Raw genomic sequence first — 61,749 nt, 5'->3', positions numbered from 1 at the left:
GTCGCTTTGTCGATGTGTTGTTGTTTTGCTTTCAAATCCAAGAGATAAACAAACTGCCAGTTCACTATCAATCAAACACCGGAAGCAGCTGCTTTAGTTTTATTTTTCCCTCATTGCCTGCTGTCGCGGGCACTGTGGTTGTGTCTGCTGTTGTTGTTGTTAATGCTTTTAATTTTATTTGATTTTAGTGTTGTTGCCAGAGTTGCTTCTGCTGCTGCCGTGTGCCATCATTTTGTCGCTGCCTGCGTTTGTCGCCGCCGCAAGATTTTTTATATACTTATGGCATATGTATGCAAGTATGTTCATATGTATGTATTTAAGTTCGTACTATGAAAGCTCTCAGTGAAACCTCGAACTATTCAGGTAAAATAGCGGTACTTTATCATGTATTATTTTTTTCTTTTGGAAAGACAGTCGACGGAACATTAATTTTTAGATCTTAAAATGCAAAAATGATTTGTTCTTTGTATGAGAAGGAAGACAGACGGTTGACTAGTTGGGATTGGAATTGATACTAGTTGGAAATATAAAATGTCTAAGTGAATATAACGCTTCTATTTGAGATTTCCTGCAAAAGCGAACAAGTGTCCTGGAACTTACTTACTTTTTAAGAGACCAAAATAAATTTTCTTAATATTTTTCTTTTGTCTCTTTAATATAGTTTACATAAAGCCAGGGAATATGCGACGCGAAATACGATGTAGACAGAAGTCATAGCTTGATCGTGTCCGACAAGAAGTGCTAACATCCCTCATTAATTGGTCGCTTCAACCTCTGCCGAAAATTGCATGTAAAGGATGTTGAGCTGGAAAACGTGTCATCTGCTCCATTTTATTTGGCTGATCGTTAAAAATTGCTTCAATTGGCATGGCGCTCTCTCGAGGCTTTTTCTGCGAGACTTCTTCTTCGAGGCTAATGAGCTGAAAAGGCCGCACTAGCTGAAAAAGCCGACGAGAGTCCGAACTAACCGCTGAGCGCAGCTGTTAACTCCAACACATTGTGCAGCAACTAACAATTTTCTAGGCAATAACAAAACAGAGAGCAATAAAAACGCACGGAGTTTAAATTTTAGTATTTTATGATTTTTTTGTTTATTTATTTCGTATTTAATAATAATAATCATTTCTTCAACTCTATGAGTGCATCATCATTAACATCATCATTCTCGTTAACTTTAGTATGTATGTTTGTTTGTGTGTATGCATATGTATGTATGTGCTCTGTATGCAGTATGAATGTATGTATGTATGTATTTTTATGTTGGTATTAATGCGTGTGTGAAGTCGATTTGGTTACTTTCTTACGTTTTTTTTATATTTATTCCCTTTTGATTGTTTTTAGTGCATACACGCCACATACGATACATACACACACTTATGCATGTACATGTATAGACAGTATGGTAGGTATATTAACACACAGTTGGTTTTTAGTGTTTTTTATCTTTTGAAATTTACATTCAGTTTGAGTCTATGCTTCTTTCATACATTTATTAGTAGTAGTAAAATATGTTACAAATAAAATAAATAATATTCCTCTTCGCGTATTAAAAACAAGATTTAAAACAAATTTAAACAACATTAACCACACCACATACTTGGTGAACACACACACACACACACATTCGTTGCAGTCAAAATACGAGCGGCTTTAAATATTTTTCTCATATTTCGATTATTTCGACTTTTTACGTTGGCTCAAACGTGTGTATGTGTGAATGTATATACTTATGCATGTGTGTGTGCATTTAGGCGCAGAGTTGCCATACAAAAGTCGTGCGCAGTCCAAGCGAGTGTCCGACGCGTGCAGCCTGAGAAGGTGAGCAGCACCCAAAGGACTATGCGCGCGTGTGATGTAGGCGTGGTCCGTTTGAAATTTTTTGGTTTACAGGATAAAGCATTGCTTTTGCACTTTTGTGCTAACGGCTGCTTAATGCAAGCGCTTTTCTACGGCTCGGCTGCGTTTCGGAGTTCCGAGTTCAAAGCGCGATTTTTGCCGTGCATTCCCTCCGCCTAATTACACACACACACACACAGGTATGGAGTTTGCTTTACTTTTTTTTATAGATTTAGTCGACTTCTATTCTTTTAGTTTTGTTGTTGTTGTTTTTTACATAATATTAAATTAGTCTCAATTTTACATTAATTACATGTACAATTTAATTTTACTTCGCTCAAGTTTAATTTTAATTATATTTGTGTAACAATAATATAGTTTCTGTCTAAATTTAAATAATAGTCATAATAGTAATAATAGTCGTAATTATACATACATTAATTAAATTCCGTAACTAAAATTAATAACTAAGATTAGCTTGGTATTTTGTTTTGCTTTGTGTTTTTTTTTTGCATTTTGTTTTTGTATTTTTAACCTTTGTTCACATTACAACTATATTTTCAGTTATTGAATAGTGACATTTATATATACGTGTATGTATATATATATATAGATATATACATATATCTGTAAGTATAAATAAAATTTAGTAAATTTAGCTTCGTACCACTACTCACTATGCTCAATATTACACGAAACAATTTACAGTTCTTATCTGTCTTTAATTATCAAAGATAAGTGACGATTTTTGATTGGACTTTAAATTGGCGTTGGTTTCCACAATATAACTGTGTAAATTATAATCATTTCACTACACTTTCTGCGCGGAATACTACAGACATATCTCGGAGTGGATATAAGGAATCATGTATATATACCCTCTATGTACATTGTATGTATAAAGTAGTGCTGCATTGTAGTGTGTTTTATTTAAAAATTTCGCTTGGTAAATAATTTAGAATTTAGGTCGCACATTTTACATATACATATTTACACTTTTACCTACTTTTTTAACCAACTATAGGATTTTTGTATTATTCTTCGTATAAAATAAACGTTTTTCACTTGTATTGTATAAAAAAATAAAATTTACCATTTGAGTAGAAAGTTTTCGTATTTAAATCTTTACTTGTTAGTTACTCTCTGCTAATTTGTTTGGTGTTTAAATCTTTTCATGAAAGTGCCGCTATGAAATTACGTTAATTCCGTTTTACATTAAATCGTACGACTGGAAACATGTGTATGTAAGTATAAGTATGTATGTACATATAGCTGTGTATAATTTTCTATATTTTCTATGGCTCCGCCGACAGCATTTCAGGCAAAATAGCATCAAATCAATTAGTTATGGCTTTGCAATTCTTTATTTACCGCAAAAGTTGTAATCGTTTCAAGAGAAGCTGCGTTAGTTGCCAACTTCCAAAAGATCCCACTTGATTTTGAATGCTTTGTGAGAGAAAATATGCAAATACAAATGACAAGAAGAGACAAATTTGTTCGACAGAAACAGAATTGTAAAAAATACCACTTTTTTCAATGTTAAAGCTTTATAAGCCAAAGCTTCAATTGAAAAAAACTTTAGTTAGAGCTTTTTGTGAGCTTTTTGCTGCTTTGTGAGCTTTTTGATTAAAACTATTGTAATTTGCTTTTGCTATAATGGCAAAACCGATATTAAAATGAGGTAAACACGAGTTTGACTTTACGGCGCAACCGCCGTTCGGTCGTATTCGTCAGCTTTGAAAACTCACATTTAACTTGAACATTTTCATTTAGCTTTTTGAAAACTAAAGCTATAGAAAGTGAAAGCGTTTCAGAAATATAAATATAAAGTGATCCAGATCTCAACTGCAAGCTTTACAAAACCAAAACAGCGTCGCTGATTAGTACTCAGCTCGTTTTGGTAAGCTTTTCTAGCAATTTTTGCAAATTTCATAACTCTATTGATCTCTGACCTTTGCAGGTTATTGCGAGACCTAAACTAGCTGATTTGATGAGAGATGTAACGTTTGCCTTTACTTTTTCGCCGCTTTCCTTGTTTCGTTGTGAGGAGCAATGTTTTACATTTATGCTTATATTTTTCTCAGATTTTCTTTTTATGCGCTACAAAAAGTTTGCTATATAAAATACATTTTACGAAGATTTTGTTTCTTATTTTTTATCAGTACATACACATACAAACGCCTGTCAGTGTACGTGCATATATAATTTGTATATAATTTGCTTTTTATTTCGCGTTTCTGTAATTTAGACTGTAGGAATCAAAGGAATAATGTGTGAATGCGAGCGCGCAGAGAACATAGAGAATGCTAAAGGCAAGCGGCTTTCATAAAAACCGAAACGCCCATTTACGATATCCATTTGCGGATATTTTCATTATTGACTGCATTGCTTTCGCTGTTTTTCAGTTTTTCAGTTTTTCAGTTTTATTGTTATCTGTTTTGCTCAAAAGGAGTGTCAAACTGTTAAATATGAGTGTATTCTGTCGGACTTTTGGAGCGCATCCAAATACTCAAGGTAATCGGTTTTAACTAACACAGACTCACATTTGTTTGGTATGTTTGCATATTCCCGCTCACATTGCTATTAATAAAATTTTACGATTTCGAAAAGAAACGAATGAAAATTATCCAAATAAGCTAAGCCTTCTGTGTACCGTTTCAGTGACCAGCGTCTTCAAAAGCGCACCCTAATTTGCCTTAGCTATTCGTTTACCTAACCTCTAAATTATCGCGAGCTTTAAGCTTTCCCATATACACACTCTCGTTTTCCGATTATTTCACTTAGTTTTACACTTTGCAACTCCGTACGAGTACCAGCGCCTGGTTTACGAGTTCTTATATACAATTGTTTTATTTTTGTTTGCTTTTTAGTTTTCTTTTTACAATGGAATTATGTTATAAAGTATTCAATTAAATGTCAATGTTTGACACCGCGACCTGACTTAGATGGTGAACAAATAAAACGTTAAAGAAAATAACTATAATTTTTATAAAAAAGTTATAACAAAAATAATTTATTAAAAAGTGTTTAGTTGTAAAAATGAATAGGTTGTGAAATTTAGTGGAAATTTACTACATTTTCTTGCTGAAAAACGTTGCAACCAAATTACGATAAAACACGGCATATTTACGATCGACTGTGTTGGGTAAAAAAATTGAAAAATTCAAACTGAAATTAAAATTGCGTTTGCACGATGAAATATTAAATGGTTAAAATTAGAAAGCACGCTTTTTAATTCCCTTTTAAATAACATTTCTAATAATTAATAATTATCTGTTTGCAGTCTTTGGTTATTATTTTTTTTACTCTAAATATATAGTTTATTCATGAATTTCCCATTTCGTTTACTTTCTTACCAATCTATAATTTTATTTTCAACTTATTCCTCTTTCACCGTTATAGTTCATTTAGTTAATTTCGTGCTGCATTTTTTGTTGTAAAAATGTTGCAGTTTTCTTTTCCCCTTCTGTTTACTGTCTTCTCTACACTTCTGTTTCTAGCTCTAAGGAACTGCCGCGGCGGGCTCGGCGCTATGTGGCATCAGTGATGGGTTTACAACCTGTCCGGCGGTAAGAATAAGTTTGGGAGAAGGAGTTAGAAATAGAGAAAGATAGAGATTGGAACTCATTGCGCACACTAAATGCAAGTTCTTTTACATTAAAATACTGTTGCTCGATTGTCAGTCAATTAACACTTCTCTACAATCAGGCGATTTTGCTCGATAAACTAGACTACTACCACCACCCTTTTACCCCGGTCACATAGTCTCTATTCTCTATGACTGCCTCACGCCACAACCCACCGCCAGCAGTGGTTCTTCAGTTATAAATCTTCTCTGATCCAACTTCTGTACTTCATACGCAAGTAGTACCCTAGTTAAATGGCGTTTCCGCATACAAATTTCTATACCAGTTTGGCTGTCGATGTACTCGTATGTAGCCTTTATAGTTTTAGTATTCGCCATTTGAATCGAGCAGTCGTTTCTTAGGCGTTAGATCGCCCTTTCGCATATGGTGATTGTGATGGTGATGATGGTTATGATGATGATGTCCATTGGCTGATTTCAATGAATCGCTACCACCATTGTTGCCGCTTAAAATGCTTGCCGTACCGCTGCTTCCGTTTCCGTTAAGGCCCAACTGTGATATCGGTATAATGTTGGTTGGCGAGTCCGTCTGCTGACAGCGACAACCGCGGCCCACAATCCGTCCGTAACATTTCTCACAGAAGGATACGCAGCCGCGCATAGGCCAATACAACCAAAGGCAGGGTAGTACGAGCGATAGTGCGCCCAGCCAACCCCAACGCTGCGTACGTTTGTAGGGTCCGCATGAGCAGGGATTGTCAACGCACGGTGTGCCGGAGCCATCATCGCAGTCCATGTCGTTGTCGCGTGCGCAATGGTAGAATAATGCTTTGGCGCAACACAGACACGACACATAATCGATGACCGATTCGGCACTGCATAGGCAGGTCTTATTGCAGAGCCACGTTTGCGGCAGATGGGGTGGACTTTGGCACTGTTCGCAACGGCAATGACCGCATCGTGGGCAAAGCAGCTGATTCAATGAGGATGTATCACCGCTGCTGCCCAGTATGATGGGTGTACCAAGCGGACTGGCGCCGTGTACAGCGGATATCATACCCTGTGGCGTGGAAATGCCCGTCGCTATGTTGTGCATGGTTAACAAGTCGTCGAATGCGGGAAGATTTTTAGCAAATTTGCAATTATTACTGCCGATGTGCGACGTTTGGCTGGTCGTTGAGGCGGGTTGTTTGGTGATTGCCGGAGTAAATGACTGTTGCGCGTTCAGGGAGCTGGTAAAGCTGCCCAAACCGCTGCTACTGCTGCTACCGTGCCCATTCGGCGCGACTGGAATCACCTTGCCAGTATGTGGACAGGTTGTTGTCGCTGCAGTGGGCATAGGCGTTTTGTGATTATGATGCGAATGTAAGAAGCCGTCTGTGCCGTCGATGCCCGCCGTGACGGTCGTCGAAGCCACTGTTCCCGCCAAGCGGTTCGAATGTACCTGATGTTGATGCTGGTGCTGCAGGTGTTGTTGTTGTTGTTGTTGCTGCTGTTGACGGAATTCTCGCTGTGGCAGCAACAACAGATGGTGCGTTGTCGTTTGGCCACCATCATGCTGTCCCGCCGGATGTTGCGCGCGGGAAGCATGTTGCAGCTGCAGTTGATTCGGTAAGCCAGCATTGGGTGCAGCGTTTCGGAACGGAGTATCGACGTACTCGTTGGTGAGCCTCTGGGACTCGGGTCGCGGTTGAGCCAGCGTGACTGATGAAGCAGCAGCTGGTTCGGTGCTATGGAAATGACTGAGTAAACCAGTGAGACCACCACTTAAGCCACCGTTATTGTTCGATTGGCTACGTACGTTGTTGTTGTTGCTACTGCTACTGCTGCTGCTGTTGTTGTTGTTTGTATTGTTATTTACAAGTAGTCGTGCAGCAGCACCCGGGGTAGGCGGCAATTGTCTGCGGCGTGTAAACGTATTCGCCGCAGTTATGGACGATGATGATGTCGAAGAGGATGTGGTGCTCACGTGACTGCTATTGCGGCTGAGATTCAGTGTGGTCGGTCGCTGCGGCAGTATCGTCAAATGATGAATCTCGTAGTCCTCGAACTCTGGTTGCATTAATGTTGTAACACCATTAACGGCAACACTATCATTTCGACTGTTTGTACCAACACCTCGATCTGCCCCCGTAATACTATATTGACTTGAATAAATGTTGCTATTAAAATTATGCTGCTGCGGCTGTTGCTGTTGCTGTTGCTGTTGCTCTGGCTGGTTATTACTAATTGTACATTGCGCTACTTCGGTGCTCGTCGTGTTCGTTGCTGCTGTCGCTGTCGACGTTGTTGTCGACATTTGCCGCTGTTTCTGCTTTTGTTCCTGTTCCCGCTGCTGCTGCTGCTGTTGTTGTTGCTGTTGCCACTCCGGTTTCGTTTGCGATCCGTTTAACATAGTCTCTGGCTCGGGTGCTCGGGGACGATGTACACGTGGTAAGTGCTTTGGGGGCCGAGGTGGCGCCAAAATATCGCCGCCATTTCTACGATCCATGTAGTGTGGCAAACTTTTGCTTGAGAAATCTCAATGCCCTCGGTACGCTAGCCGTGGACCATCAGTTTCCCTCATTCTTTTGCTCGGCTCTTCGGGCTAGTCGTGTCAAATCCTCAATTGCCGATCCGACGCAAATTTTTATAGTTCGAAGTGCGATGAATGTGAAACGATTGGCTTTCTGAAATGAGAGAGACAAAAAGAGAAGCCGGAAATTATTTGGTTGCACTTTGTTATGTAAATAAAAGTGTGGAAAGAAGTCTTGTCAGAATATATACTCAGTCTAGCTCTGAATGACTATGCACATAGTTTTGTACTAAAATTTATTTACATATTAGGATTCTTATTTACGGCATAGCACTTTGCATTAAGCCAAAAATATTTCAACACATTCCAATATTAATTTCTTTGTTTTCAAAATTATTATAAATACTCGGTGCGAGGAATTTGCAAAACGATATCCAAAATATTTTAAGTATTTTTCCGTCTTATTGTTTACATTTTTATAAGTACAACACACACATACGCAAACTGCGGTATGGATATAAAAAAAAATACCCAAATGCCCAGTAGGAAGACTCAGTTTGAAACACCCAAAAAATTCAAGAAATGTATAACTCTTAATTTAACTCAGCAACATTTTCCTTTATCTTTTTTCCCAACATGAAAATATATTTAGACCTCCGAGCATCAAACTTTCTTTGCAGGTGTGCTCCTGGTACTCTCAGGCCACATTCTACTGAAGAACAAAGTCTCATGCTTCTCTGCCGGGTATGCGCATATGCTCTCACATGAGTATGCTGGCGTTGTTCAAGGTGATTAACTGTAAACAAAAACTGTTTTTCGAAACTATTCAACACGGAATCCACAAAACATTGATCAGATAGGCGTTTTCTTAAACGCGAGTGCTATGTATGAAATTTGCTTCGCAAAGGCAGATAATTAGTCCATTGCCATCCGTGATGTTCGAGTTTGAGATCGTCGGAGCTTGCATTTCGCACATAACTGTAAGTGTGTGTTCAATGCTGGAAGCGTCAATATTTGCTTGGATCTGTCTGTATCTGTCGTATAATTCCAGCACCTAGCACGCTTGCATATTTATCTATTCGGTGCTTTGCGTTTTCTCTGCTTTAATTGTCGATTCCACACATTGCCTGTCGAAATAATGAATGAATCTTTGGCGTTTGGCAGCCAGCGCTTGGCCAAATAGCACACAAAAAACCCAAAAACAGAAAACATAAACAAATATTTAATTTAATCGATGTGTGTTCAAGTAAAAATTGGTATGTATTTCCCCTGAAGACAAATATGAAGCTTTCGTTAAATGCCTGCAATCATTTCTTTCAATGAAAATCTATTGGAATTTGTTTCTGTGAGTTTTTATTGTTATTGTTGTGCTACACGAAAATTGTTTTCTGTATTTCTTATTAATGAAATAATAAAAACAGAACGAGCGCACAACACATGCAAATACATTGACACACACACACGCGCGCCACTCGTGAACATTAAAGTATCCAAAAATAACCACAAAAAGATAATTTAAAATTTGAAATTAAAAAATTGACGACTGAAAAATAGCCACAATTACGTGAAATGTTTAAAAATACGAAATCCAATGTTGGGTACAGAAAATTTCTTTATTTCTACAAATATACATACATATGTGCATATATACTACATTCGATTTGGCAATCATAATGGTGCTTCATTATTCGTTGCTTTTGGCGTTCCCTCATGTTAGTTGCCAGATCAGATAAGTGCGAGAGGTAAATTTTGACATTAAGGCAACCATGATTTTCATTATTTTTAACCTAAAATTTCAGGAAGAGTCATGATAATGAAACAACTTTCTTATGTTTATATTTGCTAATTATTTGTTTAACACTCTGCTACGCTTAACATTAAAACAGACATAACATGAGTGCCATACTGCTATGCAATGTTATTGCAACAGTCGCTTTTAAAGTTCGTCTGCGGTTAACAGTGAGTTACATTCCACGCTACTGTAATAAGGTTGCTGTTTTAATTGATTTGAGATAGACGGAAAAGTATAAGACTTGCAACTTTTGGAAAGTTTAAAGTAAACTGAAGTTTTGAAAACGTGGTATGTTCTCTTCCGGAACGGTCTTTTTCAATCTTTGCATGGAGCGTACATATGTTGTTTGCTACTTCTCAACCATTGAGTATCGTTAGCGCAGCACACATTTGAGTACGTTTGAGTACCCACATGCTGTTGGTCGCCTGCTGTGCTCTGCTACGTTGCTATTTCTCCCGCGCAAAACCGGATATGACGTCAATTAGGGGGCGTTGGTTACGTTTTTAATTAATTTTTCATCTTCTATTAATTGGTTTTGGCTTAAAATTCCGCTTGCTTGCTTTTTTTATCAACTTGACATAGTGAGATTTGCTCTGTGCTTGTTCATTTTGGATAACACCGTGAGATTTATTTATGTTGCTTCAAAATCAATGAACAGCAGCAGAATATTATGGCATCACTGCGATATCCAAAGACAAGCGAAGCATACGTGGAATGTTTAAATTATTATAGAATTATAAAATAATTTCGTGGAAATATAGAATAATGCTTAGAAAGATGGAAAAGTCTATAAGGCAATAAGAAATGAAATGGTGATTTCTAGAACCATTAAAATTCGCTTTATAGAGAAGACTAATTTTCGCTTTGTAGAGAAGACGAAATTTCGCTTTGTAGAGTAGACTAATGCCGTTATTTCATTTATTTACGTTTATTTTTTTAATTGCTTGCATGAAATTAATTTTAAGCATTCGATAGAATTCAGTAGTTTTGGTCATGTATTTAAAATTAGAATGGTTCTGATTATCTAGAAGGATTGAAAATAAATCGAAATACTATCAACTCTTAAGTCGGCGCAAATACATACATATATTGGTAGTATGTGTGTATGTATTGCATGTAAGGTTGTTCATATCAAAGTCACAGGCTTAGCTTAGCATTAAACCCAATAAACTCGCAATTGAATACGGCAACGCATATACATATGTACATACACATGTATATTCATATATGTACATATGTGTATGTATGTATGTTTGCGCATGGAGTAAATGATTATCGGCTCGGAAAAAACACTCATGCGTTCGCATTTCACTGAATTTTTTTCGACGTTGCTATTATCAGACGAGAGCGGAAATATAATCAGCAGGCGACATTTAAAGCAAAAAAACGTATAACTGTAATTGCCTACGAAACGAAAAGCATACATACATATGTATGTGCACACAGTTATATATGAATGACTTTGATATTTGAGGCGAAATAAGGTTTTTCACAAGAACAAAAAAAAACAATTTTAGCAGGCATTTTAAATGCATACATAAATATATAGAGACATACATATACATACATACATGTATGTACGTTGAACCGCTGACCGAGCTCGCGTTATTGATGTAATCGGTTTCAATTCGATAACGCTTGTCGTGGACTTTGTACTTGCATTTTATTACATATTAGACATTACGTTAATTAACCGTTATGAATTTCAGAATTTATGCATTTATGAGATTTTTTATAAATTTATTTGTCTTTTATAAAATGTCTTCCGCTCTTCATCTCAAGTTGTGCTCATCGCCTTTCCGGCGAGCGAGCTGCTCCGGCTCTTCCATGAATCTACCTGTGATTGAGGCAGCTCCCAGGCAACAACTTCAACAAACAAGGTCGGCAGCTGCCATCAGCGGATGCCAATTGTGCGTAAGTGCTGCTGCTGCTGCCTTCATTACACTCACACATACACACGCACGCATGTTGCATACTTGTGCCTTCTTTTCTTAGTATTAAGTGGTTGAGTGTATGATGCTGCACTTGCATCGCATTAAAGAACACAGCAGGCGACTAAGAGTTAGAAGTGGCTATTAGAAGTCGCACAGTGTCATCAGCTTGTTCAAAATGTGCTCGAAACATTACGGATGCGAGGAAATTAAGAATGACAGCACACAGCCGTAATATGTCGCGGCTGTGAAAGGCAACATACAAATATGCCGTGATAAGGTAGAGTGCGTCTGCTGGCTGCCACGATTGACTAATTGATGGAACAAACTCGTTTCCTGCTGGTCATACCGAGGATTGTGACAAAGCCAAGACGTCACAAATACATACATACATATGTATGTAGATGTGTTTTAATGGAAAACAATTACATATACATATTCATATACATGCATACATATGTATACATACATATGTATATTCGCAGACATGCTTGGAGCTCATTCATTTTTTATTCAAAGGTGTACGTAAGAAATCTACTGGCCGAGGAACATTAGTGTGTCTTATTTATAAATATGTAGCTGTGCTGTGCTCGTTACAAGCCACGGTTCACAACAACAGCAATCAATGAAGCGATATCAGAGCTGCAACACTCGCTAGCATTTGTGGTGGTGATCGTACGAATTAACGCAATCATTACGAATGCTTTGTAAACAACAACAGGAAAAAGGTCCAACAACAACAATACGAGACGATTACTTATGCTATGTCTCACTGCAAGTTTAAAGAAAGTCACAGGTCGGAAAAAAGCCTTAACAAAGGTCGATGATCACTTTTATGGTTATGGTGAAGCGCACGGATGCATTTACGGTTTTTTTTAATCAAAAAGATAAGTTTGATTATGAAAACGTCTGATTGCCAGAAAAATTTCTAGACCCCGTCAAAATGTGCTTCTAGCAGCTAATGCCACTCGGCAGGCAGTGCTAAATATTCGTGCTCTAATTTTAATTTGTATAAAATATAGAATCTTTTTCCGATCGAACTTATGAAAATCGTAATTAATTTGAGTGCTTGCTTCATGTCTTTCACACCTACGCTTCTTGCCGCATTGCTGAGGAATTGAGGTATGTGCCAGTACGTATTTGGATTATTTAGGTGAATGAATGGAATGCCGCTGAAAAAATTGTAATAAATATAAAAATGCTGTATGTATGTGATGTTAGGAGAATATGTTTGTATGTAATATTGGAAGAATATTACAACGAAAAAGCGCACATGCCGTGAAAATGAAGATATTTCGGAGCCTCTTACGCACACGCTGTCATAAATTCATTGTGAACACGCGCATACCCACACATACACGACGCGTACACGACTAGAGCCGAAAGTGATAGACGGCGGTGGTGCGCTGTGTACCTGCAAATGCCAGTCGAAATTGGCATTCTATAGATATAATCGTTCATGTATACACATTATGTATAGATATATATATCGATTTTGTATATATATGTACATACATATTTGTTTTTGAGCAACAACTGCCCACGCACACACAGCCACCCTTGCACAACACGCCCCCAAAACGCTGCAGATGCCGCCAATGCTCAGCGCTGAGACACACGAATTTCATTCATTCAGCAGTTGCCAGCAGCTGTTTGCCGTCAGCGACGCCATACTTACATACACACACCCACATACAAACACACATTCCAATAAACCGAATTTGCCGAAAGCGGAAAGAATTCGCTGCGCAAGTGTTGGTTAGTTTTATTTTTGGAAGGCGCAGCCAAACCCAGCACGCATACATACATGCACTCATGCATTGAGACATACATATATGTACAAGCGCGCGTGTATGTGTGTGCAAGGATGTGCGTGACCTGCTCTGTATAGCTGTATTTGGGCAAATCATTGACTAGAGCATACGACATAATTCTCTTTTGGCTTTATTCGTGTCAATCCCTGCTTTGTGCCCGAATGTGCGGGTGTATCGGTGAATAAAATAAGTAGCTGCGAATACAAACGAAACTGATGACGTCAATGGTTATATGTGCAAGTGTATGTAGAAATTGTGGATAGAGCATATTTGGGGAGTTATTATGCTCGCAGCTCGCTGCTGTATCTCGCATATCGCTGTGTGTGTGTGAATTTTACTTTCTATATGTTGTTGGCATTTTGCTGTTTGTAGTTCCTGCGCTGAACACTGACAAAATTTATGCCAACTATGAGGTCATTGAGACTTTGAAAGTTATGACAATAATGCGTTTGCACATACTATTACTTACAGACATACTTACATACATATATACAAACATATATACATTTACAGTTTATTTTTAACTTGAAATGAGAGAATTGTGCTCCTTAAAGCTTCTACATAGCTTGTCTCACGTATACAACTTCGTAGAAGGACTTTAGGCTCCGATCGGCTATGTAATTTCCAGCTTAGTACCGGACTTTGGGCAAAATTTCACATTTTTGAATTTATTTTGAAATTTTTTACCTACACTTCGAGATCTTGAAAGTAAGCAGAATAATGCAAAAATGTGTATTTAGAAAAATGCAGGCGTCGGCCGACTCAGCAGCGACATGTGCCTAAGGACGTACCCTTCAACGGCCGCTTCCTTGGCGAATACTCGTTTAGCACGTACTTTGCAATGTACACACACATAAAACTCTATATAAATATTCAAGTACATATTCATAGACTTTCCCTTAAAAAAAATACAACAAAAAGCTTCTACAAACATAAACATGTATTTGTGATAGCTTTATGTCAAAGAGACTTAAGAAAGAGCGTAGGCGTGAAAATATTCAAGTAACTGCAAGTAACTGTGCACTTCAGCATTAAGGTGAGCAAACAGTGCAGAAAATAATCAATAAAAATAAATTAATTAAAAAAATTGAAATTTTAAAAATATTTTATAGATACAAAAAAACTCAACCAAAAACAAAAAAAAAATCATTTCCAACTTAAGTGTCTAAAAGTATCTTAAAACTTAAAATGAAAAACAAATTCTTGCAATAAAAGATAAAAATTATGCTTTTACAGCTCAGAAAAATATCTGTGAGCGCCAATAACGCCAACTCTCTTAATTGGTAGGCCCATCCTGCTTGCATTAATGGGTGTGAATGAGTGCAGTGGTGGTGGTGCGGACGCTTGCTGATTTAGCAGTTAGTCAATCACGCACGTTGGCACACACACACAACCGCACACATTACAAAAACGACAACAATATGACTCAAACGAAAACACGTTTATAAATATGTATTCGCAAGCTTTGTATGTACCTCGAAGGATGTGTTTATAAGTGCGCATTGTATGCGCAAACACGCGCATACGCCTACGTGTATGCTAAGGAATTCTTTATACTCGAGCAGACTTCATTTTTATCTTGTCTCATCAAGCGTGTGTTTTGAATTCACACGTTAGGGGTTGCGCACAGACACACTCGAGTATGCCATACAAACCTCAAACACTTTGTGCGTATGTATGTGTGTCAGTAAGTTGACATTCGCCAGCGACGTCTGCAACATTATGTTGTTAAAGGAACCTTCTGTGTGCGAAAAACGAATCCAGAACTCAATTTTGCGCAGCAAATACTTTATAAATATATCTCAGCAAAGTGGGCGCGTTGTAGCGAAGTGAGTTGCTGGTTAAAAGCTTATCGCAGGCTGTAACTGCGCAGATAAAGTTTCAGTTGAACTGGGTTACCTCTTCTTTTTAAGGTCGCGGTGGCGCAGCCATACCAAATTATGGTGGATATTTATGTTTGAACTTTTCAACTTTTGGCTGTTACTATTTTTAGACAAACATTTCCATTACAGCACCGACAGTACGTACACATACATATACATAATATGTGGCTGTGTGTGCCGGTGTGTGTGTTGTGCCAAGCTATTTCATCCTTTTTAGGCCGCCTTCGCAAATTTTCCGCTTTCAACGTGGCACGAAGGCGAGGCTTCTATTTCTGTGAGTTTATTAACACTGATTGGCATTGTAAGTCTATATACATATATACATATAAATATATACATATACATATATACGGTTAACACGAAATTTAGAGCCTAAATTTAGAATATAGTATTCCCTTTTGAACCGCTTTTAGGAGTTATTTTCAAAATGTATGTGCACACACACACACCGCTCTGCATAAGTGTGTATGCCTAGGCATGTCTCGTTGCATAAATTAATAAGAATCAATTTGACATTGCGCACAAAGGTCACGTAAGTCTTAAATAATCGTTTGTTAAAGTGGATTTCAAATTCGAGTCGAATTTTTTCCTTCGCCCCAAAGAATAAGGTGTGCACCGCCGTTCGATTGTACTTTTTGATTATTTGTCCAAAGCTATTTCTGTGTTTGGCATATAAAATTTATATAGCTACGTGCCTATGACATTCCAAAAAAGTTTGCAGCCAAAAATTGGAACGGAAATCCTTAAACCCACACATGGAGTTGGCCATAAATTTGCTCGCTCACTGGCCAAATAAAAAATTCAGAGTTTTATATAGCAAAGCTGTTTAGGTATGGATCGGTGTACGCATATATTTAATAATGTATATTTGGTATAAGCTATGCAGTTTCGAACTTTATTCGTGGCTGTTCACTGTATGAAAAAATGATATTCAAATGAGTCGCTGCAAAATAGAAATTATTAGCAGTATCACAATTAGCGATCACACGGCGATTTATGGTAGTATATATGTACATATGTACATTTGTATGAATTTTGTCGGCTGATTTATATATTGTATGTACATATATATATTTATACAAGTGTTCCATTAATTCCTTAAAAGCTGGAAATGTAGCTACGTGGAAAAGTCAAGAAAAGGCTGCTTAAACATAAAATTAAATTTTTTAAAGGCGAATATCCGGTTTGCATGTCATTATTAAGGGGTTACATGGGTTTCCTCGGGTAAAAACAAGTCTTTTTTCAACAGCCTTTTTCTCATATAAAAATGAAATATTTTATTAGAGCTTTGTATTGTTACAATCATACACTATTAACAGAGAAATACTGAAATTTTGAAAAAGAATATTTTGAACTCGAACATTGCGACGTCATTTGCGGTGACCCCTCGGAAAAAATGCACCCGCGTTGGCAGGAAACTCTTTACAGGATTATCATAAGTGGAAATATACGTGTTTTAATTAAAACCTCAACTCCAACTGAGGCGAAGGAAGAAAAAACTCAAAATTGAATTTTTGGCAGACATTTTTTCAAAAAAATTAAAATTCTAGTGAAATTTTCGCGGCATTTTTCTTTCAAATAGTTGTAATCGAAAAAAAAAAAAATTTCAACTAGTTGTAATCGAAAAAAATACTTCGTCCAAGTCTTTAAGAATTGCATTTCAAAGTAATTTCATTACGAGCGGTTGAGTAGTTCCCGAAAAATCTAGTTAACTGACTTCAAAAACACACTTTTGAGAAAACGGCGCACTTAGCCTAGCTAGCCTCGAGCGCACTAGTTCTCAAGCCTGCATCTCCGGAACAATTACTCAGATCAACTTGAAAATTTATGATAATATTCTAGAAGTTTTCTAAAACTTAATAAGATCATAAAAAAGTCGATTTTTGTAAACCTCTTACATAGGTTTGTAACCCCTTAAGTGCGTATTTAGTTTTGTCTGAAAACATTTAACTATTATGAAGGGTTTGAGATCCTCAACTGCTGATATAATTTTAGCTTGTTTATTACAATTCTTTGTTTTTTAATTTTATGTAACTTTTTTTTTAATCATACAAACTTTTTTTAGTTTTATGTAATTTATTATAATGTAATTCAAATTTATATTATGCGCCTCATGACTTTATATGCCCGATAATCAGTTTAAGATTTTATTTGATTTTAATACACAGCTTTTATCACACTCATAACTTGTAGGCTACTTAACGTCACACTTCCAAATGTGTATTTTTATTCGTTTCGTAAAATTTTCATTTTTATTTTTATTTTTCGGCTAAAATCATCTAAGACTACACAAAGCAAAATACGGTCACATGCATGAAATGACGTCTTCTCATTGTTAATCGATTGTGCTACAAATACTATATGGCGACGCGATGGTACGAGCACAATATAAAATGTCCAACATTAGGGTGAACCGTATTGCGCTATTGAATTGCTTGCAATTTGCGTTTAAAACATTAATATTTTTTTTATTTCAGTTTTATAATAATGGCAATTGTTGTTGCTTTATTTATTATTAGTTCGCTAATAATTATTTTGTCATTGCATACTTCTAAGTGATACAGTGCTACTTCTATTTCCGTCTATCGTGAAAACTAAAATAAGAAAGGACGCGCTTCTATATACATATAACTTATTCCATTAGAGAAATGGGTGTGAAAAAAGTTCCCAAGAGCACCTATTTCATATACAAATAAATAAATAATTGAAATTGAATCGAACACAACGGCCGTTAATAGAGAGATTTGAATAAATTCGTAAAAAATAGTTTTTAATTATTTTTTTGATTTTTTTTTAATATAAATAATTGATTTATTAACTTTTTTAACTTCAATTTTCAATTTTCTAAATTCTTACTTTTTCTTCTTGAACATTCGAGGTTCTAACTTCTTATGCTCGCAGTCTTACATACTGCCAACATGCAAGTAGGTACATACATGTGTTTGTAGTTACGTATGTGTGTGTGCTTGTAGTCAGATTCGTACAAGCTGCATGGACAATTAGGTTGCTTGCTGTTCACTGCTTGCAGCTGTATATCTATTGGAATAGTGTTTGTCCATATGTATATAGATATATGGCCATGTAATGCATGAACCCAGTTGGAAATGCCATTCGAAGGTCACTGCTTCTAAATGCATATATGTATGTATGTATGTGATTGATAGCACTGGAGATATACGACTACGATGACATCTATTGACAAAATACGAAAAGACTTTTTCGATTGCCCAATATTAAAGGTAAATCAATATGCTCGCATTTTTGCTACATAATCGATATCAGTCGACTATTATTGAGAGTTGAGAGCAAGGGCTCAAAAGTAAGATTTTACGTTGTTCACAGGACAATTGCCTTAAAGTCTCATCTCAAACAGTTGTCGAAGGATTCTATTTTTTTATACTAAATGTCAATGTTGCCTTCTGCTCGAACTTGGCAAAAAAACTCAACACCAATTGAAGTGTTATCGGTGGTATAGCCTCACTTGTCGTAGGTAAAGCGTTATTTTCGCTTGTCAGTAAGAGAGCAACAAGAATCAGCTGATCAGTTGGAATTGGCGCTGACCTATGAATACTACTTCCAGCTGGGTATGTGCATAAAAACCTTTGTATGCAAGTATGGATGTATGTATGTATGAATGGATGTTTGCGCGCGCGTGTATGTGTGTGTGTGGGTATACGTGAATGTAGGTAAGTGTGGAGTGGCCAAACCGGTTTATAGTTGATAGGATTGTACAATATTTTTCTTTCATTTTGATTTTGTTGTTGTTGTTGTTGTTGATGGTGTTCTTTACCTCAGCATATTTTTCTTGACTGCTTAGTTCACTGGCTGTCTGATTGTTGATCGTTTGTGGGATCGGTTGAGTGCATGACTGTCGGTTTGCCAGCGCTACATACAAGCAAGCAAACAAACAAATGGAAATCCATGTGCTCGCTTGTACAAATGTTTCTATGTATGTATGTATGTATGGAGGTGTGCATGTGTCGGTCGTTGGGCAGTTGTAGCCACAAGCAGCAGTGCGTATGCGGTGGCTTATTTTCTAAACCTTCAACACACCAAACGTACACAAATAACACCAACAACTCCAACTGCAACTCCATAGGGGTATATGCATATGTTGGGCGGTGTGTATATGTGCGTTTTCGTTTGCTTTTGTAACACTTAAGGCTATAGCTATTGAGACTTTCAGACTTAATAAAGTTGGCTGCAATTCTTTCCATCATAATTTATAGCGGCAAAGAGGACAAATACCAAAATAAATAACGAGATTGACGAAATTTCGGAACAACTACAGATAAATATATACATTAGGTCTTATAAAGCAGATGAGGCTGCTACATTTGGCTGAAGAGCTTATAGCTTTTGTATTATATTGGGTAGTCGAAAAAGTGTTTTCGTATTTTTATCAAAATTTCAAAATACATCGAATTTTTTCATTATTTTCAGTCAATTCTGAACAGCTATAACATTTTGTCAACTTCCCCGAATTTAATTTTTTTTTGGTTAAATAAAGTCTCACACCTCCAATACTATATGGTATGACACAATGTGATTGGTAGCACTGGAGATACATATATGACTGCAACGACATCTATTGACAAAATACGAAAAGACTTTTTCGACTAATATATAAGTTAGCGTATTAGTGTTACTAACCAGCGAACATATGACAGCTCTTTTGGAAGCTTCCTTGGATATAGCGGTCAAAGTTGAATTCACAAACCGATGTCTCCTCGACAGCAACAATTACGTAAGGATTTCTATTTATCAGATATTGTAGAATGTTTCAATGGAATTTTCTAAGTATATATTTTAAATGCTTATATATTTTTCCAGTGTGATCTCCCATTTTATTATAATTTTTCAAAACAACATAAAATCTTTATATTTTTCCTTAAAACCAACGCGAACAAACGCTAGCAAGCAGACGAACAGCTGATTTGTGCGCAGCAAAAGACAATAATAAAAAACACAAGAAAGGAAACCGCGGAAAAGTGCTCGTGAGGCAAGTGAATGGCGGTCAGGCATTGCATGTGGGCAGACAGCGAAAAGAGCCCAAAATAATCATGAAATTTTGATAATTTTATCTTGGCTTTGCCACGTCAAATTAAGTTGTGGCCCACAAACACACACACACAGGCACATTTGCGGTGCGGTTTGTTGCGTCAACGAATTCACTGTGTCCACACAGCGTATATATTCGTGGATTTATAATTATATACATGTGTATGTATATGCTAACATATATGTATGTTATATAGTACATAGGCGCTTTGCTATATAAAACCGCCAGTGCAAGTAAGTGCATTTCTTTGAATTTCTCCTCTGTGACAAAAGCACTTACTACATTCGAATATATGAGCATGTGTATGTACATTTATATGCATATATGTATGTATGTGTGTGTGCACATGTGTGTTCGTGTATTTCGTGCGATAATAACTTTAAGGTCATGCATCTAAGAACATACATACATATGTACCCACATACTTATCTACATCTTATTTATTCACTGCAACTGTTTTGTTGTTGTTGTTGTTATTGTTTGTTTTTGTGTTTGCAAACTATTTGTCCACTTTATTTGCATTGTGCAATAAATTCTGCCTACGCAAAGTTTTTATTACTTAATGCTTTTTGCTGCAATTGCCCCGCTTAACGGCTGTGCGCGTGTGAGTGTGTGTGCATATGTTTGTGTAAATTGTTCTTGTCGTTCATCTTAGCCTACAACGCAGCGCTATAGTAAAAAGTTTGAGAGTGATTTGTGAATAGTTGGAATATATAGACATTCTTAAGACAGAATTCTTCGTTTGCTCCGATAATCGAGATGCTTGTATGCCAGCCGGCTCGAGATTAGGCAAATAAAAATGTCTGCCAGTTTTTTTTTATTTTTTTATAAAACAATGTGTCGCTTTTTTCACTTTATTTAAAATATTGTCGAGTACCTCCTACTTTTTTTTACTTATTTTTTTTTTTTTTTTATTTTTTATTTTTATTTTAATTCTTTTTTTTTACTTTTATTTTTTTATATTTTATTTTTTATTTTTTTTTAATTTTTTTATTTTAATTTTTAATATTTTTTTTAGCTTTTTTCAAGCGTTATAGCTCATTGTAGACTTATTCATTCAAAAAAATAATAAGAAAACAATGTCGTGAATGATTTATTGATGACTTCCTTGAGTAGGTAATTGTTTTGCTTGGAAAAGCATGAAGTCGAAGTCCCAAATTTTATTTTGCTTCATAAAAGATATTATACTGCCGTTGGTACACAATGCTCAGATATGGAATTGTAAATATGTCTTATCTTCTTCATGCTGTTATGACTGCATTGTGATTACACGTTAGATTGCTTGCTGAAAACGTAGTTTGGATCGCAAATCGTAAATATTTCAACGATCTTATCAAGCCGGCTTCATCTGTCCCAAGCAGTTCATATATATATGTATGTATGTACACATGTTTCGTTAACAAAAAGTCGCTTACGCAGTTATTTCCGCTATTCAAAACAAATATAATCGGCATAACAATGTTTCCCGTTATTATTTTGAGCTTCACACTACCATTGTTCTTTATCTAACAACCTTATACAATCACTAAAATATAGAATTTCACTGACTTATACATAGTTACGGTGGATATTCATAAGAGGAAAAAATTTATTGACGATATGACGTCAAAGTGAGAAGAAAGCGCGAACAAAAACAAGAAATGCAAAATTCACACACAAAGAGGCATCGCCAGCATGCGCTTAACCAACAATAAGCCATTCAAAGCAGCCACCAAAAGCGAGACAGTTGGCCGAATAAAATGCGTTGGCCAACAACTACACGTACAACTATGCCAACAATGGCAAACGTCTGCTGCGTAGCCGCAAAAAAGTGCGAGAAACGCTGATTTACTGAATGAAGTTGAAACGTTGAATCGCCGCAATCGTTTATTATCATCAGACGGTGGCAGACGAAAACTACACAACAACAACAAGGACAACAAAAATAGCAGCAGCAACGTATTAGCAGCCAAAGCACAACAAAAGTGATTCAAATGAAATAACTGTCGCAATAAAAAAAGAAAATAACAAAATCAAAAAGCACGAGGGAAAAAGAAAACAACAAGAAGAAACACACAGAATACTGTGCAAAAATTTCGAGCAATTGCGACAATAGCAGCAACACAAATCGCTGCAGCTCGCAAGCGGCTCTGCGTCGCTGGCATGAAGTAGAAGACAGACAGACAGACGGACAGTTCATCTTATTCTAAATGCTGTCCTCGCTATTTATGCCTATCCTCCGAGTAACATTATCAAAACATGAAATGTTTTATTGAAACCAAAAAAAAGAGCAACAAACAACTGCCTACTAAGTCCCTAGAGTGTTTTTAATGCCAGCGCCTTTTACTTAGCTCGCTTTCTTCGCTTTCAGAATTTAATTTTCATGCTTGCCCACTTCGCCAACTCAGTAAAACTGACCACGCCTCCTCCAACGCGTCAGCGCAGCGCTGCAGCGCCTAAAGATAGATCAAGTTATTTATGTCCCACTCGCAGCACACGAAAGCCCAACAACGCCAACACTAACAACAGCAACAACAACAAAAACACCGCCAAAAGCTGGGGCATAAAATCTCATTTTTGCGAAAATAAGTGTGCGACAAATGCTGACGCAGTCATGTGCCAGCACAGCCATGGCAATAGCAACAACAAGAGCAACCACAACCACAACCACAAAGCACAAAACACTGCAATGTGACGATCGTCATCATAGTCGGCGATCAGCCAAGAAATCGCAACAGTAATAACAACTGAGCTGCTGTAGTAGCATCATCGACAACATTAAGCGCACAACGATGGCAACCGGCAACAACAGCAACAACGGTAATAAGAAGAAAATTACGCCACAACATCCCGCCTTGCTATGCGCGACGCTTATTAGCTTGACTGTTGGCTGGCTGTTTGGCTGCTTGGCTGGCGGCTTGCAACCTTATGCGCGCCCCCACCCCCAGCCGGCGCAATTCGGTCGGCCCCAGCGGATACTGAAAATTTTCGGTTATTTTTAACTTTGCATCGCGACGCTTGCTGCGACGGCGTTGCGCCGCCGAATGTGTTGCCACTGCAACGTTTCAATAATATTCCCTCAACGCGCACACGTCGGCAGCTGTGCGTGCGTACGTGTGTGTGTGCGTGCTATTTTTGCGAAAATTTTACGAAAGCGTTTGGTCTTTTCGCTGGTTCGGTGGTGGAGGAAAACGCATCGCAAGAAACTACGGCAATGTTGTGCTATGTTGGGCTGTGCTGTGCTGGTGGCTCCTCAGCTATTTATCCGCGTACCGTTATACGCGCGTGCATTTACGCAAGTGAGTAATACATATTTTGGTTGGTGTCGTTGTCGGTGTTGTTGTTGTTGGTGTTGTTGTTAATTTGTATGACGCGCTGGCACAGCCAGGGCTGCAGCGGCCACAGTTAGCCTCCCAGCCGGCACAGGTTTATTGCTGCTTGTTATTATTGTTGGTATTTTCGTTTTTATTACTGAATGTGCGTGCACTTGTTGTTGTTGTACTTGTTTTTGTTGTCATAGTTGAAAATAATTTTTGTTTACTTCTTACTTATTTGTATTAACAATTTCTCGTTCCTTTCGTTGAAAAGACGTCAATGAACGAGGAATGATCTTAAGATTTCAGTGACTTTGCGGGTTTGTGTACACTTATGCATAGGCAAGGCTCTGCGGATGGCATTTTTGAAAATTCCTTAGCAAATTTCAATGGGATTTTTCAAGTATTGTTACTGCAAAAAGACTTAATTGATTTATTATGTTGTCTTTCTTAATACAACAACAAAATTCCCATTCTTATTTATTCCTTGGAAGCATTGCGGAAACAGTTGGAATATTTAAGGCTTTCTGCTTTACACCGAAGGCGATGTCCAGCTGAAACTGTGGGTTTAAAAATTATTCCTCAACGTAACCCTAATGTTATGGGTAGAAAGTGTTGTACCTGAAATGTTGCTTCTTGAGAAACATTTTACATGATTACTGGTATTTATCGGTGATTGTGGGAGTGCTGTTTTTCAGGCTTAAGTTACCTATTTCTCCGGGAGGCGTTTTTATCTATATAAGAAGAGCGATCTCGATTTTGTTTATGACTTGTTATAGAAACTTGTTTCTTAACTAAATTTCTCTTTGTTTTCCTCTAACCGATAAGTGTTATGTTTGGATAAAGTCTATGGACATGAATTCAGACATCTAACCCAATCCTTCTATGGTTATAAGAAATATCTTCATTAGGACACTAGATTCAATTTTGGGGTTTCAAAGCCATGTGAAAAATTGAAGTATTAAAAGCGATCGCAGATAAGCAAGTTGAAACCTCAAGTTTCCAACATATTATATAAACTTTACGGACATTAAATTTCCAAAAGAAAATATTTTAAGGAAAACTTTCTGCATTAACTGTTGAAAAATGTTAGAAATAGAAGTTAAAGAACGCAAACACGATTCGAAAGCGATTACAAAAATAAAAATCTTCAACTTATCATACTCCTCAGTTACTTAAAATTTCGTTCAAAAAAACGCGAAATATTTATTCAATATCGCCAAGCGAACGCCAAAACGTTCGCGACAAATCAATAAGATTGCGATACGAGTTAACAGCCAATAAACGTATGTATGTATGTATCGTGTGTATGAACTCGCATATAGACGCGCATAAAATGAATGAATGTGGAAATATTTATCATGCCTACACTCGACCACACATGCGTACATATGTACTTATATATTTTGATATATTATACACGCTTAAATATATATAAGCATGTCTATATATGTATATATATATATATATACATATGTGCGTGTGTGTATTATCGTGTATGCCTGTGTTTTTACGAATGAATGAATGAATTTTTATAAACGACTACTTCCGCCCCCCAGCTTCTACGCCTGCTCGCCATCGTTAACTCGATCAGCAACGGGCGACGGTTCAATGTGATCGTGGCAGTAATGAAGCACACACATAATCAGCGACCACAAACAAACACGTTGACATACATACATACATATACCCTACATATGCACTTTGGAGCGCGTTGAAGTGTTGAGAGATGTTGTGAGATGTGAGAGGAGGCGCGACGCGGCCGTAGTCGAGGTCAAAAGATTAGTGGATCGTGTCGTGTGCGCTTTGTGGAGAGGAGCACAAACGATTGTGGCGATCGTCGCACAAACAAGTATGCATGGGCTTGTCTCATACAAACAAACAAACATAAGAGCATTATTAGTTAGCTGCGCATGGCAACACCGGATGTGAGCCGGGCGTTACAAATGCCTGGCATACAATTTACTGATTTTGCTCGAGTAAATGTTTATGATTTGAAGAGAAACTATGTTTGAGTGTAAAAGCGGTTAGAATTAAATGGAAAATTTCGTTCTTCAAACTATTGAAAAATTTCGACTTGTTAGGCGACGTCTCGAAGGTTGCTCAGATAAAATTGTTCAGGCTAATGAACTTCATCAGAAGCATAAGGTTCAGAGCGGAACCAAAAGAGTCAAGGGGCTTTAGTACCGGTGGTATCACAATGGCCCTCCTAAAGGCCTAGGTAAGAAAATTCGTTTCAGATACAAAAATCTGTATAAAAAAGTTTTGTTTTACACAAATAATGCTTTTAATTTGTGACTACTGAAGGGTTTCCGATCATTAAACGCTAATAATAGCATGTTATGGAATTTTAATTTTATTTGAACTCCGCCTTTCATATATAAATATTCTGAAAGGTTTTCCTGTAACCCTTATGCTTTGAATATTTTCCAAAGCAACGTAAAAAATAATGGAAAAAATAGAAAACTTGTTTTGTGTCAAAAGCAACGGATTTTAGTTGTAAAATTAGTTTTGATTGTATCGAACTTATAGACTATCTATCCCATTAGGATCGTTGCGACAGTTATGTCTACTTAAATACTTAAATTTATTTATTAATTTTCGATTGCAAACTTACATTAAATGTTAAAAGCAATCCAAGCGTTATTCTGCAAATGCACATTCACAAGTTGTTATAGTTGTTGTTGTAGTTGGTGTATGAGACAATCAAAAAATCCTTGCAATAAATTGTAGAAACGAAAACACTTTTCGAACTTCTGGAGGAAAATATTCCACCACAATCTCTATTTTATGAACTTTCTCGAATCAGTGGGATTTTTATACGAAAATATTTTGCACTTTTTCTTCGCAGCCGATGAAAATTATATCAAACAGTAAAATTGGAAAACTATGTATTTATGCATGTACTTAATATTCTTTCAGACACATCCGCATTTTTCCTTTTTTTTTCTTTTTGATTTCTGGTGTCAATAATGCTTTGACACTGTTTTCATAAATTATTTGCTGTGCAAAAACTTTTCGCTGATAACGGATTTTTGAAATATGTACGTGCTCAATTTTATTTATATTTGCAATTTCACATAAAAACTCGCGACGTACGTTTTTCGGATGTGCATGTACGTATGTAATATTATGAAAATTTCGTTTAAGTCGGCAATTTTTTTTAATTCTTTATGCTTCTCTTTTGCGTGAATTCATGTGTTTTGTTTTCACTTTTCATACACTCCGCCGCCATTCAGCTTCGATTATTACTTCAACTTTGGCCTTTGCCAGCTGAGGAAGTATCTAAAAATATACGTACAAAAACACAGATTAGAAACCTCGTCGATTTTATTTTTACATGATTATTGGTGAATCAAGAGCATATTTGGTATGCCGCAATATTAGAACTCTCACTTGCTTTCCAACCCACTGGCCAACGAATTCGAGCGTATATTTTTCAGGAAATTTTTATTTTGTAAAAAAACGCTCACTTGACTGCATAACGGTTGGAACATAATCCGTACAACAACTTACGCAAATACATATAGAATATAAATAACTTTTTTTTGTAATATTTCTGAACGCACTTTACTGTTACTCATTAACCGCTCGAAGATTTTGTGATTTTCGTATATTTGCACTGCACCTTCATCAACACATCACACGGTCCGTTTGAATATTTTCAATATTTTCGTAACGCAACTTGTTAATTTGTATTTTTTCGAAAATCTATATCGATTTTGTTTTCAATGAGCAATGCCTTAACGTTCGGAACGTATTCGAAAAATACATAGGAAAGAATTGGTATTGAAAATATCCGCACCGTTTGATCCGTTCCACACGCTTTTAGTCTGATCGCACGACGAGCGCTACGTTTGACGAGTTTTTAACTCACAAACTTTTTTAAGCGAAATGAACTACGCTAATGTGCGCGACGAGCCGCCAACCGACAAAATTTTTGCCTTCTCGCTGCCAATGCCCACATGCCATCTATCCATCACCAACAAAGCAGTCCGACACGTACGAACACCACACACATTAACCGCATATACGGACATAGTGGGCGAAGAGCGTTAATGCATACATATAGGAGCTGGAGCATAACAAGATTGAGAGCGGTGAGTAGTGGTTTGAGTCGATTGTGTAGTTTGAGTGAAATAACTCAAAAACCGATTCTCTTCGAGTGTTACCAGCGAATTGGCAAGACTTTTATATCGAGCAAATCTGAGCTAGCCTGCGGATCTTGAGTAAATTACTTAGCCGCCATTGACCATATATAGTGCATATGAGTGAGCGACTTCTCACTTTCAGTTGCTGACTCGTTCAGCGTTAAATCCAATTGTGATTGTCGCTCTGTGCCTACCATACTACCGGTCTTTTTCGTTAGTGTGTCTGCTGCTTACTTATGTCGGTATGTTGGCGTTCGCCCACTTGCGGCGAATTCATTTCAAAATGAATGAAATTTAATGAATGCCGGTGCCATCGAACGATCTCGCCGATAGCTAGCAACAAAAACTTTACCATTTTATGAAAATGAAATGAAAGTACTTCGTGTAGTGTTGATCGGGCCGAGGAGAGGTACCCCTGTACGCTATACCTGATTACATTGAAATCCATAGGATGTAGACTTGAATGCATGGTTATGTGTAAACAATCATGACCAATTCGCTGGAAGTACGTATCCAATTCGCCTTCGTCTATACATACAAACATTCAATCATAAATAAATGCAAATGTCTGAGAAGTTTTGCTTCGATTCATTTTTCCGCTGCTGCTGCTCAATACCTCTTGTTTTTGCCTCTTCCTTAGTTCTACGTACTTCTGCCTACATTTTCTTCATTTTTCGAGTGTCTTTTTTGATTTTCATTTTAGTTTTTATTTTCTCGTTTTTCGTTTTTGTTAGTTGAACGAATTTTTCATTCTCAAATTTTTGCTGTGGCAGCAAGAACCGAGTGATCAACCGACCAGCCATTATACGGTCGGTCGGCTGGTGCTCGGATTCGAGTATATGTATGCACATGTGTGTTGTATATGGCACATGCACACACCAGCATACATTCATGGTGCACATGTACATATGTAATTAGGCGAACGGATGGGGCCGGATGAGCGTCTAAACAGCCGTACATATGTATGTGCATACATTCGTACATACAAGAATGTATGTATGTATGTAGGTATGTCGTGTGTGTATGGGGCGTATATGTAGTCGAACTTACCAACTGACAGCAATAAAAGTCGACATATCGGGTCGATAGTTGGACCAGCACACCATCATTTCTATCTATCCATGAATTTATGTACGTTTGTATGTCTGTATGTATGCATATGTTGAAAAGTGATTATGTATTTGGATTTTTATGACTGCGTGTGTATGTGCTTGAGTGATCTTAATGTGAGCATGTGTATGCCGCATGCTGACTGCGCACACACACTCGTACATGCATTATGGCCATGTGTGTGTGTGTGTATAAGCGCGTAGTTGGGTTTGCAAACTGATGATCGTGTTGTTAATCGTGTTGATCGTCCTCATCCGCTGTCGCGCTCGCTGTATTCGCGGCAGTTGAATGCTGAATGAACTGAATGGGCAATTTTTGCGCTTTCAATTTCGCTATGAACATGCACACATATGTACTTTAATATACGCATACATGCATACATATGTACATAGATTTGGACGTGTATAATTTCATGTTTGCTTTTACGATATACACGATCAGTTGACTATTCAGCAGAGGATCAACAGTGAATCGCTAACTCGCTTAAATCGCACAACTCTGAATATTTTATATACGAGTATAGTTTTTACATACATACATACATATGTATGTATGTATGTGGGCATATATGTACATAAGTATGTAGACTTATGTGACCGCATGCACTCTAGTTTATTTAGTTAAGTCGGGTTGAGGCTGACTGAACCGCCATCTCTATGTTGATCAGCGCGGCGCATCGTAATCTGTGTGCTGAGGGATCGCGAACCGGATCGCGTACGCAGAGACAGCTGTGGTGACTTGTTAACCAAGCGTGGTCCACACTCAAACAGGGCACATGGCGGACGTACAAATTAATGACGACTATTGTTGTAAAAAAGTTCTGACTATTAAAGCATAAATTCACATGTGATTGTGTTAGTGTTGAGGGTCGTTGTTGGGGAACTCTAGCGGTCCTAGTCTCCTAGCCTTACTGCCATAGTCCCCCTATTGGCTGTAAATGTGGGGTTTGTGGCGCAAGTGGGCAACTACATGTAAAATTGTTGTCGCCATCTTATGTGCGCTTTGCTGCAGCCTCTAGATCGACTATTTCCGTTTTTCATTACCACTATGTGGCACCCTCGTCGTTAAAACCGCTTCCATTGCTCCCGCGCAATTTTCAATTATTTTTCTTTATTACATAGATTATTATGTAGAGAAATAATATGTATACACGTATGTGTGTATATTATTAACTAATTCCTATATAAATATACATATATGTACATATACATGTCTGTGCATGAGCATACATATGTATATATGTACATACATATGTACATATGTTCGCTTTCTCGCATGCCTTTGTAGTGTTTTTGCTTTCGCAATTTTGATTTTTTTTCTCAGCTATTTTTGTTACGCTTTCTCGATCGTTGCGTTATTATTATACATTTTGTTGTCTCTTCAATTTTATTTTATTTTTATTCCAATGTTTCTTATTTAATCGTTTTATTGCTTTGAACTTTTTGTTTTTGCATTGTTGTTGTTCCACTCATGTACACCGCATATTTGCTTAAAATGTTGCTGAATATAATTTAGCTTTTTTACGTGAGTGTTGTTGTTTGTGTTGCTTTCATTTGTCAATGAAATGAATGAATTTGCACTTGTGCCATGGCGATGGCGATGGCGAAAACGAACGAACGTTTCGGTGGGCGGTGAAGAAGGAAAGCAAGTGAGCGGACGACACTGAAGCGTCGGAGAGTGAGCTGGTGAATTTTTTGTGGGGGAAGATGTTTCATTAACAACTAGTTGTAAGCGTATGTAGGTGGGGATATAGAAGGTAACACAGTAATATACATAGATACTAGACTAGAAGTAAGGGAGTTATATATGGGAATAAATATTTTAGATGGAATTTTTATGTTTCCAGGAAAAATGGATCGTTTAGGCACCTCTAACAAACTGTAGCGTCTTGCAAACCGCTTTGCCGCTTCCAAAACGTCGAGCGGTCGAATTTTCGTTTACGCTTGCTGATGTTTGATTTCTATTAGGGTCATGAAGCCTTCATAGGGTGTTTATGAATACTTTTGGAAATGTGATAAACAACTGACAGTATTCACATTGTAGTTGTTCTTGTTCCAGTTAACTTTTTACTACACTTTGAATTTCGAAATTTTACACAAGATGAATTCTTCAATCAGCACATTTTTTATAACTCACTTTTCAGCGGAAATCACTACAATAGCACACACAAGCACTAGGGTGTATCGTTTCACCAAAATTCGTTATTTACAACGAAAATTAATTTCATTTAACACAAAACCAATGAACGTGATATATTGTATATTATTATTTTTGACTTCACTTATTTGTTAGTGTCGCGTAAGAATCTCCATATCCACACACACACACACTCGGAACGACGTTAACCAAACCGTCCACTTCGCCGAAAATATCTCAAGCAACTAATGTGTCCGCAAGCTGCCCAACCGAAACGCCAACACATGCGCTGCACTCAGTTTGAGTGAGTCTAAAGCGGAGAGAGCACACCAACACATGTGCAATGAGACTGGCATGCACTCTTGCACAAACACACATACTGATGTGAGCTTGGCCGCGTATGTGTAAATCGAAAGGCAATTCTACTGATTTCTAAATGGAAGAGTGTTCTCGCGCTTTCTTGGCATGTGTTGGTTAGTGCGGCGAATTCGGCCACGTCGAATGGTGCGCTCTCTGCTTCGCGGCGGGTTCGTTTTTTCCGATGTGTTGGCGAGAGTGGGCCCTCATGCTGTGCATCGGATATTATTCATTCATTCATTCAACTTTAGGCGTGTTTTCCTTCATTTCATTTATAATTATTTTTATTGCCTTTTTTTGCAGCGAATTCAGTTCTAACGGCTACCAAATCTATCGAGTTCAATTTAATTTATTTCCACCTACCTACAATGCTTTATTATTTGTTACTAACAAATACACTCCGCTCCAAGCAACACAAGCTGCTTGCTAAAGGCTAAACATAGACCGGTCGAGAGTTTTAATCACAGTTTTGCATAATTCGAATTGATTTACTTTTTTTATTTGTTGTTGCTTTTACTGCTATTTAAGGTAGTTCATTCACACATTTTACACTTTTTCAGCAAATCTCAGAGCGCTTCTCTCGAACAGTTTACATTCAAAATTCAGTATGTCACAAACTACAGTATCCAAAAACGACTTCGAATAACTGTGAAGAAAAATTAACATTTGGAAATCAGATGTTTTATCAGACGGATGATGAATTTAAATTTTTTTTTGTTTGGTAAAGTCTGGGATATTACAAACTTGTCGGTTATTAAATTGCCAGGGTTCGACGGAAACCCATTGGAATTTATGAGCAACGAAATAGCTGAACTCTACCATGGTGGGTAATTATAGCCAAGTATTAATTAAGAATTTCAGTTCTGCTTTCTCCAGAGTGGATCCTTATCCGAAGCAAAGCAAATGGTTCTGGTACTGAATGATGGCAATTCAAAATATCTTTGACGTCACTGTTGACATTCATAATTTTCATGTCGTAAATAATTTCGTCTATCTTGGAAAAAGTATTAACATAAACAACAATGTCAGCCTAGAAATCCAACGCAGAATAACTCTTGCCAACAGGTGCAACTTCGAACTGAGTAGCAAATTGAGAAGTAAAGTCTTCTCTCGACAAAGACCAAACTCTACAAGCCACTCATCAACCGCGCCCTGTATAGTGCAGAGACATGGACGATAACAACAATTGATCAGTCGACGTTGCGAATTGTCGAGGGAAATATTCTGTGGAAGATTTAATTTAGTCTATTGCGCATTAGCAACGGGAAATAGTAGTCGATGAAGCGATGAGATGTACAAGATTTATGCCGACTTGACATAGTTCAGCGAATCAAGAGACAGCGTCTACGCTGGCTAGTTCATGTCATCCGAATGCATGAAAACACTCCAGCTCTGAGAGTATTCCACGCAGTACCCGTCGGGGAAAGCAGAAGAAGAGGAAGATTTCCACTTCGTTGGAAAGACCAGGTGGAGAAGGACCTGGCTACGCTTGGAATCTCCAATTGGTGCCAAACAGCGAAAAGGAAGAACGACTTGGGCATTGTTGTTAACTCGGCTATAACCACGTAAGCGGCATCTGCGGCAACAAAGAAGATTAATTTGGAATTTGTGCGTGGGGAACGTTGCTCCAGAATAATTCTACATACTTTGCAAGGCCTTACAAGGCTGTGAAATCTCCGATGTTTTTCGAAGTATTTCTTAAGCTCCTCCAAGAATGTGACAATATAAATTTGAAATTTGCATGTATTCGTCAAAAGTAAATTATTTATAAAACTTTCGCATGAGACCACAAAACCTTCTCCAGTCGAGATCTAATACCTCCAATCACCGGTTAGGCTCGAAACATGAACAATCCAGCGCTTCAAGTGAAGATGGTTTTTTCACTGTGTTCAGGGTTCTGAGCTAAAATTGCCTTACAAATTTATGATTTTATTGGCTAGTTTTTAAACAGTTACCATAAAATTTCGAAGAAAGTTTGAGATAATTTTGAAATTAAAAAAAAGAAGCTTAGTAAAAGTATTACTCACCAAATCGACTCTTGGTTTTGTAGGGATCATAAAATTGGGATTGACACCTCTCATTCCTTGGTGGGTAATAAAGAAGCTTTTAAACAGTGATCGTGTGGTTACAAATGGAAAAGCTTAAACATCAAACCGAATAAGAAATAATTGTGCATAACCGAATAGAGACAATTATATTTTACTGAAATTCGTCTTGATTAGTTCAACCCAGCTCCAAACACTCAAACGCACGCAGCATTTGTGCCACCAGAATGAAAGTTATCGCCTATTATAAATCTCAAACCAAATTTAGCTGACTTCCTACTACATATGTGCATGAGTACGATTCGAAACTGGCTGATGAAAAAGCTTCACTGCATTTTGTAAAACAAGTGCTGAAAAAATAAAGAATATACATGGAAAGAGAATTGAGTTTCTAATAACAAGGCCCCCACAAGCAATAATTAACCCAACGGTAAAAAATCAGCAGTACACACACCAACATACACACCAGGTTAGCTTATATGTTGCAGTCTCTGTAGATAAGTATAAAGCAGTGACGTTTTCAATGACTATAACACACCGGATATGTGTGATTACCCCTATAGCAACCGAATGAGTTAATAAATACAGAATGCCACAATGGCCCCAAACGGTTCTAACCAGTAGTGCGGTGCGAATGTGAGCAACAAGGGGCCGAGCTACATATGCCCAACAGCGACCACAGTTACCATATGCGTTTGAGAAAAAGCAAAAAAAGTGTTTATTGTATATTTAGGGTAGCTTCCATTTCCGGTAAGACATACGCGTAGACATATCAACATACATATATGTACATACAAGCCGACCAAGCGGGTTCGTGCTGGAGGTAAATCGAACCACTAATGTTTTGAAACGCTTTATGAAATTTTTCTTCAAATATTTAGCTACTTATATAATATTAACATAGTCAAGACAGTAAACTACACACACATACATATATTGTGTCAATTCTGATCAGAAACGAAAGAGGCACGATAAACAGGTGAGATCGACGATTTCATCAAATAAAAGTAAACGTTTGCTCGTAAGAGACTACGAAGGAGTACATAATTAGTGGCAATTTTGTAGGAAGCGAAGGACAGGGACAGTTTGATTAAGCTTCCATGCTGACACACCTGGCAACACCGTGCCGTGGAGCCCCAAACCGCACTGCCCACGTCACGCCGCCAAGCAGTAATTCGGTTTCGTGTGCGCGTTTGCGTTACGTTTGTTTGCACACATTCACATACATACATACATACGAACATACAAGCGTACATGTGTACACATTTGCAACAATATTTGAACACATGACCATATACGTTTTATCTACATATACATACATATGTACATATGCTTGTGTGTGCGTTTATGTGTTGAAAACGGAAATTGAAAATATGCCAACTTGTGGGCGCTCACTCGCGTACACTCGAGCGTGTGGAACATTCGACGGTCGGCGGTGGAGCGTTGCCCGCAACAGCAGCAATCGCTTACGAAAATATGGTCGTTTGCAGCTTTCGACGCGTGTTTGTACTAATGTGCCTACATGCATGCACCTACATGCACACACACAAACACAAACACAAACATGCATACAAATATCCAATTGCAGCATTTATGGTGCGCAGCGGCGAAAATTTATTTATGCCGTCCATTCATTTAAATTTAAATCAAACAGTCTCGAGTGGCGGCGCAGCAGTAGCAACTACGCGCCGACGGCAACGGCAACGGCATCACCAGTCGACAATCGGCAAAGCTGTCGCGGCACAAGTCAGCGGGCACGATGCACAGCGATTGAAATCGAGTCGTATTGAGCAGACTTGAAGTTGTGGAGTTGTGGAGTAGTGTGGAGCGTGCAGTGGCATGCACCTAAATATTTTCTTATGAGCTCGCATGCGTGTGTTTGTATGTATGTACATATGTATTTTCAGTTATAGGAGTATTTAGTACGTAAGACGCCGACGACGTTGACAAATAAGCACAGCGAGGCGGTAAATGAAGCACACACAAACATTCACACACACGTCACAAATGCATATCGCTTACATGGCATACATACATACAAACATATGTATGTGCATGCATCCATTTGGCTGCGCATGCATACGATACACTTGTGTGTAATTTGTACAAAGTTGCGGTATTATGAGCGGAGCGTAAGTGGAATTACAAGTCGGAAAAGTTTGAAGAAAAACCACATAACCCTTATGTACATACAGCCGAACACAGAGGCACATGTTCGTAGTACGCGATTTGTGCGTTCAGGTCTCGCTGTGCGCCGCCCACTACGTGCTCCACCAGCGTTTACTCGTGTAATCAGCGCTTATATTTCACTTCTTCGGTGTGTATGTACGTATGTATGTATGTATGTATGTATGTTGCGCGTCAACTGGCTGCCATGAATGATTCGCAGAGTCGTGTCTTGAAGCGGCCTAGACCGTAGCCACTACTAGACAATAGCCAAGGCGACTTGTCGGCCAAACAAGAAGTTGTATTTTTCCAACGAGATTTTACGGGCGGCGAATTCAGTGCGGCCACAGTGGCTCGTCAATGCACCAGTGACAGTTGCAGTCTTCTAGACAATTCATATTTGTATATGAATGCATGTATATGTGTGTGTATGTATGCATGTATATACGTTGAGTATTCGCGTGGCTAGAAGTGGTGTTGCAACTTTCTTCTTTGTTGCTGCTGTTGACTGTTGATCGGAATACTATTGCCGTTATTGTTGTTAGTGTTGTCACTACAGCGGATGTCGAACGAGTTTTCCACGAACGGATATACATATTTATATGCATGTACGGATATGTGTGTCTTTGCTGAGGAGTAGCAGCGACAGTAATATGTTGCCACAAGCACCTACATTACCACACACGCACAGGCATAGATATTCACATTTGTACCCACTTATCAAAAGTGACCGGAATCGCGCCATAAAAACGCTAAAGTCGGGCTTATCACGATGAGTGAGGGTAGTACTAGTCAGTCAAGATATTGTATACATTGCTTTAAGGTTGCCTTTCCAAACATCGGATTTCTGAATCCAAACAGCTTTCGGCGCTCAAAGCGCGTGTACAAAAATTATTTGTAAACATTTGATTTGGGGTGGCAACGTCGATCATTGATCATTGTAGCCACATGAAAGCAGTCTGAACTATTGCTTGTTGGGTATTTACAGAACTTAAATACTAGCATATACAAGTCAGACAACTTTTTTACATATAAATGCATTTACCCACACATTGACATCTATGTAAGCTTATACAAGCTATTAACTAGATGTGTACATATGTATGTATGTAAGCATGTGGTATATCTATGGTTCATGAATTGCAGTGGCTGAGGTTGTTCAGTTTGAGTTCTGTTGTCTTTCAGCTTTTGTTGTTTTTAAACATTACTTTTCCGATAATTTGTTCTTGTTGTTGTCTCAGTCATCGTTCTCGTTGCGGCAGCAGTTATCAATGCGGTTTAGATGCTGTCACGCCGCACTCTAAGCTGTTGAACTAGCCGCTCAAATGAATACGATCTCTGCACACGAGCTTGCCACGGCTGAATTAGGTTGCTTTCGGTGCAGAGCTGAGCAGCGCAGATTCGGCTGTTGCCGCGAACTTGTAGTTGTAAGAGTTTGTAGCACCCATTGACTTAGTTATTGAATATAATGAATAAATTTTGATTTTATTTGAGTTGTTGTAATTATTTTCACTAGTGCAGCTGTTCTGTGGCGCAACTTATGGACATTGCAGTATGAGCAATCTACCTTAGCCGATTCGGGTTAATCTTATTTTTTGCCTCAACACTTGACTTTCCACGAATCGAATAGACAAGCTCATACATACATATATACTATATGTACATAAGAACGCTTCCTCATAAAATAGTAAAAACGTAGCAAGTACGATATTTCGGAAACACATCGAACGCGCAAAAAAAAGTATCTTTACATCTTCAGGGGTTTAATGGGTTTCCTCGGGTAAAAACAGCATTTAAAAAAATTTTTTTTTCTCATATAAAAAAAATTCAATGTTTTATTAGAATTTTTTTTTGTTACAAACATACACTATTAACAAAGAAATTCTCAAATTTTTGGAAAAGTTTAAACTCGGTTATTTCGACGCCATTTCCAATGACACCTCGGAAAAAAGATGCATCCGCGTTGGCAGGATAACTGCTTACAGGTTCATTTAAAGTGAAAAAAATATATTTTTTAGTTAAAACCTCAACTTAAAAACTGGACGAAGGAAAGAAACTAAAAATTGGATTTTTGGCAGACAAATTTTACAAAAAAATTAAAATTTCAGTGAAAATTTTGCGTCATTTTTTCCAAATAGTTGTAATCGAAAAAATATCCTTTGTCCAAGTCTTTAAGAATTGTACCTCAAACACCTGTGTAAAGTTACATGCAAATCGGTTGTGTAGTTCTCGATAAATCTTGCCAACAGACTTCAAAAACACAGTTTCGAGAAAAACTGAAAGTTCTCAAGACTATATCTCCGAAACTATTTCTCGGATCAACTTGAAATTTTAGGACAAGATTCTAGAGGTGTTGAAGAATTTAATGAGATAACAAAAATAAAATCGAGTTTTGAAACCCATGTAATCCCTTAAGAATTTCTTAAAAATAAAAGCACAAAGCTTTCAAGATTATTTACAGAAATTGCAGAACATTCTAAAATCAAGCGTTAAGCTGTTGCTGTCCATTTTGGTTGATCTGACCAAGAAGCAAGATTTGCCTCCAAGAGTGGAGAAATGAAGTATTCAGAGTAAAGAGAGATAAACATATGTATGTGTACATATCATAGCTGCATAGTTGGCAATTAAGGAATTATATTTTAAATATTCGCTCATACTCATTGGAGGAAAAGAACACTCAACTTGTTCTTGCATCACTGTGATTTCAAAATACATAGCTTCACTTAAAATTATCACATCACTTAACAGTAACTTTCAACATGGCAGCCCTACACGTTATCTGTAGATATGTAGGTACATAAGTATGTCTGTTTATACACACAAATATATGTATGTATGTATATGAAATAAAAATTCAAAACCAGTAGCAATTTCTCTGGCTCGTTCAACACCAAAACGCGCTACAACATCAGCCACGGCGACCGAGGGGAACAACGGCCTCGGCAACGGTGATAATGACGACGATGATCATCATTGATGCTAACAATGCTGAACGGTAGTCAAATGCAATCGCACTCGAGTAGATTCATACGAGCGTACGTCGAGCGTATAATAGTCATAGAGACATCTGCGCCAGCGCACGTATCGTCAAGATCGCAGTAGCGAGGCAGGAAAGTGGCTTATACCTAAGTTGGGTGAACCAGGCCACAGGGAGGTGGTTATAAAAGCAGCAAACACACCAACAAATGGAAAAGGCAGCAACCAAAACGAGCCAACCAACACCTAATAAGCCAAACAAGCAAACTACAAACACACACATTCACACTTATACACAAATGAAAACAAACAATATTATAAAAACTAAAAAGGAAACACAAAAAAAAAGAAGAAAAAAAGACCACAACTACGAAAGAAGAAGAATAATATTTATTTTAAAGAATTGTATGTTGGAATAAGTAAGGTAAACGAAAGCTAAGGTTCTCCACCGGCAGCGTTGTCGACGGCGATCAGCGCGCGATCGACAAAAACGCAGCAAACGGTGGGCATTGTGTGGCATAATAAAACAGTGAACAGTGAGCAGCGAATAGCGAATAGCGAAGACGAAGGCGCAGAGAACGGCAGAACGGCAGCGGGTGGTCGTCAGCGCTGACGACTGTCAGCAGTTTAAACCAAGCGGTGCCCACTAATGAATGATTTTTTGTGTGTATTTCCAGTTTGGATTAACCAAATAAAATTACAAACCAAAAACGAACAGCGAAAATAAAATAAAAAGGCAAAAACTATGCAAAATATCAAAAAAAAACAAAAATGGAAAAACAAAAGGAGAAAACAAAAAACATTATTATATCGCTGAGAGGAAGTTGTTTTATGCATACACACTTATAAATCTATTTGCCTACCTATAAACCTGTACTAAAAGCGCTTAACTGTATGAGTAGCGGTGAACATGTGCCGATCTATGCTTTCCCTGCAGGGAGTAGAAAGCACGATTTTGACATCGTGGCGGGGGCAGCTCTCATAGGTGTGCTCCAAGCGCTCATAGAAGGCATCTTTGCTCACTTCGTCCTTCGGGGCATGGGCGCAAATCAGCGATATGTTGAAGATCCTTGCTTTGACGCGGATTGTGGCTAGACGTTCATCCACCGGAGTGAATGAGAGTACTCGGCGACGGAGTCTCTCTCCCACTACGAATCCCACACCGAACTTGCGCTCCTTTATATGGCCACTGTAGTAAATACCACAAGGACCTACTCGCCACAGTCCTTATCCCGTCCATCGCATTTCTTGACGGCGGCAACCCTGTGGAGGGGATGTTTCGCCTTCTCACTTTAGCTCGCCTTCAAACGGATATTTTCTGACTACCCAGAGGATACTTAGTCTAAGACCAGAGCTCATGAGTTGCTTGAGCCATGTGTAAAAGAATCGTTTCTGGCCACTCCCAAGTGAATAGCAAACAGAGAACTTACCTCTCTTGCGTGAACTTCTAAACATGACTCCATGCTCCTATGAAGATCTAGATTGTGATAGTAAAGAAGGAAGAACTGGCAAACTTAATCGATTTCCAGCTGGTGCTTCGCAGTGATGACAACATGGGCAGCAAAGAAACCAATGAGAAGTCGTGCTGAATTGCTACAAGCTTTGGAGCCAAGTCCACTAGTAGACATAAGAGCTTAAAAATTATAGTTTTACTGCAAAGACAAGGCAAATGCATTCCGGCAGGGTCTTAAAGCCCACAATTCGATGTTTACTTGTATTGCAGTATGTACGTGGATACGTGTGTATATATATTTCCAAAGCTTTGTGTGCTTGTTTGTCAGTCCATCCGTTCATTTGTCTTCGCACTACAACCATACATGAAAATATACTATATGGACATATGTGTTTGTGGGTGTATACATACAGATATGTATAAATACGCCTTTACCGTATGTTCCGTCGCGTATTTTGGTATGTGCCACTGTCTGTTTGTCTGTCTGTCTGGCTGTTACTTAGCGTGGTGGCCATATGGTCGCGATCGTTGCCGTTGCCTATGCTGTGTTGCCGTTGGGGCGTTGTTGTGTGCTTTAGTGGGGCGCGCGCGCATTTTGTTGTTATAACTATCCAATAGTAAAAAATCGTAAATTCGTGGGGAAGCAGCGCAATATAAACACTCACGCACACACATGTACAAACACACATATTAGTTTCAGCTCTACACACCACACAGCACACCGAGCCGCATTCAGATTGGAATATGTGAGTGCCTATTTATTAAAGCACGTATGCGGATGTGAGTGGGAAGTGTGAGAGGCGTGCTGGTGATCGCCTGCGTACAAAAATTTCTGACGCGACTGCGACTGCGGCCGCGCCGGAAGAGGGGCATCGTTGAAAAGGCGGCTGCCACCGCCATCCACTGCCGGTGCTGAAGCGGCGGTGGGCACGAGCGTTGAATTTGTAATATGCGCGCGTCCGCACTCCGCTCGTACTCTGGCGGCTGGTCGGACGAGTGCTTGTACACCTAGCACCACATTCGCCGCACTCATTTTACGCGCACAAACGTTTTTTCTTCATTTAATTCCATTTCATTTCGCATTTGGCTTAGCGGCTGCCCGATACGAACGGATCTACGTGACGCTGTTCTGAATGATATGCTTGTGACCTGAGTACGTACATACATATGTACATATGTACGTGTATGTATTATTTATTTGAATTATTTTATCTTTTATGAAAATGATCATGTTGTTATTGTCATCAAAGAGGAAATGCCATAAAATAACCGAAATACTCAGAAACATGGGCAGTTGTGGGGCGGTCAAGCGATATTCGCATGGAGTTGTCAGCACTGGCACCCGATGCGAGAGAAAGTGAATTTGGTTTACTGTAATATTTTGCTAAGAAAGATTTTATTCACCATTCACAATATTCATTAATTAACAAAAATACGATTTTTATGTGTTTAGGTTTTAAATCTCTTCTTTTTATGAATTTTATTTGCAGTGTTCTGGGAAAATTTTTCGGTTTTCTGTATTATGAAGCAGTTCTTAATGGTTCGGCTCTCTTCTAAATCACGACTAAAAATTTTCAGCAAGGCTAGTAAAAACTGTGCGTATACAAATATGGTTTGGCAATGGGAGTATACACTATGCACTTTTTTAAACCTCTCTTTTTACAAAACACCGTCGGGCAACATAGCTTTCATATTGTTAAATGCTGTAAATTCTGCAAAGGAAAGCCAATTGAGGAATTTTATAGTTATCTTTAGTCTCTTTAAAATTCCCTTATATTGAGATTGGTGAAAAAAATATAAATTATCACACAGAGAGCGGATCCGTCCCAAATACTTAGCTGTTAGATCTATAACATAGACTTTGAACTAATGAGCTGAAAAGGTGGGTATTTTCAATTTTCAGACTTACAAATTTAGAAAATGCCATCGCAGTCTAATGAGCTTTCTAAATGTCTCATAAATAAAAAACAATTTTCGAGTTGTTATAACGCCTACTTAAAAAGAATAGGTTAACTCACCGACTTATCAAGACCCCACGAGAGGATCATCAAAGAATCCGCATATTACCTTCAGTGATTGTTTTACACAATTTTAGTATAATTTAGAAAGCCAAAATCAGTGTTCCATATTTAGTTAATCCAAGGCAACCACCGTTATATTCCATCCGATGCCATAGTTGTTGCTGTTTTGCATAGTAAATTTGAAACGCCAAGCTTACGTAGAAAATTTGACTACTGAAATGCTTAATCGTACTTGCACACACACATACACAACGTGAGCTCGTATAAGCATACACCCACCATCGGAATAGTCTACTTTTCTCATTCATCCACTTGAATGTGCATGCGAGTACTTGCGGCTGTGGGTGGGTGCAACCGCCTTTAAAAGCGAATGCCTTGTAAAATCCAAAAACAAAAAGCCATTAGACGAAAAAGCAGCGAAAAACGAATATAGCGAAGACATGTAAAAGTGAAGGTAAACGAAATATGAATGGGGAGCGAGGAGGTGGCGTGGAAAATGCAGTGCTGCATATGCGTTTCTAGCCATCGTTGCTGCAGCATAACGTTGCAACGGTGCACACGCGGCGAATAGAGACGCCTTGCATAGATGCGATGTCAAATATTTCCGAGTGCGCTGCGACACTTGTGAGAATTGGACGAGAATATCGCAGTGCCACTCAATGAAATTTTGAGATTTCATTTACTCCGCAATGAGCACATTTCTAACCAGCTGAGCACTTTCGGCCATTCGGCGCAGATTCCGCTCAAGTCGATTCTCTCTAAAACTTACACATTGGTAAATTGGCGTTTGCTCGCATGTGTTGAGATGTGGAAATGCCCAAGAGATCCAAACATGGTCTCAGAGACTCGAAGTGTGCCGCAATAGCCGTGTGATGAGTGATGAGTGAGGCGAATATAAATTTAACGATTTCAACAACAGCAAGGCACAAAAACCTCAATGTGCCAATGAGATTTCCATGCCGGTGGATATGTATGTTCGTAAGAGCACATTCTCGCCGCAATTGCCTCACGACTCTCCCACTTGGCGCTGTATGGGTGTCTGTAGAAAAATATGCATTATATTCGCTGTGCCGTATTTGTGGGCATGAGACGGCGTCGTGGGGTGGCAATAACAGTCGAGAAGGTGAAACGTCGCCGAACTGCTAAGTCGAATACGAACGGTGGTGCTAACGAACGATGGAGCGAACGAATAAACGAATTGAGGTAGCAGCATGGCAATGGATGGCAATGGTTGCTTTTTATGAATGAAACCAACAACGGACGGCAACAGCAGCAAACGACTACAACAAAGATACAACGATGACGACTTCGAATATCGAAAACCCGAATTGCAGGGGGTTAGTTATTGTAGGCAAGTTGTGATACGTGCGTGGTGGTGCGGTGAAGCGAATTGAAGTGTTGGCCGCCAGTGTGTTCGCTACACGCAGGGGGGCTGTGAAAGGCGGAAACAACGAAGAGCAACAAACAGCTAGAACAACAAACTGCGAACTGCGAGCAGAGATGATAAATACAACGGCAATAATGACAGCCATAGTCCCTGCCATTGTAATGAATGGAGGCCGCTGACTCTGACGTCGCTGCTTAATAATGAGCAAGGGGAATCGAGGCGAATAGAGAAAAGACATATGTACATACGTACATAGTATGTACATGCATACGAACGAAAATCTATGTGTATAAATGAAAAAACATACATATACTACATGTGACATTATGAACGGAGTTTGGAAGTAGAAAGCCGACGGTGCAAAATGGGTTGGTCGCTTAAAAAGACTAGTTCCACACTGGCAATTTGCAGTCTAGTACGCAGAAATTGCAAAATGATGCAGTAGCGACACGAATTTTGGAATAGCGGTGTGCCCTTGTTGATGATTTATATTTTCTAATGTTTTTTCCTTATGACAAAACTCTCCTGAGGTAAAAACTTTTGCTTTTTCACAATTGTCCCCATTGGGATGAGTCAAATCCTCGCGTGGTTCATGAAATGCTATTGCATCGCCAAAAATTGACCGTTTAGTGCGGATTGTGGTAAAGCGGCATTATCGTGGATAATTTCTTTCGAAATTAGGCAGGAAATGTCGTTACCATCAATAGCGTGCGTTATAACACGGTGTGGATCGACGTTTTCCCGAAAGTTGATGAAATCAACGCAGACGATCACTATTTCCAACAAGACGGTGTGTCGCTTCATGTTTCACGCCTAAACATATGTATGTACATATGTACATAGTATGTATATGAATCGTTGATTTCGAGATATGCGTTTTAACGCCTCTCTATTATTTTCTCTGGGAGTATGTTAAATTCAAGGCTTACGCGAATCAAACAACAACGCTCGATGACTCAAAGGCAACATAGAGCGCACTATAGCCGAAATTCCAGGCGAAATGCTGCATCAAGTCATCGAAAATTAGCCTTAAGGGGCTATATCAGTGTAACCCATGAAAAATTAGACCATTTTGGTGAATATTCGAAGATCTTCTCTTTCCTATGCAATGACCTCCGATTTTTGAAAAATATCAAAAATTAACTAAATAGCGCAATTCTGAATAAAGTGTCGACTTTTCAATGCCAAATTGATAATTTTCAAAGAATCAAAAAGATCGTAGATCATTGTATAGTAAATATATTCAAGAATACTCAGTTTGAAGTCGATCGGTCAATTTCTCGTTGAGTTATGATGTCAGCAATTTTGTAAAATGTTGCTTCGAGAAAAAAGCGCAAAAAGTGTAAACTATTCGATTTACATATGTACATATATCTGCGAGGCACGACCTTGCCGATTTCACAGGATATTTTTGAAATTATAAACTATCGAATAAGCAAAACAAAAAATAGATTTTTTGAAAGTGTCACACTATATAAACGAGTGGAGATATGCCAACAGAGCCGTGGTGGCCATTTGGCCGACATTTTGTTCAAATCATAAATGGCATAACATTAACCGCATAACAAAAAAAAGAATTAATTTTCACCAAGTTTTTTATTTCATTTTAACATCACGTTGTTGTTCTTATTAGGGTCTATAACTGCGTATACCAACGTACTTACGTACACATATGTACATACATATGTCATATCATATCATGCAAATTGAGAAAAAAATTGGAAAAGCGCACATCGAGCAAAATCTGGCGAATTGGGTGATTGAATTTTTCATGTTTTGATCAGATGATATATTCTATATAGTTTTATGTATATGTACATACATGTGACATATACATATGTGTTAATACTCGTCTAATTTAACCTCCAACGGCTATGACGAATGTAATATGAACTTTGTACAGAAATATGCTTTAAATAAAGGTGAAAGAGTTGTAGGTTGAAAAGGCTCTTTTTACTTTAAATATGACACAGCAGACATTTTAAATATGCATTTAGTTTAGATATGTACTAAGGTCGAACATTTTGCATATTAACTTTTCGCGAATAAATTTATTAATTTATTTCTTAATTTTATATATATTGGGTAGTCGAAAAAGCCTTTTCGTATTTCTAATCAAACTTGAACTTATTTTTTTATATTTATAATAATAAATAAATAAACAAATATGTAACATTTTGGTCGACAACTTTTGTAATTTTTCCGCTAGAGACATTATTCCATCAGTGTAAATCGAAATTTCCAGAACGGAAGCGAGCTAACCATTGTTGCGCTATAAGAACTGATCGTCTCCATAAATTTCACAAATTTCATTGGTGGCTTGCGTGGCATTCTTCCCTTTTTTATGCAAAAATTTCAAAATATAGCGAATTTCTTAATTTTTTTCACTCATTTTGGAACAGCCGTAACTTTTTTTTAAACTTTCCTAAACTTAATTTTTTTTTTTTAAATGAAGCTTAAAATCTCACCTTTCTAACACTATATAGTATGACACTTTTCCGTGAGTAAAACCTAAAAAAGTCACTTTTAGAAGATACTGTCAATACAACGAACTACGGGTGAAATAATAAACAAAAATTGACAAAATGGCGGCGTTTAAAACCGTTTAATTTTACTCAAAGTTTAGTCGTTTTTGGCATATTTCGATTTTTCTTTCATTTGGGGTGTTAGTGAGTCCTAAACTTGGCGCACAACCCTGGGGAGGTATTTTTCGCCTCTTCACTTTATCTCGCCTTCAAACGGATGTTTTTGACTACCCAGATGATACTTGGTTTAAGACCGGAAGCCGTGAGCTGCTTGAGCCATATGTAAAAGAATCGCCAAGTTAATGGAAGTCTCCTCACTTGCATGAACTCCCAAAAATACCAACAACAACGTCAGCCAACCAACGCTGAATAAGAAAGATCAAACTCTACAAGTCACTCATAATTCAGGCTCTACTATATGGTGTAGACGCATGGACGAGTTTTCGGGAGAAAGATTCTGCGGAAGATTTATAGCCCTTTGCGCATTAGCAACGGCGAATACCGCTGTCAATGTAGCGATGAGCTGACATTGACATAGTTCAGCGAATCAAGAGACAGCGGCTACGCTGGCTAGGTCATGTCGTCAGTAGTATTCGACACAGTCCCCGCCGAAAGAAACAGAGGAAGAGAAAGGCATCCACTCCATTAGAAAGACCAGGTTGAGAAGGACCCGGCTACGCTTGGAATCTCCAAAAGCGGCTACACTTTTGAAGAATGTAACTCAAAACTATTTCAGATGTGGTTTTCAAATTTTTGTATGTTATTTTTAAAGGTATAACAATTTCCTCTTTGCTCTAAAATATATTGCTTCCAATTCTTTCAAAAATGTGTTTCAATAAGTTGAACTGAAAATCATTTTCCCTTCGGAATTTTCAAAGCATACGAGTTTGGAATAATTTAGATTTTTGACTCTTTTCTAATCCAAATAACATGTTTCACATATATTGAGAAGTTGGGTCAAAGGTTATTTTGATTACCGCAATAAGCCTCGGGTGAATGATTCGTTCTAAATTAAATAAAAATTTCGAAAGAGAAAAATCTTCGTAGATAAACTTAGAAAAGTGTTTATTCAAGAAATAACAAATTCATAATCCATATATACCATCCTCCTCCTCGTTAAAAACATGTTTTTGCCTTATCACTCGATTTGCTAGAAACTTTTATCCATGATATTTTTGAATAGGCCTTTGAAATACATACGAGTTTGTATAACAGCTTTCCAGCTGTAACAGGGTTCCGAGCAGTACTGCGGAAATTTTCATTGCACATATGAGTTCGGAGGTTTGTATTGTCTGCCGACGAGCAATAGCTACTAAAAAATTATTTTACGGAACATGGAGTCGAATCCATTTGCTTATTCTTAGTGCGTCTCTCTGACCGCAGAACCACGATCGCCGTCACATTCGAAAAATATTGAATTGTATGAGCCGTGCGCTTGGTGTTGAATTACCACTTTCAAAGGCTTATTACATTTTATGCGAACTGCGAAACAATAATAAAATATGAAGCAATGCAATGGAAGTGATTGTTTTGCACTTTTCTCGCGCTATAACTATTGCTGGTACGAGCCCTTTTGTAATTGTTATGTTTTTGTTGTCGCCGTTTCCGTTTCGCGGTCCACTTTTTTACCGCTGCTGTCATGAATGCCGTTCGACTGTCTACTTCCTCTGTTTACGTTAGCCCACTATTATCTCTGAGTGCATTATCTATGTAAATACACATATATGTATATATACATATGTATATATATACGTATGTAAGTACATATATAATAAGTGTAAATTCTGTTTCGACATACGATACGTTGGTACACACTCATGCGCATATGTATGTATGCACGTCTATTTTCGAAAATAATCAGCGCAAATTGTTGACTTAGTGAATTCAGTGGGGTTAACTCGTTTCCTATTTTCGTAATTAATATGTGACATATTTACAAAAACACATGCACGTGCATGTGTATTTAAGCGTGCGTGTAAACTCAATGACAGCATATTTATCTGAACCAAACTTTTAAATATTAATCCAAACTGTCTAGCCCATAATATATTTATATATGTATATACAAGGTCTGTCGCAAAAGAAAGAGGACTGTTAAAAAAACAACAAAAAATTAATATTTTTCAAAAGTTATTTTTTTTATTCAAACTAGTTTCCTTGTGCTTCGATACAGCGTTTAGCTCGGTCAATTTCAAATGAGTATTTAAGGTCATTTTTAGGAATGCTCTTGAGAATATCGGTCGTCGCCTTTTGGATAGCTGCAATGTCCTGAAACCAGTGTCCTTTCATGGGCAAATGAAGTTTTCCAAATAGGTAAAAATCACAGGGTACCAGATCAGGTGAGTAGGGTGAGTGATTAAGGGTTAATATGGAGTTTCTTGTGAAAAAATCAGTGACAAGCGTCGACCGATGACACGGGGCATTATCGTGCAACAGGCGCCAGGACCCTGCCTCACGGTATTGTGGTCGAGCACGACGAATGCGTGACAAAAGACGCTTCATAACACCAAGGTAAATCACAGCATTAATCGTTTGGCCATGTGGGACGAACTCTCGGTGTACAATACCCTCCGAATCGTAAAAACAAATCAGCATTGTCTTTATTTTTGACTTCTTTTTTGATTTTGGCCGGCCCGACTTCTGATCGTCACAGAGATCCTCACGATCTTCTTGGAATCGCTTAAACCACTCATGCACATTACTACGGGAAAGGCACTGATCACCATAAACTTTTTGCATCATTTGAAATGTTTCAGTAAACGTTTTCCCAAGTTTAAAACAAAATTTAATATTTGCTCTTTGTTCAAAATGCGTTTTACGACCGATGACCAAAAGCTGCTGTCACTTTTTGATCGATAACATCGATTTTAGTTATCCAATTGTCTTAAAATTTTTACGAAATGTCAACAAGAGATCAAACTTTTGATTTCATGTACCCACCAATAGGTGGTGCCACCAGAAAAAGTTATATTTAAAAAGTTCTGTTTCTTTTGCGACAGACCTTGTATATACATATATACATTGTGACAAAAACGCACATGGAAATTGAAATTAAATTCCCCGGGTAAATGAAATTTAAAAAAAAATGTATTTTGCTAAGTTGGTAGGGCTGTCCTTAATTACTATGCCAAATATGAGCGCGATCTGTCAATCAATTTGTTTACAGCAGCTGCTTATGTCGGCATACCTCAGTAGTGCCTTGCAATTTTTACAATGGATAAAATTATAGAACACAAAATTTGTCTCAAATTTTGTATTTCCAACCGAATTTCATATGTGGAATCGATGCGAATGTTGGAAAAGGCTTACTGTGATTCAGTTTTATCAAAAACACAAGCCTGCGAGTGATACAAAGCCTTCAAAGGCAGTCGAGAGATCGTTGAAGACATGCCTCCTCCTGGACGACTTCCGATCTCTTCAACTGATAAAAATATTTAAAAAGTGAAGGATATGGTGCTTGAAAACCGTCAAGCAAGTGGTGGAGAGATGGCAAGAGAGCTCGACGTCTCTCGCGAGTCCGTTAGAATTATTTTGGTAGATATTTTGGGTATGAAAGGCGTTCTTGCTCGTCTATTCCCGATAAAGCTGAATTTTTTTGAAAAGGAGTACTGCACACATGCCAAAGCCACTCAAAAATTATGGTGATGCTTATTGTTTTTCTCGATATGGTTTGGTGCATCATGAATTTGTTCCGGAGGGATAGACAGTCAATAAGGAGTTCTATTTGGTCGGAAACGATTAAAATAGTGGAAGAACAATTAGGAATTTTACCATTGCATCAAGCCACGATTGTGACTGAATTTAAAGCCACTAATGCAATGAATACCATCAATCAACCACCGTATTCACCGTATGATTTTTTCTTGTTCCCCAACTGAAATTGCCGCTTCGTGGAACCCGTTTCAATCGAATTGATAAAACAGAATTCGCTGAAGGAGGTGAAGGCCATCCCAAAAGATGCTTATGAAAAGTGTTTCGAGGACTGGAACTGATTTTGGCATAAGAGGGCCTCTGGTGGGGATTACTTTGAAGGCTACAACATAAATATTGATGAATAATTAAATATTTTGTATTTTATTTGCGGGTACTTTATGTCATAATGTATATATGGCCAGTCCTCTCTCAACGAACAAAAACCAAACTCTATAAGTCACTCATTTATTCATCCTATGGTGCAGAGGCATGGACGATGACAACATCTGATGAGTCGATCTTAGGGGTTTTCGAGAGAAAGATTCTGCGAAAGATTTATGGTCCTTTGCGCATTTTCCACGGCGAATATCGCATACTATGGAACGATGAGCTGTAAGAGATATAGGACGACATTGACATATTCAATCTAGGTCATGTCATACTTATGGACGAAAACACTTCAGCTCTGAAAGTATTCGACGCAGTACGCGCCGGGGAAAGCAGAGGAAGAGGAAGACCTCCACTCCGTTGGAAGGATCAGGTGGAGAAGGACCTGGCTTCGCTTGGAATATCCAATTGGCGCCACATAGTGAAAAGAAGAAACGACTGGCGGGCTGTTGTTAACTCGGCTATAATCGCGTAAGCGGTGTCTACGCCAGTAAAGAAGAAGAAGATATATGGACATACGTAATAGCAATAGGTACTTAGTATATTAAGTTTTTCATGTAGTTTTCAATACCCAGAAGGAAATATTTGAAACTCTGTAAAGTACTTATGTACATACCATGTATTTACTTGTATATGAATGATAAAAGTGGCGAAATGAGTCGATTTAGCCGTATCCGTCTCAGTTTATGAGGTATCGATCTGAAAAACTTCAACTGATCATATATCAGACTAATATAGTATATTGTTTGGCTGGTTGGGGCAGATCGCATGCGATCGCATTTAGGTCATTATTATGCCCATTGTGCTCCCGATTTGTAACCAAATTAAGAAACGTAGAATATATCCCCTCTCATCCAGCAGAAGACTTCGAATAGATAATGTTGCAGAGTCTCATCATCCTCCGCGCATGCTCTGCATTCCGCCGAATCCACTTTTCCAATTTTGTGAAGGTGTGGCATTAAGGGTTGATGCCCTCTAAAATATTACTAAGTTCCTTTTTGCCTAGAAGTAGAAGCTTTTTGAGTTTTTCCTCTGTGCTTATTGTTTATCCATTGCTTCAAACAACCCTTGAAGGAGCTGAATGGTTTGGGGCAGCTTAAGGAAATTATATTCGTCCACCTTCTCCTTTCCTTCAATACTTTTATGACTGCCTTGCTTACAAAGCCACACGCTATAAGATTTAGTATGGACTTGCTGGTAAGAGCAGAAGCCCACTTTGCACCTTCTGTTATGTCAGCCATTTCAGCCTTGAAGATTGAATTGTAGTCATTTAGTTTGAACCTTCTTTCTGCGTATGGATTAATAGAGAAGAAGCTCCTTCCGGTTCCTGTTTCACCCTTTAAGGATAGTTTACCGTTGGTGCTGCTAATCACAGAACCATTGGTCCATTCTTCTCGGCTAAGAAATAAAACATTGCGTTTAATTCCTCATGAATCTCTTCTTCTCGTTTGCATTGCTATTTAGTCCGATGGTCTAAAATCATGAGCCGGATTCGACTAAATTGTATCATACTTCGCGTGAATATGTATTGGCCGGATATCGAGGATAAACTTCAGAGCCCTTGTTAATTTAGCTTTCGTTATGTAATGTAGATATTTAAAAAACAATTTACATATCTAACATGGGTTGTGTTATGGCTATTGTCCTAATATGAATATGGCTACTTCAACTTTATCTACCACGCCAATGCAAGTTAGGTTATATTGGAACTGCGCGTGTTCGAGCTGTACCAAATAGAAGTAATGATAATATTATGAATCAAATTTGGTTCAAAATCGGAATAACACTTTTTGAGAAATGAAGTCTGCGATGCAATGATTTTGTTCAATATTCGAACTGGTCCACTGTCGTAAACTTAGAGTTCAACGAAAGAATTTACATATGCCAATTAGTTCCTGAAAATTTCAGATATCGATCTGGAATTTTGCTAAAAGAAATACACATATGAAGGGTGCTTTCGCTGCAATTCAGAATTTAAAGCTAAGAGAAAAAGATTAAAGCGGTAACTCAAAATGGTGTCACGGGGATAACATTGAGGCTGCCTTTAGAAATAATATAACATAGTTAAGGGCTTAATAAAGTCTGTGGATATACGTCACGCAAATTTAAGAACTTTCGAAAGTACATATGTAATCAAAAATAAAATAGTAATCGAAAAATGGTTAGGTAACTGGGAATTTTCGTTAGAAAAAATTTCTTTATAAGGACGTGAATTATTTTTAATACTCGACATTGTAAGGGGCATAGGTATGAGCTGGTACAGCCGATAAAGCCCAATAATTATAAGACTTATTGAACAAAATGGTTACAGGGTTAAGATTTTAGCTTCGATACTTATAATTTGTGTGATACAGTGGCTAAACCAGGGGCGGATCCAAAAATAGTTTTCAAATCGACCTTCTAATATCAAATCCTACTAAATTCAAAAACACATCATAAATCGTAGACGTGTGGCAATGTAAATTGCTGTAGTCAGCTCGTGTATTAGAGAGAAAATGTTCACAAAACAAAGCGATGTGGGCCAAGTTTTGTGAATCTTTCGAGAACTGTTTCTGCAGTTACTTCTTTAAGCGTGTGCCGCATCGCCAGGCCGATCAATCTATTTTAAAGCTAGTTCGTCCTCAACCAAGTTTTCATGCGGTGAGGTGTCGAAAAAGAGCATTCAGAGCTCGCACTCGTCACAGGATATGCGAATAAAACTGTGAATAATGGGGTATAGGTCTACATCGCAGTTCTTCAACGTTTCCAATACAGTCGGTAACTTGTTGTCTTTTGACTTTGGTTCTGCCCTCAATGGCGCTGCCAGTAATTAAGTTCTCCTTTGAACTTCAAACGTTGCACGACGTTGTCATTATTCTAAAGGCCTTTGAATCTATCTATCAAGCCGTCAAAAGGATTTTCCATTTCGTTGGTTTTTAAAGCACATACTTTTTCTAGAAGCAGTACACTCAGTTAAAATCCGTCCAATACTTTTCTAGAAAAGCGTGTCTTCAAATCTTCGCCGATTGTATCTAACAGAGGAATGTACTCTGAGACCCTGTGTTAGTCTTCGCAAGTTGTCACGCAGAAATTTTCGCGTTTTGTTTGTCGGCCGCATATTTGATGCCTATTACGTTGGAAAACTTGGAGGACAAACCGTGGAGAATGTATCAATCGATGATAGCACAGATAGAGCTGAATGCCTCTATTTCAAGTTCTCTTTCAAGCCGCGCCGTCTAAAATTTAGCACTTTCAGTTACGGATCTGATAGGATTTATTAACAATTTAATCTACATACGTTGCTACAATTTGTATCTTTAGTGGTATATTAGAAGTATTTAATATATTCAAAAATGAAGACAATCTTTTATTTTGTTTCTGAAATAAAATGGCAAATTTCTGAATTATATTTCCGTTACTTTATATTTTTTGGAAGTAGTAAAATTATTAATAAGCTATTTAGCCCTTGACATTTCGTTGAAATGTACCCCATTTCACCCTCGTGAAACCGTCACTTCTAAAGCCTTTTTTCTCGAAAAATAATTTCTTAAATTGGTATGGACAATTGAGTGAGATCTTTAAAAGATTAAATCTTCTTTACTATACATCTCCAAAGATATTCTTTATCGATTTTCAATTTGCGCTCTTTTGTCGTTATTTCCTATATTTGGAACATTTTAATCTGTTTAAGAACTATATTATCCATGTGATGTTCGTAACAGTAACATTAAGCTTTAAATGGCTACTAAAGTGATGATAGGATGTTGACTAAAACGATAAATATCCAAACTGGAAATATACTTTCTGTTGTTATTGTTTCACTAGAATTGAAATTATATATAAAACAAGTATTGCCTAGCCCTCAAAACTTCAAAAACGAGATCTTCTAGCTGGATGGAAAAACATCATGTGTTAATTACGCATTAGTTTTGGTGGAAAAAACGGTCGATACCACTGTATTCTCCCTTTGGCCTCTGACGACTTTTTCGGTCCTAAAAAAACTAAGCGAGATTGATATAGGGTTATATAAATATATATAAATGATCAGGATGATGAGAATAGTTAAAGTCCGGATGGTTCTCTCAACTGTAGAAAAGTAAAACGAATTGCGCTGATGTATGTCATGATTGTCAGATACTTTTGCAAGGATCAACAATTTCATAGCTCATGCTCGTCACAGTGCAGGACTTCAGCACTAACTATACTGTGCTCAGAATTAGCCAAGATGGAAGAGGAGCTTAAACTTCATGTTCAGAAACTCAGTCGATAATCAAAAGATAGCAAAAGAATCGTTTTTTCATTAAGTAATATAAATATTGAAATGAGATGTTTCTGTATTCTTATTAACTCTCAAGTCTTGCCAGCCCAATATTCATATATTCCGGTAAAATATTTTTGCTTGAAAGTCTATGTATGAAATGATTTATATAATATTGACTTTCAAAATCGTACAAAACAAATTTGTTCAACACAACAACAACAATAAAGCAATTTTAATACATATGTGGCGAGAGCATAAAACAGTACGTCGTATTTGACTTAAACTACAAAAACACTGAAATTGTAAGTGGGAAGATGGAATAAAGTTTATAAAGCATTAGTAGCATTCCTGTAAGGAGGGGTCCACCACTTTTTACCCCTCGGCCGGTTTTACTCTCGGCGCTCCTGTCTATAAGTAATTTAAGTAAGCATCTAAAGCCTTAGCTCTTTTTCTTGTCAATTTTAAATGATCGAATAGCGACCTTTCCTCAATAGGTAATGGCAAAATTTTGAGATTTTCCTAAAAAGTCATTAGCGGTTGGAGGAAGCTTAAAAAACCCCTCATTTATAGGCTAACAATAAAAAGAGTTCCACAAACAAAATCTAGCGAAAGTGCAACTGTCTATATAGCAATCATTCCTCCTTGCAACACATAAGGATGCTCACATTTATTCCCACTGATCTCTTCTACATAAAAGGAGATATCAGGACATCTGCAGAAATTCATCTCAACTTCGTTAGTGACTTGGAACTGTAAGTCTTGGAAAAAATTTTACATTATCTTACTTATATGTATGTATATAGATTTAGAAAAAATATACATAAAGCATTATATGAAGTATTTTTTTTGTCGGCTGTGGTCAAAGGAATATATAGAGCACTACTAATTATTGGTCGTCTGGAAACATGCTATCCTATATGCTATTTAAATAGAATATTTTTTGAATGTATTATATTTTTATTAGAGGCATACATACATACACATACATATAGGTGCTGTTAATCGGTATTATATTTTCATTTGCGCAGTTCCGCAATTTCGATATTGCAATTTTATTGGCAATCACTTTTGCACTTAGTAATAGTTTAGCTATTATTAACTTGTAGAAATATATATAGCTTTGTAGCTATTTTCTTGATGGCCGTTAATTAACTAATTTCGAGTCTGAAATGCCAGAGTCAAACTCGGTTTCAGCACTTGGTTTGGTTATTTATCACTTTTTACAATAATCATTACACAGATGTCGAGCTATTTAGGATATTTATCGACTGAAATAAATTGCAAGCACTCTTGGCTTTTGGCTTTGTCTTATTTGTATTTATGTATTTGTCTCCAACGGATGCTCCGTGCAATTTTCACTGACACAGAATTTGGTTTCACGTTTGAATGCAAACTGCAACTCAATTTTGCAGCAGCTCCCTGTTCGTAGTCCAAAAAATGTCGCAGTTCGTTCGTGTTGCTATCGAATGGGTTACGAGGGTGGGTGGCTGCTTGTGCCCGTGCTGGATTTGGTCGGTCCTTGCAGTTCGCTGCACGTCGTGCATTCGCGAAGCTTTATTCGTGCGTGTTCGCCGAAAGACGTTGTTGTTGCAATGGTGTATCCTTTTTGGCGCAATTTAGCACGAATGTGTTGGCTGCCGAACTTCGACCAACCACATAACGACTATATCTGTGAAGTGCGCGTTGCGCTGCCGATGACTTCGAACGGTGCGGAAGTGGAACAAATCGTGAAAGCTCGTTGATGCATTTCGGTCGTATGCACACACTCATACATACATGCTTACAAAAGCAAAGAGGATGCAGAAGTGGTGCATACGAAGTCTTCTGCCATTGCCGCCGACGCTGACCAACACTAGTCCTTGGACACCGCTGCATACATTCGGAAATATATTATAAGTATCCATTCCCTCACCGATTCAAAAACCATTTTGAGCCCTCAACTGCAGCGAGAAATCTGCAATCGTGCTGTACTAAGTATGTATGTATGTATGTGTGTAAATAGGCTCCCAATCAAACGGTAGGGGAGAAGAAAACAAAATTGCATCGGTTGTTGCTTGCCTTGGCAATGTATGTGGGCAGCAAACGTATGTATACGTGCACATACATATATTTTAGCCGACTGCCAAAGTCATGGACATGGGTATGCACCAATCGCATGGAGCTCCTCAAGGTCACGGTCAGGCATTGGCAATGGCAATGACAATGGCAAAGCCCGTTAAATGCACACCCTCATCCTTATCGACAAACATCCAATAGGGTATATGTTGAGCAGCCATTTTTGTCGGCCTACTAGCATCCCAAAAGTTGACCCGAAATGCAATAGTTCCTCATTTGTGAAAAAAATGCTCCAAAATACTGTGCTACCTGGATATAAGCAATTCAACCGGGAACCGTGGAACGCACAAATTCTAGACATTTCGCACAATGTTGCTCTCAGGCATTCCCAGCAGGCCACCGACCTCATTGCTTTTAATTAACTATCCTGAAAGCAGCCTTTGACTTCTTAATAGTAAGCGATCAACTATCAACAATTTGTTTGGAGTAAAACAAACTAAAAGAACTAATTAAAATAGCATAATAATCGAGGTACTACAGTGTTGACATGCCGCCCTCTTGAGTTGTTGTACCAGTGGGCGTAACCTTCATAATTAAACCCAGTAACAAACAATATAAAGTCCTCAAATAAATCAAGTTTCTTAATCTCGGCACATTGGCAAAGTAAATTCGGACAGCCTGACAAATATTCATACAATTTCAATTAAAAATTTAGATAAAAGTAATGCAATGATTTATAAGGCAAGTGCTAATTGAGAATCTCCTGGTGGATCTTGTGCATTGCCTAAAAATGCCACTTCCAGGAGTCCAAGTGATTGTCATAAGATATTCAAGTATAAGTTTTGATTATTAGCTGCAGCAAGGTTTGGGCTATACAAAAGACTAAGTTTAAGACACTACTTTGCACACTGGGATAAATTGTTGTAGTTTTTGTTGCATACACACCCCTGCTGAAGGGTTGGGCTTTGGGAAGTTTTGTTGCAAGTAAAGTGCAATGTCAATGTCAAGTCCTTAGCCAATGACAATGATTCTTGATTCCTATATAAAGATGCCAGATAAAAGTGAAAACAAATTGCAAAAATACTTCAAAATCAGTGTTTTATTTTATTTTTGTTTAAAATGGCAACACCTAAAAGATAAAACATTTAATTTAAATTTAATTTTAGCAAGTAATCGTCAATAACAGCGCCAGGCCAAGCAATGCCGAATGTATTTCTGTCATGAAGACTCCTCTCAAAAACTATTGAAACTATTCCTAGATAATACAATTGCATGACACAGGGGTCCTTTACTCGCTAAATTCTAGTGCAAATTCAGATTTATACAGTGGTAATAAAAAACTTGAGCCTCGACAGCAAATTTTTATTTTTTCAGTTTCGAGAAATTTTTAAGCGCCATTCGTTAGATTATTGGTGGTTTCGACTTCATATTCATAAATCCGTTGTAATAGTTCATACCAAAAACAATAACCAAAATGTATTGAGATTCACCGCTAGCTCTCTAATGCCAACAAGACGCTTCTTTACATTTTTTTTGTTGCTATCACTAAATGCTTTTGACCCTCAAATACTTATGTTCGCGATAAAGCAGATTCCCCAAGATACTTCTGCAACATTTTCAACGATTCCGTAGCTATGATTTCATTGGAAACACAAAATTTCAAACAAACACGTTTTACTAGAAAAATTTTATTATGTACCTATTGCTCGCGTCGTAAACAAACAGCTGTTAAACACATATTACTTGACACATGTATGGAGATCAAAATTCACATGGATAATATTCTACCGAATAGACCACGTCCAGCACGCAGTGAAGAAAACAAAGCAGCCGTCGTTGAGAATGTACACGAAGATCGTCGAGAGTCGTTTCGGCGGCGTACGCACGATCTCGAACTGACGTACGAAAGGACTTGGCAGATTTTACGTAGAGATCTTAAATTTTAAAGCGTACAAAATACAGCTTGTGCAAGCACTGAAGCCCCTCGACTTTCCCGAGCGACATCACTTCGCTCTATGGGCTCTTGAAAAGTTTCAAGAAGATCCGACGTTTTCGATCCAAAATTTGTTCACCGATGAGGTCTATTTCTGTCTCAATGGTTATGTAAACAAGAAAAATTGCCACATTTGAGACGAAGAACAACCGGAAGAGATTCAAGAGCTGCCATTTCATTCAGAAAAAAACAAGTGTCAGTGTGGTTTAGATTTAATGAGAGTACACTTCGGTGAGCAGATAATTTCACGTTTTGGGCCGGTTGATTGGCCATCAAAATCATGTGATATCACACTGTTAGACTTTTTCCTGTGAGGGTATTGGATGTCTAAAGTCTATGCGTCATTCGCCAGTTATCAGTTAAAATGCTCCAACGAGTCATCGAGAATTGGATTCAAAGGATGGATCATCTGAGACGTAGTCCGGGCCAACATTTGAAAGAGATAATCTTCTAAAAACAAATAGCAAATAATGATCTTTGGAATGATAATAAACGATTCCCATAATATATGAAGTTTCTGTGTTTTTTCTCTAAAAAAGTGGGGAAACCTCGATGTGGATAATCGTGTATATATGAAATCACCACACATAAAACCTTAGAAGGTTTTAGAATTCGCTAAAAACGGTCAGTTTTGAAAACTTTGGGATTATAAGCTTCTCCAAAGGAATAATTAGGCAGTGTTTGAAAAAATTTAAATGCACATACATCCATACTTAAGAAGAATATGGTTATGTATTTCACTTACATTTAGAAATAATTTCAGTCATTCAGAAATGTACAAGAAGGTGTACATACAAGTATACCGCCTCAAAAGCGGTAGTAACGCTGACAATGTTTAATAAAACAAAAAATAAAAAGAATATTATCTCTTTAATGCAGTCTTCAGAAGAAATATCGATAGTAATATATTTTAGAAAAAATCAATGAACTGCTCATCATCACAAACATAAATACAAATATTAATATTATCTAGTTTATTGAAATTCTTGCAGAAATAGAATGGCTAGTTGCTCTATGTTTTGGTCAGTATTGATGGTATTAGTCCGCAGATCTCTCCCGGATATATGTATATATGCAAATTCGAATACTTTCCTTTTACTTAGACCCCACTATCGTAACAACGAATTGGGAAGACCCGGTTACCTAGAACTCTGGTTAGGTTAGGTTAGATGGCTGATCAAAGATCGCACGTGGACTACTGTATGTGGTCATTTATAGTCAGAAAAGAAGAACTTCTGTGTTCGAACTATAAATTAGCAAAACGCTTAGTAGTCAATACAAATTTTCATCTTCTTCCATACAGCTTCTGCATATGGCATCTGGTAGGACTCCCAGCCCTACTGCGTAGGTCTCTTGCGATCGATCTTGGCCCAAAAGGTTTTTGCCACAGCAAATGTACCGATGGTGGCCCATCGTTGACCAAGATTACACGAAGCCCAGCTATTTAGTAGTAGAACACAAGAGGATACGGGTGCACAAGTCTACTTATAGTAGTTCTAGGGTATTTTTCTTGCCAGTTCATTACCTTCACAATTTCCTGTGATTCCGCTATGGCCTGGCACCTATACCAGTCTTATTACAAAGGCACTCGATGCTATTGATAGTGAGGTTAGGCACTCTTCGACCAGCCCTCAAGGCACTATTAATGAGTTCAAGGCTAATATCGCCGCTTTGCTATCTGAGTGAATGGTCACTTCTCAGAAGGAAGCTGCACTCCGGAGCAGTGAATCTACTGCTACTTTAATAGCTGCAACCTCGGCCTGGAAGACACTACAATAGAACGCTGGTAGACTACGCTAGCCTACTTTGCTGTAAAAGCTTTAAAATAAAAATCATGTCAAATGTGGGAGTCTATTCTCAATTCAAAACCAACGCAAACTTAAAATTGAGCACTCCCCAAAGATCACAGATATTGTTTTGTATCAACTAAAATGATAATTAATTTGAAGTGTTGAAACATTTGAAGATTAATTCGAAAAAGTTCCTACATAGAAATTGATGCAATGCCGACGCAAAATGAAATTAAAGCAGCAACTTTCACGTTTATCTCCACACTTTGATACACATATACACGCATGTATATACATATGTATGTGTTCAGAAATGTATGTATGTACTAGCTATTATGTGATAAACGCAATATTTAGAACAAAATGAAAGTGTTATGTTAAACATTCGCTACAAATAACTAGGACACTTATGACGTCAACGCGTTTCATAAGCGCTCCACGGATGATAAATGTTTAATGAAATGCCGTGAATTGAGTAAGAAAACAGATTAATTTCGATAATATCCAATTCAACACTTACATATATGAAGAAATTTGTATTGCTGAATCGGGAGATGCTCGGCAGGTTACACCGAAATGTCAAATTTTTGGCTTCAATTGGCATTTTAAAGAATTTTTTTAAATTTTATTTGTTTAATAAAAAGGAGAGAAGTAAAAGATATTAGTAAGTCTTTTAAAAATTATTCTAGTTTGATTAGACTCTTCATTTTATTAGCACATAAATATTTTTAGTACTGAAACTGCTTGCAACAATGCTCGGTTAATTTCTCAAACTACATAAATGAGCATTATATCATTTCTAAACAGATAGATTTTAGATTGTAGGAATATCTGCATACCAATTCATTCGATCAGCGAGCTTATTTGATTTAAAACAAAAATTAAATATTTGGGATGTCAACTAGTTCATAACCACTGCTTCAGATTTGAAGCCGCTGTGGAGAACACGGGAAACAGGAGCACTGTTTTCCCTTAGAACGTATTCAACTGAGTATAACGGAACGCAGTTAGAGTAACACATCCGACCACAATAAAATTGTAGAAGTAATAAAGGCTTTCAACTGGTATATATTGTTTGAATTGAAAAAGGCTAGGAAACGCTTCAGTCAGACTTGTTCTGCGAATATTTTTCAGGCAATATTTTCGAATTTTCCATTTTTAAATTGTTTTGCATATTCTGTAAATCGTTTTGTTTTCGTTCTTTCGGACATAAGAAAATCGTTTCGTCCTCCTGTTCTAGAAATCGTAATAGTTTCAATTTTCCCGTTTGTTCTGTGGCGGTGGCAGCTTCAAATTGTAATAATGCAAGTATTTATGTAATAAAATAAAATAAAAAAAATACATCTGTTAACGTTTTTATTAAATATTAAGGGGAAACAAAAGAATTCCAAGCAAGCACACATTTTAGTTCAATTTATGGAATCGCATGCAGATTTGACACGAAATTTCAGAAAAAGCGATAGAGTGCTTCTTGATGAAAAGTGGAAGGAACTACCCCAATTGCTAAATGCTGAGGGGCTACCCAAAAAGACGTTATTGAATAAAAAAAAGT

At 37.7% G+C, this 61,749-nt stretch overlaps 1 protein-coding gene across 5 annotated transcripts; it reads right to left on the bottom strand.

Moving 5' to 3' along the window:
• Positions 1 to 2,298: 2,298 nt before the first annotated feature.
• Positions 2,299 to 55,715, bottom strand: LOC120776806 (protein sprouty). 5 transcript variants are annotated; one of them, XM_040107802.1, is made up of 3 exons: positions 30,842 to 31,319; positions 26,330 to 26,997; positions 2,299 to 8,091 (listed from the first exon to the last, which is right to left on the bottom strand). In XM_040107802.1, exon 3 carries the CDS (start codon positions 7,911 to 7,913, stop codon positions 5,787 to 5,789), a length of 2,127 nt encoding a protein of 708 aa, XP_039963736.1. In that variant the 5' UTR covers positions 7,914 to 8,091; positions 26,330 to 26,997; positions 30,842 to 31,319; the 3' UTR covers positions 2,299 to 5,786. The 5 variants fall into 5 exon arrangements, with proteins under 5 accessions (XP_039963736.1, XP_039963739.1, XP_039963737.1 ...); XM_040107805.1 differs by having other exon boundaries at positions 31,110 to 31,319; XM_040107803.1 differs by lacking the exon at positions 30,842 to 31,319 and adding an exon at positions 27,109 to 27,666.
• Positions 55,716 to 61,749: the final 6,034 nt, after the last annotated feature.

This window comes from Bactrocera tryoni, chromosome 5, assembly GCF_016617805.1.
Source record: "Bactrocera tryoni isolate S06 chromosome 5, CSIRO_BtryS06_freeze2, whole genome shotgun sequence".
NCBI lineage: Eukaryota > Metazoa > Arthropoda > Insecta > Diptera > Tephritidae > Bactrocera > Bactrocera tryoni.
The sequence above is the reverse complement of the archived record's forward strand: the minus strand, read 5'-3'. Positions and strand labels throughout refer to the sequence as shown.

Coding starts and splice junctions, on each gene's coding strand:
- LOC120776806 (XM_040107806.1), bottom strand. CDS start 7,913: ATGGATCGTAGAAATGGCGGCGATATTTTGGCGCCACCTCGGCCCCCA.